Source organism: Hydra vulgaris, chromosome 12, assembly GCF_038396675.1.
Source record: "Hydra vulgaris chromosome 12, alternate assembly HydraT2T_AEP".
Lineage (NCBI taxonomy): Eukaryota > Metazoa > Cnidaria > Hydrozoa > Anthoathecata > Hydridae > Hydra > Hydra vulgaris.
In genome coordinates this window covers 41,395,614-41,465,000 of record NC_088931.1, presented here as the reverse complement: position 1 = coordinate 41,465,000, position 69,387 = coordinate 41,395,614, and the positions used below count along the sequence as shown (strand labels likewise).

The 69,387-nt window shown below is 28.6% G+C and overlaps 1 protein-coding gene and 1 non-coding gene across 2 annotated transcripts; both read left to right on the top strand.

Annotated features, from left to right (window-relative positions):
* Positions 1–11,664: 11,664 nt before the first annotated feature.
* Positions 11,665–46,514, top strand: LOC100203070 (cytoplasmic dynein 1 heavy chain 1). The gene is made up of 52 exons (XM_065813282.1): positions 11,665–11,967; positions 13,312–13,926; positions 14,157–14,343; positions 14,487–14,758; positions 14,845–15,014; positions 15,451–15,681; positions 15,779–16,082; positions 16,199–16,489; positions 16,577–16,711; positions 16,803–16,874; positions 16,949–17,032; positions 18,788–18,967; positions 19,105–19,383; positions 19,666–19,907; positions 19,988–20,432; positions 20,539–20,907; positions 20,988–21,098; positions 21,221–21,430; positions 21,551–21,697; positions 21,800–21,966; positions 22,060–22,399; positions 22,479–22,856; positions 23,227–23,509; positions 23,602–23,853; positions 24,795–25,035; positions 25,118–25,295; positions 25,369–25,581; positions 28,016–28,168; positions 28,264–28,349; positions 28,426–28,582; positions 30,358–30,573; positions 30,766–31,368; positions 31,463–31,791; positions 32,198–32,527; positions 32,644–33,022; positions 33,237–33,417; positions 33,501–33,790; positions 33,870–34,061; positions 34,184–34,486; positions 35,167–35,393; positions 36,340–36,544; positions 36,725–37,090; positions 37,400–37,584; positions 37,712–37,928; positions 38,012–38,250; positions 39,734–40,126; positions 40,220–40,394; positions 40,549–40,624; positions 42,584–42,744; positions 43,193–44,481; positions 45,688–45,980; positions 46,051–46,514. Exons 1-52 carry the CDS (start codon positions 11,839–11,841, stop codon positions 46,323–46,325), a joined length of 13,845 nt encoding a protein of 4,614 aa, XP_065669354.1. The 5' UTR covers positions 11,665–11,838; the 3' UTR covers positions 46,326–46,514.
* LOC124808336 (small nucleolar RNA SNORD61) lies at positions 23,905–23,973 on the top strand. Its single transcript, XR_010642826.1, has one exon. It is a non-coding gene; the product is annotated as a small nucleolar RNA SNORD61 (small nucleolar RNA).
* Positions 46,515–69,387: the final 22,873 nt, after the last annotated feature.

Here is a 69,387-nt window from a genome sequence, read left to right as displayed (position 1 = left end):
CAGGCATTGATTGGTTGCAAGGTTTTATGAAAAGACAACCAGAGTTGTCTCTACGAACACCTGAAGCAACGAGCTTTGCTCAATCAACAGCTTTTAACAAACACACTGTAAGAGAGTTTTTTCAAAATCTTAAAACGGTAAGAAATCGATATAAATATAATCCTAACTGTATATATAATGTTGATGAAACTGGTTTAACAACCGTTCAAAAGCCGGTAAAGGTTTTAGCTGGTAGAGGAAGCAAACAAGTTGGAAGAATCACATCTGCAGAACGAGGAACATTGGTAACTGCATGTTGTGCCTCTAATGCTATTGGAAATTCCATTCTTCCATTATTTATTTTTCCTAGACCTCCTTGATGTGTGGGATTTGCAAATCCTTCTGGTTGGATGAACTCAGAAATTTTCATAGAATGGATTAAACATTTTGTTAAATATTCAAACTGTTCTCAGGAATCTCCAGTTTTAATTAAGGTTTTACAATTCTGCATGTGATAATTGGATGGTTTCAAACCCAAGACCAATGACCATTTATGATATTGTTTCAATAGTTCGAGAACCGTATACAAAAGCTTTCTCACCATCTAATATACAGACAGGATTTAGAGTAGCTGGCATTGAGCCATTCAATTCTGAAATTTTCAAAGATGACAAATATTTACCATCATCAGTTACAGATAGAGCTGCTCCAGATACAGTTACTATCACTCCTGTCAACAACATGGAATCTGAAATGATACCAGCACATGTTAATCACATAGAGTCTGAAATAACTATAGTAAATATTGAAACAAGTATTTTAAACAAAGTGTCAACAAGTGTTGCTTCTATAATCTCACCTGAGGTTTTAAAACCTTACCCAAAAGCATCTGCCAGAAAAAAAAATGTTAAAAGTAGGCAGTTAAAAACAAGGATCTTGACTGATACACCTGTCAGAAATGAAATTCGTTTGTCAAAAGAAAAGAAAATTTTGAAGCAAACCAAAAATCAACAAAAAGTCTCCACAAAAGATAAGAAAGAAACTAAGAATTACTTGCTTAGGAATAAAAAACAATGTAAACCAAAAGCTGCTTCACAACTTGACTTTCACAAATGATGAAATATTCTTAATCAAAATATTGTACTTTTAACAATTTTTGTAAACTTAAAAGTTGTATTCTTATTTCAGTCTTTATATTTCAGTTCTTATAAATTTCAAGTTGTTGTAAAGTTTTAAACGTATATAAAGCGGGTAGCTTATAGCTGCTGTGATTTATACATTTTTTAATTAAAAAATAGACTAGTGGGTTTAACTGCTATATTTAAAAAATAATTAAAAAATTTAGATGTATTATATGTTATACAATATTACCCTTTGACTAAATTATTTACAAGATTTAGTTATAGAAGTGTTAAACGTTTAGATAATATTACGCATATAAGATCAATGTGCCCCAAGTCGGAGATCATAGTACCCCATAGTTTGGGGTACATTGATCTTTTGAGAGGATTGTTTAAAAGTTAAAATTATTCATGTTTATCATTTTTTTAAATCAAAATATTTATATATTCCAAAAGCCAGATAGTTCTACATGTGTTTCGTAGTTAATAAGTTTTTACATCTCTTTCAGGTTCTGCGCAATTTTCAAAACACTGCTACGGCGATCAATGGGCCCTTATATCCCCTACTGTCTATGCTTTGAGTCTAGTTCTTTAAGAAATTTAAAAAATGACTAAAATACTAAAAGCTATAAAACACAAAAAACCATTGTCATCACCAAATTCTCTAAACCTATCATTCACTAATATTCGTGGTCTTTGAAGTAACTTTTCTTCTATTGAGTCTCTTGCAAATTTTACCAGACCTACTTGCTCTTTGAGAGACTAATTTGAGTTAAGATGTCTCATTTGTGATCTTAGTGTTGCTTTATGAGCTGGAGATCCAGGTTCGAAACGAAATCTGGACATATTTTCGCGTCACGGTAAGGAAGGAGGCGTGAACATCCTGGTTAAATGCACTTCCGCGGTGCACTGTGACAAGACCATTAGGTTTTCCTAGGGCAACTAAAAAAAAAAAATCAAAAAATATGCTAATGGTTATCTTCCTTTAATTCGTAAAGACTTCAATAGTCACATGCTTGGCCTGAACATTTACTTTCATAAGAATTCACCGATTTGTCGGGAAACTAGGGTTGAATCCACAGACTATTCTTTTATGTGCTTTTGTTTAGCACCACTTCACTCTAGCATCTTTCTCTTTGTTCTATATTGCTCTCGTTTATCTCAAGACTGCACTCTTTTTGATGTTATTTCTGATTAAGTTGACCTAGCCCTCTTTCTTTATCCATCAGCCAATATCGCTGTTGTTGGTGACTTTAATAATCATCACACTGAATGGCTTGGCTCTAGTGTCAGTTACTCTGCAGGCGTTAAAGCCTACAACTTTTTCCTTTCTCAATCTCTAACTCAAATAGTCAACTTTCCAACACTCTTTCCAAACTAGAAGTGTGCGAAGCTTGAAGTTTCAAGTTCGAGTTCGAGTTTATTCAATAATCGAACTCGAGTCGAATGTGTTTAGTTAATCAAATATAATTCGAATTTTGAACCTAAAGTTTGATATTTAAAAAGTTGCGGTAAAATTATATTAAAACGCTTCAAAATGGAGGACGAGAGAGTAAGGAGCGTTATTTGGAATCATTTTGATAGGCGTAAAATTAACAATACTATTTTTGGTTTTTCTAAAACTGGAAAATGCAGTCAAAAAATATCTTGTCCTGTTTCATCTGCAACTGGCTTATTTACTCACCTGAGAACTTATCATAAGAAGGAATCAGCAGAGTGTGGTAAAAAGACACAAGAAGCAAAAAAAATGAAAAAGGAAGAAAATAAAGATGGAAAACAACTGTCAGAGATCTGTGGGCTATGAAAACAACACGGACGTCTAATCACGAAAAAGCTAAAGAAATAACACAAGCTATTGGGCGAATGTTGGCTTCCGATTACCTGCCGTACGATTTCCGTACAATTTCCTCAGTATCGTATTTCGAGCAGAACCACTTTTTCTCGCAGTGTTGTGTCAACTATGTATAAAAATTTGAAACGAGAAATGATTGATCGCATCACTACTGAGTTTGTTGGCATGCCATCCTATTGCTTTTCCACAGACATATGGTCTTCTCGCGCACTGGCTTCCTATATATCATTTTGTTTGATATATTCGATCATATACACTGGAAAATAAACCGCTTGTGTCACATACGAGCGAAGCAATATTAAAATCTCTTAAGAAGTTAATTGAAGATTGGTCACTACCAAGAGCAGTACCAGTATACGTTCTTTGAGACAATGGTAGTAATATGAGAGCAGCCATAAACATGTGCTAAAACTTTATGAAGTTACCTTACCTTTGTTCATACGCTTCAAATATTAATTAATGATGCAGTATCTGAAATTGAAGGCATGATTAGTATGATTGTCTTGCACTACCATCACAGTATTCAATCATCTCAACTGCTGTATGCACAACAAAGGCAATTAAAAAGAAAAGAACGCTCATAATAAGTGTATTAACGCGTTTGGAATTCCGACTATTACATAATTTTACGCCTTATGGAAAAGAAAGCGCCCTTATCAGCCGAAATCGCATTAACTAGTAAGGTGGAGAATCTCACTACGAACAACTGAAAACTCGCCAAAGGTTATGTAAAGGTTTTAACTGCTTATGAGCAGGCTAGCAGAAAGTTGGGTAGTGAAAGTTACCCAACGTTATCTATAAAAATACCAGCTCTGCATGGATTACACCAGAAATTGCAAGGTTTTATCACTGATATTGCAAATAGAGGCTCTGGAATTTCACTGGCGCGGAGACTTGTGACATTTTTAGAAAGAAGGTTTCCTTCTTTCGACGAGGTAACATAAATAATTATTTATATACTGAGACTGAGTATATAAGTGTTTATTTCAGTGTTTTATCAATCCTTTTTTTTGCCATTCACTGTCATATATCAATCACGTACTAATTTTGAATTACCTATTTCCACATAAAGCTTTCTATAACTTCAATTGCATTATAGACCATGGTCATACTTATCTAATATATTAATATCTAATTACCTATATTCCTTGAACTATTTGACAGTTTCTGTAATATTTTATTAGGTTCAGCCAGATGCAGTTTGCACATTGGTAGATCCCAGGTACGATTTACTTCACTGAAATCAACCTAAGAAGCTGGCGCCAACTTATCAAAGCTTCGTGAATTACTCAATGAACTTCCAACAGTACCAGATTCAGGAACAAACCATTCCAGTCTCAGCACTAAGTGACGGAGTTTACACTAGAAATACAATCAACAGGCTTGAGAGAATCCCTCGATAACATGATGACAGCAACTGCAACCAACAACAATGTTGCTGATTCTAATGTGTCAAGTACGAGTGCGCCTGGTGATGATGTGAAAACATAATTGAAAGATATCGCAATTGGGCGCAATAGTTTTCGACTGACATGGTGGAGGCAAAAAAAAGTCGATTTTTTCTTGTCTTGATAAGCTTGCTCAATCACTTCTGGCAATCCCAGCAACCAGTGTCAAGAGCGTCTGAACTCAACTGACAATCCCAGCAACCAGTGTTCAGAGCGTCTGAACTCAACATCTGGGAACAACATTTCCATTAAACGTTGCAGTCTTCTATCAGAGCATGTAGAAGAACTTACCTTTCTTCAATAAAATATGTAAACTTTTAGTATTAGGATAAGTATGGTTTGTTGATAATGGCATTTCTAAATGAATTGAATGTACACTTTCTCTAGTTTTTTTTAATAATCTCGAACTCAAACTCGATTGAATTTTTTGTAATCTCGATCGAACTCAATCAAAGATAAAAAATTTAATCTCGCACAGCTCTATTCCAGACAACCCGAATCATTTACCTTCTCTAATCGACTTATATCTTGTTTCTGATCCTAGACAGTGCTCAGTTTCTCTACATTCACCCTTAGGTGCTTCTGATCACGGTTTTATCTCTCTAAAACTATTATCTCATTCTTCTTCATCATCTGAATCCCCTTATCATCGTACCTCTAACATCGTACCTTAAAGCTGACTGGGATTTTTTAAGTGATTTTCTTCGTGATGGCCCTTTAGTAGAAATCTTTCGTCTTTCTGCTGATAAATGTGCTTCTTACATAACTTTATGGATTCAGGCTGGCATGGAATCTTTTATTCCCTCTCGACAATTCTAGGTCAAGCCTCACTCTTCTCCATGGTTTTCCTCACATTGTGCTGCTGCAATTTCCTATCAAAACCGTTACTTCCATATCTATCAGCTAAACAATTCTCCTGAAAACAGAACATCTGTTTATTACAGTTAGAAACATTATAAAAAGGTTTTGTTTAACGCCAAAGCTCGCTATTCTCAGGTCATAAAATCTCATATTTCATCTCAAAAATTAGGTTCTCGTGACTTCTGGAGAATCTTTAACAGTATCAATAATAAGGGGAAATCTGTTATTCCACGTCTCTTGTATGATTCAGACTTTGTTACCTCAGCTAAAGACAAAGCTGAGTTGTTTGCTAAGAACTTTTCATCAATAACATCTCTTGATTCCACTAATTGCGTTCTACCTGATATAGCCGACAAACAGGTTGATCCATTGCTTGACATTCTTATCACTCCAGCTTCTGTATCTAAAGTGATATCCTGCTTAGGCTCTTCTACAGCTTGTGGTCCGGACAATATACTTGTTAAAGTCTTGCAGAAGTGTTCTTCGGAGCTGTCGTCAATATTTTCAAAACTATTTAACAAGTCCTTCTCAGATTCTTGTTTTGCAGCCTGCTGGAAAGCGACATCTGTTATCCTTATTTTCAAAAATTCTGGAGAGCGATCTGACTCGTATAACTACCGACTCATTAGTCTTCTTGCTATCATAAACAAGGTTTTTAAACCGTCAATTAACAAACGTTCATTCTCTCATCTTGAATCTAATAACTTTCTTTCTGATCATCAATATAGATTTCGGTCTTTTTGTTCTACAACTGATTTGCTAACAGTAATAACCAATAAGTTTTATTGTGCATTAGATATAGGTGGGGAGGTTAAGGCTACCGCTTTTGACATTTCTAAAGCTTTTGATAAAGTTTAGCATGCTGGTCTTCTCCATAAGCTTTCTTCTTACGGTGTATCAGGTAACATCCTCAAGGTTATCGAATTCTTCCTTTCCAATCGTAGTATAAAAAGTTCACCTTGATGGGCAGCACTCTTCTTCATATTCATTAACTTTAGGGTTTCCTCAAGGTTCAATCCTTGGCCTATTCTGTTTTTAATTTATATTAACAATCTTACTAATATTCTAACATCTAAAGTGGCATTGTTCGCTAATGATATTACCATCTATTCTTGTCATGATAAGAAGCTAACACTCTGTGCTTGGAGAGGGCATTTGAGCTTAAAAAGGATCTCACTTCTGCTAAAGCATGTAGTTCCTAGTGGCTGGTGAACTTTAATTCAGATAAAACTCAATTTTTTTCATCAAACATTCGAGGATATCTAATCCTTAAGTGTTTTAAAAGTCGTGATCCTCGTATTATCGTAAAGGCCTACACTACCTATATAAGATCGGTTTTAGAATATTGTTCTCCGGTTTAGTCGCCAAATCGCACTGAAATGAACAAAGCAGTGGAAAGAGTACAAAGACGTTTTACTAAGAGAATTGCCAACTTAAATAACTTTTCATATTTAAATAGACTTAGAAGTTTTGGTTTGGAACTATTATAAATTCGTCGTCTTAAGCAAGGCATGATTACATGTTACAAAATTTTGAACAATTTAGTTTGCTTAAATAAATCAAGTTTCTTTATAATTTACAACCATTTATACACTCGAAGACATAATTTCAAATTACGCAAACTAATATGTAAACTTGATGTCCGTAAATACTCATTCTCACTCAGGGTTGTTAATATTTAGAATAACTTGCCGTCTGACTTCGTGAACGCCAAAAATATCAAGAGCTTCAAAATTTAAATTAATTCTATCGACTTTGAAAAATACTGTTCTAGCTAACTAGTTTTTGTATTATAACAGGTCTTATATATAATTGTAATATATATATATTTTTTATAAATTACCTTAATACCATATGTATTATGTGATTGTAGGGCACGTTGTTTGAATCCTTCATATTTTATGGACCTGCGTGTCCTTTAGAACATGTATCGCTGTTCTAATAAATCTAATTTAATCTAACGTTATATTTTAAGGTTATTCTACGTTATATTTTATGTTTGCACAACGTTATATTTAACTTTTATCGGAATTAAATTTATTTGTTTTATATTTCATACTTATACGCAAATATAATTGTATATATGTGCTTATACATACATATTTCAACCATTTTGATGAATCAATACTAACTACTAATAAAAAATAGTTTAATTTGATATTTCAAACTAATTTTTAATTTAGAAAAAGTTAAAATTGAAACTTATTTGTTGTGGCTATTTTTGAGATTATAGCACAATAAGTTTTTTGTTTTTCAAGTTAGAAATTTTGCGACAAGTATGATAATAAGTAACTAAAATTTGGGATCCAATATCTCAATACAACTCCATGTTTTGAGATATTGGATTCCAATGTCTCAAAATATGATGTGTATTGATAATGGAGATGTAACCTTAGCTGATGTTAATTTTGCAATAGATTTGATATATGGTTTCCAAGAAAGATTTTCAAGGGAGTTGTGGAAAAGATCTTACAACTGATGAAGTACTAGAAAGATTGAAAGAAGAGAAGATAAAAAGAAACGAGAAGAAGAAAAAAAGAAGCACTAAAATTACTAGGTAAATATTAAAAAAGGCAAATAAAATAAAACTAAAAATACTAGCTACAGTTTTAGATACTAAAATTAAACAGAAGAAAGATTTGAAAAAGAAAAGTTCTTAGCAAAGTTCCTGTTCTTGATTTTAATGGAATGTTTTTTAAATTTTTTTAATGTTTAACAATATCATAAAAAAAAGTTTCAATATAACTTTTTCATTACATCTAATATTTTATTTCTACTATACCTACAATCAACTTAAGTTGAGTAAATTGGGTATAACAGCTGTTAAAAGCATGTTTTACTTAAAAAACACATTTATTATACCCTAATTACCCCAATCATGGGGTAATTAGGGTATAATAAATGTGTTTTTTATAACTAACGGTTTAAATCTAGTATATTAAAACTAACGGTTTAAATCTTTTTACTAAAAATTTTATGACCACCAACCTTATACAAAACTATTTTAGAAGGTCACAATGCTAAGACGGACAAAAATAAATTCCATTTTTTTCATAGGTTATTAATTAGCATAACTTAAAAGTTGCAAGTAGGTTTTTTTATACCCAAATTACCACAACAGACTCTATATGTTTTTTATTTGTAAATATAGTTAGCAAGGATGAATTGAGGAGCTTGGGGGCCGGGTATAGAAAGTATTTGGGGTTCCCATTCCTAAACAAATATATTTAAAAATGAACTCAGTAAAACATAAAATTACTTTTTTATTCACAAAGAAAATTTTCAATTCAAAAGTCAATTACAACACCTTAAAATTTTATATTTTGTTTTAGGGTTCTATTATTGTCATCAAAAAAAAGAGCGTTTTCACAAACACATAACATTTAGAAACGGAGATCATGTTTAATTCTTGGCATTTTTTAAAATGCTTTCTCTGCACCACAATTGGTTATGGTAAGCTTTAGAAAAATCGGATTTTTATGTTGATGCAACGTCAACATAAGGCAAAACTGATTCTAACTTATTATTATATTAATATTAACTTATTACTCCTACGATTTTCTTTTTAACATTATAGCGCTGATATATTCTTTTCATTTGTTATAAACTTGTAAAACAGGAAAATTTTAACATGGAAATGTGTTTCTGAAGGAAAAATAGTACCAAATTCTGAAGGAATAGTACCAGATATAATAGTACCAATGGAATAGTACCAGAATAGTACCAAAGGAATAGTACCAAATTCTGAAGGAAAAATAGTACCAAAGGATTTGGCAGCAGCAACAATGACAGAAATTATACAGTTGCTGGAGAAGCCCAAAGAAATTGGATGCAGCCTCACAGTTGTCATTAGCATTTGTGCCATATAAAATTTAGCAAATGCGCTCCATAAAAAATAATATTTTTGAGTTCTCATTTTTCAGTTGTTTTATTTTCCTGACATAGATGAATTGTCTTATAACTGACCACAAGCATTAACAATAATCATTTGATATGTGAGCAAAGAAACAAGCAGTTTCTTTGCTCACATGTCAAATGATTATTGCAAGTTGGTCACTGTATAAAATGTCAGATGAGTCAACAGTCAGTGAAAAGTATTCAGCACTGGACACTTTGCCACTAATGGATAACAGAACTTTTTTACCATTAAGAAGTCAATTTCCTCATTAATTATTGATATAGTGTATGAAACATTTTCAATGCCCATTATTTCTAAGTATTTAACAAAAAAAGCGTAAAATTTTGCAAGAAACTCTAAAGTCTTGAAAAAATTTCCTTTAATAAAGCCTGTTTTTTGTGAATTACTCTAAGAGCTAGACCTCGACTGCACTAGCATTCAACAATCTTCCCAAAACTTCCTTTCAGTAACGCTTTTTATCTTCAATTGTTGTTTTAAATGAGCATCAGTTTTTCTTTTTATGGGCATATTTTATCTTACCCATTCATAATATTTTAGCTGGGCCCATGTGCCCGGGATAAGGTGGTACAACACCAAATAAATAAAAAAAAATGAAATAAACCTCCAAAAAAAAATGCTTTTAAATACAGTTTACTCAAATGATTTAAATAAAAAAAAGCAAAAAAAAATTTTTTTTAATTAGCATTAGGACCATAATGGCGGAAAAACTATCAAAAAATGCGTTTTTGGACTAAATTTTAAAACATAATATCTAAGGCATCATATGACCTGAAATTTTGTACTCTTACTCTAAACGCTATTTTATTCCATTTAACAGATAGATTTTTTAAATATCAAAGTAAATGATGAGTTATGTAGATTTTCCTCATGCTTTATCTATTTTTTGACGTTTTAGAGAGATCTGACTAAAAAAAAATATATTATATATTATAAAAAAAAATCCATTTATTAAAGTTTATAGGTATTTCGAGCAAGTACTAAAAATTTCAGATCAAATGAACAATGCTAACTCAAGAAACTGTGTTTTGAAGTTTAAGCAAAAAAAAAACGCGAACTGAGATAAACAGCTTTGAAAAATTCTTGATATATTATTTACAATATTAATTTAAAATCCTCCTGAAACATAACTGTCATTACATTCTTTTGCTTTCTCCTCATCTAGGTGACCTTTTTTGATGACTCTAAGAGTTTTTCTTCTTTTTTTTCCTTCTCTGATGACTTGCACATCATTTGACTAATCCTTTTTTTATTTTTAGAAGTCGCTGAAATATTTGATACTTTACCATGTAAACCAAAATGTCTAAAAACACTAATAACACCCTTTGCACCATCATTGTATGCTAAAATAGCTGAATACTTTTCCATTTCCAGTGTTAATTTACAAAAACTCTTTTTGGTACACGAGCCCAAATAAGTCCATTAAGTGCCTCGTTAGCATTTTGTGTGTTTCCATGTAAACATTTTGATAACAATTCATGTGATTGTAAATTTATAATTATTGGTAGAATTAAATCTTTTATCCACAAAGGTAAGGTAGATTTGGGTTTATAATTCTTTTGATTTAGAGCCCAGTATTTGCACCAACTATATTTTACTTGAGATGAAGTGTACAAAGTGTAACTTTTAGAAAAGTTACACTTTGTACACTTCATCTCAAGTAAATGACAAAAGCCCATGCGAGAACCAACGTTATCTTTGATTAACAAATTTCCAATAAAGCAATTGGGGCAAACAGTGTGCAGGTTTTGATTTGAGAATATCAGATGGTTTAAACCCATTCCATTTTCTGCTCTTCTTTCTAGTACTATTTTGTTAATTAGCATTTCTTTAATATAATTTAAATATATATATATATATATATATATATATATATATATATATATATATATATATATATATATATATATATATATATATATATATATATATATATATATATATAGATATATATATATATATATATAATATAAATCCAAAGGGTAAACAAACAATAACACTTCAAATCTTTCAAATCTGTTAACTGTTACGAAACGTGTTTAGTGGTTAAGAACAATGACTTTTAATTGAAATTCAATTCGGAAAACATAGAAGTGACATCAAGCCTTCAAAGCTTGAAGACTCCAGTAAAATTGAGCTTATTTTTAGGGATAAAATGTCCTAACAACCTTGTTAAATATTTAGTATCTCCATTGCTAAGGAAAAAAAGATACATTGTGTTTTAATAAAATGCTCACATCTAAAGAAAGATAAATTATTTAGCTCTGAAACTTTGGCTAAACGTTCTTTGAAATGTTTGACACATAATTTAAGCAAAATTGAAAAACTCAAAAAAATTTTAAGTTTGCTAGTTTTTTTGGTGTTGTACCACCTTAATCCGTTATTGATAGTAAGTCATGTGCTAACTCATTTTTCCTTTAACAGTTACGGCAACTACTTTTCAGTGTAAACTAACCTCTAAGATTTAAAAGCTTGAGTACTGGTAATGAATGTAGTTACTAGCTCTCTGTACGAACATGGTAAACTTTCTTTATGTGGTAGATTCTTTATGAGAAATTCTGACGACCAAAGGTGTGGTGCTTGGCGATTAGGTGTAAAACTTCGTTATATTTGTTTTCTTCAATATAGTTTACAAAGTATTCCATAATTTAATTAAAAAAAATGGAAGAATCAGATGTTGGCGAACCACCGCCAAATATCGTTGTAGCTTCTGTTGATGCTGTAATAAAGTATTTAAGAGACGTTTCGATTAGCTTATTTGAAGAAGACTCTTATGTACTGATTGATAACGTAAGTAGTTCAGTAAAGTGTTTAAACACGATTTATTTTAAAATATTAAAACTTTTCAAAGCCAGTTATATTAGTAATACATAACTTTTTAACATAAAAACATTGTTAAACTGTAATAAGTAGTAAATTTATCAGTTTTGGTTACTAATTCTTGTTACTTGCATTTTTAAACGGGTGTTTATCAGTATAAAATTTTGATCGATATAAGAAATGAATGTTTATTAATATGATATTATTTAAAATATATGATAGTTAAAATCTTTTGCAAGTTGTTTTTGCTTTCTTTTATCTACATATAAATCTGTTAACATATAAATCTGTTTTTTCATATATTTTCAAATATTCACTCAAGGGGTGTTAATAAAACTTAAAAAATTTTAAAAAGTTAGACATAATTTTGTTTTGTATAAATCATATAAACATCAATAAAATAATTTAACAATCAATGAAATAATTGAGATCAAATCTTGAATAAAAATGTAGAAGAATAAACTAAATTTCAAAAATTTAATGCCACTCTTACCATAATAAAGAAATACTTTTGTTTAATTTGTATTATAAACATTGTTGAACCAATTTAAAAAAATAAATAGTGAATTAATTCACAATTTTTTTTAACAATGTTATTTTATTGAAAATAAAATAACATAGCTAAAAGTAAAAAATAATTCTTTGATTTTAATATTCATAGGTTGATATTTTATAACTTTATTTCCCAATCAAAAATGTTACTTTTATTGTTTATAAATGACAAAACTTTTTTAGTCTTACTTAAAAGTTTATGAAAAACTATACTATATTTATAGTTGTATACTTTTTCATACTTTTTATTTTGGAAGTTATTTTTTGTTGCTATACTTGTGACATAATCCCCAATTTTAGGTTGTGTGAAATGGCTGTAAATTGTAAATGTGTTAGAAAGCCTGCTATTTATTTTAGCAACTTTTTGTAATATCTGGTTTTTCAAGGCAGATAATGTTAATTCTGTTGTTTAGTCCTTCTCTTAGACATGTTACCCCTAGATGTCATGTAAAAATAACTTTATTTAAAACTAAATTAAAGTAATAACCAAAATTTTTTATAATTTAAAGCATAAGCTCTGAGTTCTTAACATTAATTATGTTTTGTTTTTCATTAAAAGCCAATAGTCCAAAACTTTATGTGCAACATTTAGTGCCATTAAGTTATTTCTTTTGGCTAACATCAAGACATTTTATGTTACAATCTGTTTTTAAATCTATTTTTAACAGATCTCAATACAAATGGATATATGCGTAATTTCTGAAAAATATTTCTATAGTAATTTTTAACTGTGATGTTAATTAATTTTTTTAAATATTTTAGGTATTTGCCACAGATAATGCAAAAGATTTGTTAAAAAAGTTTATCTTTGAATCACAGTGTAAATCTATTATTGTTTATCGTACAACATCATTAAAAGATGAAGTTGAAACTGAGTCAGCTGCAACTTCTGATTACTTTTATGGATTGCAGTTGTCTGTACAATTTATTTCTGAAAAAGAAACATCGATTGCATTTATAAAGCGGGGTGCTGTAATTGAGGCTGACAAAAAAATAAGTAACCAACTCCACATTCTAAATATGGTTAGTTCAACTCCATTTGACATGCTACACTCTTGCATAAGTAATGCGGTATCTCCTTTTTTTAAAACATATGTCAAAAAATCTGGAAAGTCAGACAGAGAAGGTGATAAGATGGTGCCATCAGTTGAGAAAAAAATTGCTGAGTTAGAAATGGGGCTATTGCATTTGCAGCAAAATATTGATATTCCTGAAATTACTCTACAAATTCATCCATTTGTTCAGGGTTTATTAAAAAAAGCAGAAGCTGAAAAACGGAAAGTTACTCAAGATGATTATGCAGAAAAAGCAGAAGATTCCACTTTCTTGAATTCTTTACAAAATCAAGTTAACCGATGGATTCGCGAAATTCAAAAGGTTTTTTTTAGTCTGTAAATTTATTTGTTTTTACTTCTATGATAATGGTTGCTGTGATGATTTTATTGAATCTTAAATATAATGATTACTTATTATATACGCTAATCTGAGCTTCCATAATCCTGTTTAGTTTAATTTTAAAATAAGGTTAAAACAAACAGTATATAGTATGCATGCAATAGCATATTCTAACCATTTCTGATAAATTTAAAACTAATTTATAAAATTAGGTTACAAAGTTGGAGCGAGATCCAGCCTCTGGAAATGCGTTGCAAGAGATCAGTTTTTGGTTAAATTTGGAGAAAGCTTTGCACCGAATCGAAGATAAGCAAGAAAGTCCTGAAGTAAAACTTACCTTAGATATACTAAAATTTGCAAAACGTTTTCATGCGATTGTTAGCTTTACTAATGATACTGGTATGTCAGATTTAGAAAAGTTTCTTGTTATGTATTAAATTAATTGAGCATATCAGAAAGTATTATTTCTTATAGATTTTTTGATCAAAGTTTACTTCAGTTTTTTATTTTATTTTTATGCTTGTTTAATTATTTTTTTTCAGGTTTAAAACAAGGTCTGCAAACTGTTGCTAACTATAATCCTCTTATGAAAGATTTTCCGTTAGATCAATTACTTTCAGCAACTGAGTTAGAAAGAATTAAAGATGCTTTAGTTGGAATTTTTGGGCATTTAAAAAAAATTAAGTTATCACAATATCCTGTTCAAAGGTGCTTACGTTTAATTGAGGCTATTTCTAAAGATCTTATGTCACAATTGTTAAAAGTACTTTCAACTAAGAAGCTTATGCTTATGAATTATGAAGATTTTGAAAAGGTTTGTATCAGTTTAATATGATTTTAAATAAATAAATGGAATTTGCTTCATGTAAAAATATAAATATATGAATTGTTGTTGCGCAGGTAATGATAGGAACATTTTCTGTTTTACTTGCTTGGGATGATGAGTACGATCGTCTGCAACAAATCTTGCGTGATATGGCTAAAAAAAAGAGAGATGATAGCCTCAAAACAATGTGGAGAGTTAATCCTAGTCATAAAAAGTTGCAAGCACGACTAGATGATATGAGAAAGTAAACAGTATACTATTATACAAACTTTGTTTTAAAATTTTTATGCCTTCCAGTCATCTCTGTTTAAAATCTAATGCCAGCCCATGAAAGTGCTCTGGCAAGATGGTCATTTTTAAGCTAGTCTGCGCAATAAAAAAAAAATTTTTTTCTCCTGCTATTTAAACTAAAATGAAAGTAGCAAAAATAATGCATTCAATAAATACTAAAAAAAAAAAAAATTAAGAAAAAAAAAACTGGTAAATAAAGCCTTTTTTCATAATTTACAAAATTAACAAAAAAGTTTTGTTGCTATCTAAAATAAAATGTATTTAATTTTTTTAGTAAGTGCTTTTTTATGCGCTCGCTTAAGTTTTTGCAGGTGTGTGGGCAAGTGCTAAAGACTTAAGTGCTGGCTAAACAGAGAAGGCTGGTTTTCTAAATTTTATTTGTCCATTAGGTTCCGAAAACAACATGAGCAGTTAAGAATTGTGATATTGAGAGTGTTACGTCCTGCAACTGCTAAACTTTCTATTGAAGTTGTCTCTGATAATATAGATGAACATATGGTTGATATGGCAGATGCAAATGCGGTTCAAGAGGTTGATCTTGCTTATGAATATTTTAAAGAAGTTGATCCTTTAGATGTAACTAAAGATGGAAATGAAGCCTGGGAAACAGCTTTAAAATAGTATGCTTTTTAATAAATTATATTGCATGTGCATTACTTTTTTAGATATTCTTGTTAAGTATTTTTATTAATAAATTTTATCAATAATTTATTACAGTTATGGAGAGAGAATTGACAGAGTTGAAACTAGAATTACAGCCAGGCTAAGAGATCAATTAGGAACAGCCAAAAATGCTAATGAGATGTTTAGAATATTTTCTAGATTTAATGCTCTTTTTGTGCGTCCTAGAATAAGAGGTGCAATTCGAGAATACCAAAAGTTACTTATTGGTTTAGTCAAGGAAGATATTGATTCTTTGCATGACAAATTTAAAGTTCAATATCCTCATAGTAAAGCTTCAAAGATGAGTAAAGTTCGCGATCTTCCTCCAGTATCTGGATCAATTATTTGGGCCAAAGAGGTTAATGTTTTAATTAAATGTATTTTCTGGCTTGTACATGTTTTCTGAATTTATTTTAACCAAACTAATGTTCAGTTACTTAAAAAATAATGAAATTTTGATTATTTAATATTTAGATCGAAAGGCAGCTTCGAACTTATCTCAAGAGAGTTGAAGATGTTTTAGGTAAAGATTGGGAAAACCATATTGAAGGACAAGGATTAAAAGCTGATGGTGATAATTTTAGACAAAAGCTTAACACTCAAGAAATTTTTGATGATTGGTCCCAGCAAGTTCAACAGAGAGCACTTCTTGTTGTTGGCAGATTGTTTGCCATTGATTCGCATAAGACTAGAAGTGGCCCTATTAAAACAGTTCTTAGGATTCGTGTAAACTTTTTAAAAGAAGTAATAACACTAGCTAAAGAGGTTAAAATAATTTTATAGTTATGTTTAGTAATTTAAAATTTTTATTTTTTAAGTTTCTTGAAAAATTAAATTTTTGTAAATTTATAGGTCAGGAATTTGAAATGGCTTGGTTTTAGAGTTCCACTAGCCATTGTTAGACAAGCAAACGATGCCAATCAATATTATCCATCAGCAATATCACTTATTGAGAGCATACGAACATATGAAATAACAAATAATAAGGTAAATAATCTTAAGAAATGTATTAGTTGCTATTCTTTGTATCTATAATAATTCAGCCCAAATAAATCTTATATATACATATGAAATTTAGGTACTTGAAAAACCAACTATTATTCCATTAGTTGCTGGAGTTAGACGTGATATTCAAACTTTAGTTGCAGAGGTAAAATAAAAAATTTAAACTATTATACTTATTTATATTGATAACTTGTTAGTTTTATAAATCAACATATTTAGGGAATTGGTCTTGAATGGATGTCTTATAAACTAATGCCTTATGTCATGAGACTTTCTGAAGCAGTAACTGGGTACCAAGAGAAGGTATTATTTCTTTATTACTTTTAAAATCTTTTCAAGTGTTTATGTGTGCAGGAATCATCCTTTTCTGGAATTCCTTATATATTTTTTTAAAATTTTAATTTTTTTTTGGTATTTAAAAAATTTTCTATGCATACAAGTATAGGTAATTTTTGTGGTATTTATTTTTTTTAAACTTTTTTACTCATCACTCAGAAAAAAAAAGAAAAAGTAAAAAAAAATCAAAAACAACTCAGCCAAAAGAAAATTTAAGAAGAAAATAAGTGAAAATATATTCTGGTTTTTTTCCGGAATCAGTTTTCTAGACTTGTAATGTGTAATTATGATGTGGATGATCTATAAATGTGCCATGGAACTGAACTTCTGTTTTTATATTACAATTTTACTGTTACTAAATTCTCAAGGATAGCTTATACATGTCAATGCTATATTTCTTAAAAGGATATTTGTATTTTAAGTCCAGAAAGTATACTAAATACTAAAATAAAAATAATTATTTTATCAAAAATTACTTTTAAACAAATTTAATAATTAATTTAAACAAATTTAATAATTAATTTAGACAAATTTTAAAATTATTTCAGTATTAAAATAAGGAAAACTATTTGTTACTACAAAAAGTACAGTAAATCGCATGGTTTTTCCCTAAAAAATTCTATTAAACTTTGTTTATGGAACTTTCAATTGTGTTACTGTAAAATATAAATTAAATACAAAATAAATTCAAATATGAAAGTATAGCCTATTACCAAATACAAACATGTATTTAACCCTCAATATGATTACAAATTAAGTTCTTATTTCTTAAATAATTTCATTCCACAAACTAGTCAGCATCACATTTTATTATAAGTGTGATGTGTTACAGATGTGGTAAAAAATAGCATTGTCAAAGATACATGATGAATTATTTTGTTTTAAAATAAGCATCATGAATTTTTCTCAATATACACCTTTCTGAGAGTTGAATGTTCTCTATATAGAGTATTCTTAGTATGAAATGTGACATTTTTTCTAAAAATGTAATGTGCATTAGTACATAACATTTTGTAAATCATTATATATTGGATGTTTCAAATAACCTTTTCTTAGTTAAGTGTATAAGATTTTTCCAACCACTCCACAAATCAGTCAGCATCTCATTCTATTGTGAAGTGTGATGTGTTACAGATGTGGTATAAAATACATTAGTCGATAGATTCATAGTGAGATTTGTTTTAAAATAAGCAACATAAATTTGTTGCAATATACTACTTTCTGAGAGTTAAATGTTCTTTATATAGAATATTCTTAGTAGTGACATCTTATCATAGTATTTTGCTTCATTTAAATAATTGTTATATTATAGTAATATAATTATATAAATTTAAATTGTAAACAGTCTTCCAAGTTATATAAAATAATTCTTTTTGTGCCTAATATTGTACTATGATGTATAAATTAGTATCAAAATGAAACTAAATGATTCTTTGATAGGAAGAGACTGAGTACAATAAACATCTGTTGTAGCTTTTAATACTCAAAAAACCCTAACAAATAAGAACAACATAGTGGAATTTTGTTTATTTTACAGAATGTATTTGTTCCTAAATCAATTACATAATTACTTGTGTTGAAAGTAGTTTAATTTGCAATTTTATACTACTAATTTACCTAGTTTTTCTAATTTATAAATGTTGAATATTTTAATTTATGTATTTTAAAAGCTTTTTTTATGTTTTAATTAAATTTTCAAAAAATTATTTTAAATTGCTCTAGGTTGAAGAATTACTTACTAGCATTCAGAAAATTGATATTGAAGTTCAATCTTTATCTACTTGTGCTTATAAGCCTGAAGTGTTTGAAGAAATTCTTTCCAAAATACAGAAAGCTGTAGATGAGTTAAATCTCCATAGTTATTCGAACTTGAATGCTTGGGTCCGTAGTCTAGATGAACAGGTTATATGTTATAAAATATTTTTTAAACTAAATACAGCAAATTATTTTATAAACAATGAAATTTTAAATCTTAAAATGTTGGTTTTGAATTTTGTAGTTCTTTTTGTCTCATATCTAAAATATATATTAACATTTAGGTTGAAAACAAACTCGCTGCTCGCCTGCAAGCTGGTTTAAAAGAGTGGATAAAGTCGTTAAAAAAAGAAAATGAACTTATTGATGACAAAGAGTTAGCTGCATACAGACCTGGAGGGTTTGCTGACATCAAATCTATGCGCATTGAATTTCATATAATGAATCATGTTATTAGTGTTAATCCATCTGTAGAAAGTTGTAGAGAGCATCTTTACAATGAATATGCCTCTTGGGTTGAAGTAATTACAGGGTTGCGTAAAATACAAAGCCAAAGATATCAGGTATGTTAACTTTTTATTATTAAATGCAACATTTCGGTCATTCTTTATTATTTTTATTATTACTTATACTTAAACTAATCAAATAGTAATTAACCAGGCTGTCCATTAAATTTAATAAATATTTAAATGCAATCAAATGAACACAAAATCAAGTTTAAAGCAATTAAATATACTTTATTTATACTTTTAGTTTACAATATTTACTTAAGTATTACAAATAAAATTACTGATAATTCATTTTTTATGATTTTCTGTTTAAATGTATTAAAACAATGTTTAAAGGTAGGAATTGAAGTTCATGAGGAGGTTACTACAAAGTATAGAGACTTATTAGAAAAGTTACCTGATCCATCTGGAGTTCAGACGTATGATGTTTATGTTGAAATTGAGCATTTGATGAACTTAATTACAGTTTATTGTAGAGAATGGCTAAATTTTCAGTCTTTATGGGATGTTGAAATGGTCAATGTTCTTCCTCAATTAAAAACACTTGAAAACTGGATGGATATGCTTGGGGACATAAAGTAATTTTTTTTTAATTTTAAAAAGGTTAAATTAAACATTTTTACATTTTGCTTTTACTTAATGCTAATTTTGGTTATAGGGCAAGTCGTCACACTTTCGACACAGCAGAAACGTTTAAAGAATTTGGTCCAATAATAATTGATTTCAATGCAATTCAAACTAAAGTAAATTTAAAATATGATACACTTCAGAAAGCTGTTGTTCAACAATTTGGTACTCGTCTAGGAGAAGAAATTTCAGATTTTTTTGTAAATGTTTCTAAGGCTAGGAGTGATTTAGAACAACAGTCACTTGAAGTAGCAAGTACAGCAGAAGCTGTAACATTTATAACTTATGTGCAAGGGCTTAAGCGTAAAATTAAACTATGGGAAAAAAGTGTCATGGAGTTCCGTGAAGGTCAAAAAATTCTTGAACGTCAAAGATATCAATTTCCAACATTTTGGTTATATTCTGACAATGTTGATGGAGAATGGGGAGCCTTTAATGATATTTTAAAGAGAAAGGATAATGCTATTCAGAACCAAGTAATTTATATTTTAATATTTAAAAAGTATAAGTAAAATTAGGATTAGTTATAAGTAAAACATCGATTTCATATATTTGAGTTATCTTTTATATATGTTAATCTAGATATCAACATTGCAGCACAAAATAATTGCTGAAGATCAATCAGTTGAAGAAAGGACATACAATCTTCTTGTTGAATGGGAAAAAGAAAAACCTGTTTCAGGTGTAATCAAGTCTGAGACAGCCCTTAATACTTTGGCTATATTTGAAGGTAAATTTAATCGTCTTAAAGAAGACAGAGATAATATTCAAAAAGCCAAAGAAGCTCTTGAGCTCATTGAAGTTGGAAACTTGCCTCCTTCAGAAGAACGTGTTCAAGTAGCTATTGAAGAGCTTGTTGACTTTAAATCAGTTTGGAGTGAATTAGATAGAGTTTGGTCTCAAGTAGATGCTTTAAAAGAACAAACATGGGTTTCTGTGTTACCTCGGAAGGTATAATAATAACATAAATCGCTTAAAAATACTATTAATAAGTTAATATTTAAAGGTTTTCAAAATTATTTGCTTTATAGCTGAGACAGTCTTTGGATAATATTGCTAATGGATTAAAATTGTTACCAGCAAGAATGAGACAGTATGCTGCATTTGATTATGTGCAAAAAATTATCAAAGGGTATCTAAAGGTAATATATTCACTATATAAAAAGTTAAATTATATCCTAATAGTACAGAATATTATACAGTTTAAAAAAAGTTTTATTCAACTTATAGGAAATAAACAAGGTTATATACAAAAAATTTTTAGGTTAATGTGTTAATTGTGGAATTAAAATCAGAAGCTTTAAAAGAGCGTCACTGGAAACAATTGACAAGAAAATTAAATGTAAAGCTGTCATTCACTGATTTGACTTTAGGCCAAATATGGGATTGTAACCTCGAAAAAAATGAACTTATTGTTAAAGATGTTATTAGTGTAGCCCAAGGGGAGTTAGCTCTTGAGGAGTTTTTAAAACAGGTATACATTCATGATTCAACTTCAAAAGTTTTTAGTTTAATACTGGTATTAACTTGTTATATTTATTATTAATATAATTTATCTTGCATTTTATTTCTAATACATCAACTAACTTAAAAGGTTAAAGAAGCCTGGCAGTCATTTGAATTAGAATTAGTTTCATATCAAAATAGATGCAAATTAATTCGTTCCTGGGATGAATTATTTGATAAAGTGAAGGAGCATATTAATAGTGTTTCAGCTATGAAGCTTTCTCCTTATTACAAGGTAACAAATGTTATGGTTTTTAAGATATAGTTTTCTTGTTTCAAGATTAATTTAAAATCATTTAGAATCTGAACTAAATGAAGGTGTTGTTTGAAAATTTAGGTGTTTGAGGAAGATGCTGTACAATGGGAAGATAAGTTGAATAGAATTTTAAACTTATTTGATGTATGGATTGATGTTCAGAGAAGATGGGTCTACTTAGATGGTATTTTTTCAGGTAGTGGAGATATACAGCATTTGTTACCAATAGAAACACAAAGATTTGGAAGGTACAGTTTCTATCTCATTAGTTATTTTTTATAGTACAAGTAAAACTATTTTTGAATATTAAAGTAATAACCAAAATTTTTCATAATTTAAAGCATAAGCTCTGAGTTCTTAACATTAATGCGCAAAGTTGGAAAGGCACCTTTAGTTCTTGATATTTTAAACATTCCTGGAGTACAACGTATACTTGAGCGTTTAGGTGATTTACTAGGAAAAATTCAAAAAGCACTTGGAGAATATCTTGAACGTGAGCGAGCATCTTTTCCAAGATTTTATTTTGTTGGTGATGAAGATTTACTTGAAATAATTGGTAACAGTAAAAATGTTGGTCGGTTACAAAAGCACTTTAAAAAGATGTTTGCTGGTATTCATACAATTTCTTTAAATGGTGACTCAACTGTTGTCAATGGGATATGTAGTAAAGAAGGAGAAGAAGTAATATATTTTTTAATCTAATTTCTATTTTTAGTTGATTTTTAGTAGTCAAGTTGCTTGTTAATTCCTTTTAATTTAGGTTCATTTTATTACTCCTGTTTCTCTAATTGACTATCCAAAAATAAATGAATGGCTTAGTAAAGTTGAAGAGCAGATGCGATTGACTTTAGCAATATTGTTAGCACGTTCTATTAAGGACATTCAAGCTTTTAGTGGAAAAGAAATAGACACTGCAACATATATAAATTGGGTTGATAAATATCAAGCTCAGTTAGTTATTTTATCTGCTCAGATTTTTTGGTCTGAGCAATGTGAAAATGCCCTAGTTTCAATACCAAATGGAGATGCTGCAAAAATACATGAAGTTTTAGCAGTTGTTGAGAAAACATTAAATATTTTAGCTGATTCAGTTTTGCAAGAGCAGCCTGTTGTTCGACGACTTAAGCTTGAGCAATTGGTATACACTATATTTTTCATTGTTATTATTACTATTAATGTTAAATAATCCATGCTCAATATTTTATTTAACTCTATACAAAATTTTGTATAGAATCAAATAACACAGGATTCACTAACAGGACTTATATTAGGATGGTAATTTAGATTGCAGGCATCCCTCTCCTAACATGCTGCTTTTTTAGCTTCTAAATTAGATTAATCTTTTTAAAATTATGAAAAACACACTTCTTAAAATAAACTATATTAAAAAGAGTCTATTGAATTAGTTATATAGGTCTACTGACCTAAATACTGATCTAACTACTTCTGAAATATTTTATGACTGTATACTTATAAGGTAAAATGTTTATACTAATTATTTAAAATAGATAACTGAGCTTGTACATCAAAGAGATGTGACTAGAATGCTAATTAAACATGGTACACCTGATGCCAAATCTTTTCAGTGGTTATCTCAAATGAGATTTTATTTTGATCCAAAGCAAAAGAATGTTCTTGAACAGCTTTCAATTTGTATGGCAAATGCAAAATTCAATTATGGTTTTGAATATCTTGGTATCCAAGAAAAGCTTGTTCAGACCCCATTAACAGATAGATGCTATTTAACAATGACACAAGCATTGGAAGGCAGATTAGGTGGTTCTCCCTTTGGTAAGTTTTCTTTCTATTTTATGTTATAACTAAAAAAGAATATAGTGGTTAGTATCAATGTTTCTATTTACTAATGTGTTTTTAATATCTAGGCCCTGCTGGTACTGGTAAAACCGAATCAGTAAAAGCACTAGGTAACCAGCTAGGAAAGTTTGTATTAGTATTTAATTGTGATGAAAATTTTGATTTCCAAGCAATGGGAAGAATTTTTATTGGGTTATGTCAAGTTGGTGCATGGGGTTGTTTTGATGAGTTTAATCGTCTGGAGGAAAGAATGTTATCAGCTGTTTCACAACAAATTCAAACTATTCAAATAGCTCTCAAACAAGGTCGTCCTGAACCAGGTAAATAGGTATTTGTATAATTAGAAAAGTTGAAGTATTAATATACTGAAACCTATGATGAAACATATAATTGATAGCATTATGATAAATAAGCATATTCCTCTAAGAAGTACTGAGGTTTCTGATATATTGTTATATTTTATTTAGACTTTATTACATGTCTTCTCCCTTTAGCCAGTGCTTTAGTGCTCAAGTCATTTTGTGCTTTTCCAAAATTATGGGGAAAACATAAAAAAGCACTTGCCAAAAATATAACAGCGTTTTGTTTCAAATTGCTACGACTTTTGTACATTTGTTTAACTTTTATGAAATGTGGCTTTTTTTTTTACCAGTTTTTTAATTATTATCTTATCTAGTATTTATATTTAAAGCATTCTTTTTGTAATTTAAATAGCAGGTAATTATAAATTTTTTAAATCATGCAGGCTTTCTTATAAATGACCATCCTACCACCACTTTTGTGTGCTTGCATAAAATTTTAAAATAAGAAGACTAATATAATTATATGCACTCTTCTATTTGTTTACATGTCTTATCAAGTCTGCAGGTGCATCTAATAAGACATGTAAGTATAACATCCATTAATTTAAACTTTAAAGAAGTAAATCTTTAAAATGTTTTAACAAATTTTTATTAAAATTTTATTTAAATTCAGTATAACTTAAAATAAATAAAAATATTTTACAATTAAAAAAATTTATTTTAAATCTAATATTGTTTGCATGGCTAAATAAGATAAGATTTAATTATTTTATCTTTAATCAAACATGCTATACAAAAATTGTAGTTCATTTGCAGTTAGATTTGATTGTAATCTACTCTGTCAGATGCTATCAAACATTAAATTTAAACTTCTTAATGACAACTATTTAACTAATTTTTATTAATTTTGTAATCAAATTATTTTAAAGTAACAGTTTAGAGTTCAAACTTTATTACAGGTGTTCCAATTACCATACAGTTAATTGGAAAAGAAGTTAAAGTCAGTGAAGAAATGGCAATTTTTATTACAATGAATCCTGGCTATGCAGGGAGATCTAATCTACCAGATAATTTAAAAAAATTGTTTAGAAGTCTTGCTATGACAACACCTGATCGTCAATTGATATCTCAAGTAATGTTGTATTCACAAGGCTTTAGGACTGCTGAAGTCCTTGCTGGAAAAGTTGTACCTTTTTTCAAGTAATACTTTATTTTATTTTTTTACAATATTTATACCAGGAAAAAGGTTTTTTATGTCAGTAACTTTATTTCTATTTTCAAGGTTGTGTCGTGAGCAACTTTCATGTCAGTCGCATTATGATTTTGGGTTAAGAGCTTTAAAAAGTGTACTTATTAGTGCTGGTAATGTCAAGCGTGAAAAAATATTACAATTAAAGAAAAATTTAAATGTTCAAGAAATAAATGAAACACGCATTTCTGAAAATTTAAATGAACAAGAAGTATTTATATTTAATTTGTCTATAGTAATTTTATAATAGTTTATTAGGTAATCATTAAATGTTTTGCTAACAGATAATCATTCAAAGTATTTGTGAAACAATGATTCCAAAGCTAATTGCCGAAGATATTCCACTTATTCACAGCTTGTTAGCAGATGTGTTTCCAGGAGTAAAGTATGTTGGTGCAGAGATGTCCAGTCTACGAAACGAAATTATGAAAGTTTGCAAAGAAATGTATCTTGTGTATGGTGAAAATGTTGATTCGGGTGCTTCATGGGTTGAAAAGGTAATGCTTAAAATTTGTAAAATTAACAATAATAGTCGTACTTTTTTTGTATTCTCTTAGGTAAATACTGTTGAATTAATACTGCTTTATAAATTTTAAGCTTTTATATGCTGGTTTTGTGTTACAAAATTATTGTTTACATTAACTCGCCACAGTAAATGTGAACGGTCCCAAGTCCGTAAAAAAAGTAGGAGGGGTGTAAACAATATTTTTTTAAAATCATTTAGTATTGCATACTTTTTGGCTCAAAATTTAAATTAAAAAAAAATCAGAACTTTGCATATGTTTTGTAATTTAGTTTAAAATGTATATATATATAAAAATTCTAAATTCATTTAAAAAAATAGAGTTGTTTAACATTACATTTCCTCAAAACTCTGTAAAATTTTTAAATCAAATAGCACTTTTTAAAATAAGGAATTTTCTTTATAGTTTAAAATATTTTCTATGAAATAATTGACTAAATTTTGTATAAATAAAATAAAACTTAAATAGAGTGAATATTAAATCAAATCTTTTATGTTTTTCTATTATTAGAATATTCAAATAAAAATATAAAAGAATTCATCAAGTTAATAGAAAAAATAGCAACGAAAATATGAACATAGTGAAAAATAATAAATTATACATTACTCTAACTTTTAAACCAAATTATGGCTAGAGCTCCTATAAAGTCCTCTTTTTCCAAAAACCTCCATCCTCTAAAAAATTAAAAGTTTCATCATGTTTCCTCTTAACCTCATTTATTTGTTTATATCCTGATGGCAATATAATGTCTAAAATTCCTGTCTGCAAAACTGGTTAATGTCATAAAAAGCATTGAGAAGTTAAAAATTAATTTAAGATAAGCCATGTTATCTAACATCAAAAATGGTATTTTCAACCCATAAATTGTTGAGCCTGTTAAAAAAACCTCTAAAACCCTTCATTTTCATTTAAAATTTTAAAGAGTTTTAAGAGCAAAATCCTCTAAATTAATGCATAATCTTATCTATAATCCTCTTTCTTATAAAAGTTCTATGTAGACACCCTGATAAAGATTGTTTAATAAAATAAGAATTAATATAAATTGTAGTTTGAATTTTCTCAATTTAACAAATTAACTTAAATTTGTCAAGTCCGCTGTATTTTAAAGCATAGACAATACAATTCTGATTTTTTTAAATCGGTTATTTAAAACCAGATTCAACCAAAAAAATTCTTGCAAATTTTCATGTGAAAGGCATAGATTTGCTTTAAATCTTAAAAATTTTTATTTTTGTTTATTTATGAGTTTTATTTGATTCATAATGTCAGTAACAGTTTCTATATATAAAATCAGTAACAGTTTCTATATATCAAAATAATTAAGATTGCGAAATTCTTTTTCACTGATTTTGATATTAATTTTTTCCTATAAAAAATGGTGGCAATCCTTTTTATGATTAAATCAAGTGGTTTTTAGCTTTATTAAATTTTACAATATGCTGTTTGTTATAAAAAGGCGAATGCTTTTTACTGACTCAACTTAAGCAACAGTACCTAGTATGTAACAACAGTACCTAGTACTACTTATGAGTTATGCTTGCCGTATTATTATATTTTAGAGTAAATTTTATCTATATAAAAAGATAAAATGTAGAATATTTAGAAAATTGTACAAAAGATTTTTTTTTAAATAAAATTTGGAGTATTTGTTTCCAAAAAGTAGTTTCACACTACTATATGAAAATAAGGGAATATAAAAAATAATCAAAAAATATATTAAATAAAATAGTCTAATTTATAACTTTTACATTTAAAGTTAATATTAAAGTCAACATATAAATGATTAAATTTGTTTAACAAATATTTCTTCTTGTTTAACATCTATGTTTGGATGGAAAGAAAAGTAGCATAACGCCAAATAAATAAAAATTTTCTCTATATCACTAAATAATTTGCTATGTCATTTTGCAAATTTCTTGGTTGCTAAATTTGCTTTGCTCAGAGGCACATGAAATTGCGAATAGTCATTAGATTATGAAAAAGTCCTTCCATTAATTTCATTAGATTATGAAAAAGTTCCTTCCATTAATTTCTAAAATAATTGCAAAAAAAAGTTTTTTTTAATAATTCAGACAATTTAAAAAAGACACCAGTAACAGGATTTATAGGTAGGCAAGGAGTAATTCCTCCTAGCTTTATATTTGCATTTACTTGATTTCTACAAGTTAAAAAGATTGTTAAATGTATCACACCACTTTTTTGGTTTTGTTACTAATGTTAATCTTCATCAAGATTCCAGTGGTTATTTCATTAAATTTTTAATTATTTTAAATTGCAACAAATCTTTGCAATTATTAAACCTTTGTTTGCTCCATAACTAAAGCAGTATTAAACTTAAGCAATTTTAATTTAGTTTTGACATTTTAAAATTTGTGTTTCAAGTTAGTTAATTAATGTGATTCTAAAGGTTCTTCAATTGTATCAAATATCATGTATTCATCATGGTCTAATGATGGTGGGCCCCAGTGGATCAGGGAAATCAATGGCATGGAAGGTTTTACTGAAGGCTCTAGAAAGATATGAAGGAGTTCAAGGGGTCGCACATGTAATAGATCCTAAGGTATACATTTTTATACTTAGATAAATTAATTCTAGTATGGTATAATTATTTTAATTTAAGGCTGTATTTCACAAGTTATTTTGTCTTAATCTAAGGCAATATCTAAAGAAGATCTTTATGGTGTACTTGATCCGAATACTCGAGAATGGTCTGATGGCCTTTTTACACATACACTCAGAAAGTCAGTATATTTAACTTATTTGTGTTATTTTGTAGACTAACAAATTACTAATAAATTATTGATCATTTCTATCCAGAATTATAGACAATGTTAGAGGCGAGCTAACAAAGCGACAGTGGATCATCTTTGATGGTGATGTTGATCCAGAATGGGTAGAGAATTTAAACAGTGTTCTTGACAATACAAAATTGCTAACTCTTCCAAATGGTGAACGTTTAAGCATACCTCATAATGTATGTATTTATTTGAAGATACAAGTGTTTATTAGTCTACCATGAAATGTATGGAGTGTTAATTAGTTTAACTCTAAAATACATAAAACCTACCCATAGTGCATAAATATTTGAGGTGACTATTAATAAAGATAAACGCTGACCACAAATATTTTATACTGTTTACGCAATTAGGTTGTTTTTTTTTTCTAATTATACTGCAGTGGTTATAAAAAAACAATCACAGTAGCGCAGCATGTCTTAGTTCAATTTATCATTTAGTGTTCTAGTATATGACAACTAGTGATAATGAAAGTTGTAATTAAACATAAGGTACTGTCAACTTAAATTTAAAAAATTTAATTTTTAAATTTTAAAAAACAACTTAAATTTAAAAAATCAACTTAAATTTAAAAAATTGAAGTAATATTTACAGTCAGCAAATCCTTTGCCCTGTCAAATAAAAAAATATTCTGATTTTATTAGCGCAACTTGTACTAACAAATGTTAAAATAATTTTTTAATTCATATTTTATCTCTCTTATATTAAGTTAAAAGAATACTTTTAATATTATTTTTTCTACTGCTAGAAAAATAGATTGACTTACAAATTAGGAAATAGTTAACTAACTTGCTTTTTTTCTAAAAGCTCTAATTAATTTTAGTAAAATTAATATTTTATGCTGAAAATATTAAATGCTAATAAAAGAATAAATTAACTTAAAAATGCATGGACTAATTTCATTTTTTCTAAAATATGTCTTTAAAAAGCATTACATGTTTTAAAATAATGGGTGCTAATTTGATAGTTCCTTGCTCTCTTTTTCCTGTTTTATTAATGTTGTTGCTATTACAAAGTTGAAGCTTTCTAAATACTCAAAGTATTCTTTAAATCTAGGTTTTTTTTTACATAGACCATGCTTTATATTGTACAAGACTTAAAAATTCCTTACTTAAAAAATTATTTTAATTCGAAAAACCATTATACAAATGATCATGTTAATATTATACATTTACATTTTATCATAATTTATTTTTCTAAATTCAAAAATTAGTATAACTAATAGTTTTTTACTGTGCTTTAATAAAAGAAATAGCAGTATTAAGGCTCATTTACAGTCATAAAATAGAAACAAAAGAAGATATTTAAGTAATTTTTTATTTATTTGTGGGAAAACAGTAGCAAGTTTTAGTTTAAAACCGTTATTAATTAAAGAACTAGACACCAAATACTATTAGTTTATGATTTAATCTAGTTGTTCATATTTGGGTTTTAACTAATTGTGTCCATGCGAGTCTAAATAAATTTTTTAGGATTCAAATCTGGTGATAGAGCTAGCCATGGCACTAAACATATCTTACTATACCATATCTTGTTAAAACTGCCACCATTTCATTCAATCAATATTTTTTTAACTTCATGCAAGTGGTTATTTCATTAAAGTTTTTGTTTAGTTTTTATTTTTTTTAACAAAGTGCTAAAAATAAATGTTGTGTCCTCTCTAAATAGTTTATTTAACTTTACATAATCCATGATTAAAGCAGATTTGGAAATAAGTTAAAATAGGAATTAAAATTAATGGAAAAATGGGAAATTAGTTGAATAAAGAATTTCTAAATTGAAAGTTAATTTAGAAATTGCTTAACGAATTAAATTATATTAGTAATAATAATTTTTAAGTAAAGTAATATTTTTTCACCACAAAACTTTAACAGTAATATAAATTGTAATCATCAGTTGTCACAATTTCCTTTAATAACACAATTTTGATGGTCTTAGTATTATTTTGTAAAAGGTTCGAATTATGTTTGAAGTTCAAGACTTGAAGTATGCAACTTTAGCAACAGTTAGTCGTTGTGGTATGGTATGGTTCTCACATGAGGTAGTTTCTTCTGAAATGATCATTGAAAACTATTTGTCTAAAATTAAAAATGTTCTTGTTGAGGAGTCAGAAGATGATTATAAAAATAAAATGGTTGGCAATGAAGTTTCTCTTTCACCTACTTTACAGGTTAGATTAGCCTAAAATATATATTTATTGTTTTTTTTAGTAAATTTTAATGTTTACACGGATTTGTAGTAAATTAGGTTCTAAATGTCAATTTTTTTATCAGCCATGTTCTACAATGCATTGCTAGTTGCAATTTTGCAATGTTTTTTGTTCATTCTAAGAAAGTTTTTTTAATAACTTATATTTTTCAAGGTTCAAAGAAACTTTGCTGATTGTTTAACACCTTACCTTGTATCAAATGGATTAGTACTGAAAACAATAGAGTTTGCCTCAACCAGAGATCACATAATGGATTTTACAAAAATGAGAGCCTTAAGCTCTCTTTTTTCTATTTTAAATCAAGGCTTAAGAAATATTCTGAACTATAACCATCAGCACCCTGATTTTCCTATGTCTTCAGAACAATTTGAAAGTTATGTACCAAAGTATTTAGTGTATGCCCTTGTTTGGTGTATGGCTGGTGATAGTAAATTATTAATTCGCCAAGAGCTTAGTGATTATATTCACAAGTTAACAACCATCCCATTGCCCTCTTCTCAATCAGTAATAATTGATTATGAAGTTACGATGAATGGTGATTGGGTTCCATGGTCAAACAAAGTACCTCATATAGAAATTGAAACGCACAAAGTTGCATCACCTGATGTAGTTGTACCAACATTAGATACTGTAAGGCATGAATCATTATTATACACTTGGTTAGCTGAGCATAAACCTCTTCTTTTATGTGGTCCTCCAGGATCAGGAAAAACGATGACTTTGTTTGCGGCTTTAAGAGCGCTTCCTGATATGGAGGTAAATTATTTAAAAATCATGCTAAATATATAAATTATAATGTTTAGTATGATTAAATAATTACCATGATTCTATTTAATTGTAATATTTCTAGGTTGTTGGTTTGAATTTTTCAAGTGCTACAACTCCTGAGCTAATTCTTAAAACATTTGATCATTACTGTGAGTATAGAAGAACTCCTAATGGAATTGTTTTGTCTCCTGTTCAAATTGGGAAGTGGTTAATTTTATTCTGTGATGAAATTAATTTGCCAGATATGGATCAGTATGGCACACAAAGAGTAATATCTTTTTTACGCCAATTAGTTGAGCAAAATGGTTTTTATAGAACCTCTGATCATCAGTGGGTCTCTTTAGAAAAAATTCAGTTTGTTGGAGCTTGTAATCCTCCTACAGACCCAGGAAGAAAGCCATTGTCGCACAGGCAAGTATTCTAAATTTCATGATAAGTTAAGTTCTATTAGAACAACAAACATTGCTAAATATTTAAATTCCTTTTTAAATGTGAATATTAAAGCCCTTTTGACATTATTTAACTATATTTCAAGTAGTAACTCTTTTGAAATTTTGCATTATTTTTTTTAGTTTTAGTTTAGTTTTTTAATAAATAGTAAATAGTATTTGTTATTGTGTTACCCTAATTTTTGGTTCACCATATAATTTTTGTTTTGTTGTCATGTTTTGGTTTTTAATATTAAAAAAAATTGATCAATTTAACTATTAGTATTTATTAATAAATACAAATTTTGTATAAAAATGTATGAATTAAACAATTTATTTTTGTAACTTATTTAGTTGAATTTAGAAGTTACTATTATCCCATTATTTAGATTCTTAAGGCATGTTCCTGTTGTATATGTTGATTACCCTGGTCCTTCATCACTTGCTCAAATTTATGGTACATTTAATAGAGCTATGTTAAAATTAGTGCCATCATTAAGGGGTTTTGCAAATCCTCTAACTGATGCTATGGTAGAGCTGTATACCTTGTCTCAATCAAAGTTTACTCAGGAAATGCAACCTCACTACATTTACTCACCTCGTGAAATGACTCGTTGGGTAAGAGGAGTTTTAGAAGCAATAAAACCGTTAGATGATTTGTCTGTTGAAGGTTTAGTAAGATTGTGGGCACATGAAGCTTTGCGACTTTTCCACGACAGGTTTTATTTTTTATTTTAATGTTTAATTTTAATTTTGATCTTGACTGCACGAAGTTCTTATAGAATGGTTTTGAAGTATCCATAGTTAAAGAAAGTTTTAAATTTTTAATTCTTAGATTAATTTCTGATGAAGAGAGGCGATGGACAAATACAAACATTAATCTTATTGCAAAAAAACATTTTCCTAATATTGATTGTGAATTAGCTTTAAAACGCCCAATTCTTTACAGTAATTGGCTAACAAAAGATTATGTCCCTGTAGATCAAGAGCAACTAAGAGATTTCACTAAAGCTAGACTGAAAGTGTTTTATGAAGAAGAATTAGACGTGCCTCTTGTATTATTTGACGAAGTACTTGACCATGTTTTGAGAATTGATAGAATTTTCCGTCAACCTCAGGGGCATTTATTGTTAATTGGCGTATCAGGAGCTGGGAAGACAACCTTATCAAGATTTGTAGCTTGGATGAATGGTTTGTCTGTTGTTCAAGTCAAGGTTGATTTTTTTTAATGAGTGTAACTTAAACTTGTGTTTATGTTTATATTTTAATTAATTATATTGTAATTAAATTGAAGTTTAATAAATTAATTTAAATACAAAGTTTTAGGCTTTAGTTTTAAATTTTAATTATTTTTTAATCTTCATAAAAACATTTACTATATACAAATAATCTGAATTAGTACAGTTATTATATGGAATATTTATTTAGGTACATAGAAAATACACTGCAGAAGACTTTGATGAAGATTTAAGAATTGTTCTTCGAAGGTCAGGTTGTCGTAATGAGAAAATAGCCTTTATTATGGATGAATCAAATATTTTAGATTCATCATTTTTAGAGAGAATGAATACATTGCTTGCTAATGGTGAAGTTCCAGGTCTTTTTGAAGGTAACTTACAAAGAATATTTAGTTTTTAATTAAAAATTAGGAAAATTTCTAATTAAATTTATAAGATTATTATTTTATAATAGGGGATGAGTATTCTACTTTAATCACTCAGTGTAAAGAAGGATCTCAAAGAGCTGGTCTTATGTTAGATTCAGCTGAAGAACTTTATAAATGGTTTACACAGCAAGTAATGATTAATTTGCATGTTGTTTTAACTATGAATCCATCTTCTGAAGGATTAAAAAGTAGAGCGTCTACTTCACCAGCTTTGTTTAATCGTTGTGTTCTTAATTGGTTTGGTGATTGGTCAACAGGAGCATTATATCAAGTTGGACAGTCCTTTACGAGTAAAGTAGATTTAGAGAGAAGTGGGGTGAGAATTATTGTTTATTTGCAAATTATTTATATGGAAGTATTTAATTGCTTAAGTTTTTGTTATCTTTATTAATCAGTATAAGCCACCTGATTACTTACCTCTGGTTTACAAAGACTTACAAATGCCACCAAGTCATCGTGATGTTTTAGTAAATGCTATGGTTTTTGTTCATCAAACTCTACATGCAACAAATGAAAGTGTTTCAGCTCGAGGTGGTCACACAGTTTCTGTCACACCAAGAAGTTTTTTAGATTTCATTCATCAATATGTATGTGTTTTAGAATTTCATTTGTATTTTAAAAAAGAGAACAAAAATGTAATTAAAAAAGTTCCTCTTTATTTTCAATTCTTTTTAAATTCTTTTTTTATTTCTGATATTTTTTTTAACAGATTAAGCTATTTAATGAAAAGAGATCTGATTTGGAAGAACAGCAACTACATTTAAATGTTGGTCTTCAAAAGATTCGAGATACTGTATCTCAAGTGGAAGAATTACAAAAAAGTCTGTCAATGAAAAGTCAAGAGTTAGAAGCTAAAAATGCTCTTGCTAATCAAAAATTAAAGCAAATGGTCAAAGACCAGCAAGAAGCAGAAAAAAAAAGAGTAACTTCTACAGAGTTGCAATCAGATTTAATGCTGCAAACAGAACAAATTAATATTAAAAAGGAACTTATAATGACAGAATTAGCAGAGGTAAAAAAAATTTGTTAACACTTGTTATTTTATTCAGATATTGAAGCGCTCCTAAAGCAAAAAAAAAAAATATTGATAACATTTTATTCAATTTTATTTATTTTAAAAGGTTTATTCATACATACTTTACATAGCCTATGTTGGTTTACAAATTTATTCTTGCAATTTTAAAATTAACAAATTTAATTAAAGTTTTATTCAAAACAATATATTCGTTTACTAATTTCTTGACCTTGTCAGTTTAATTTAAAAAGTCAATTGTTTATTTAAAAAATATCTCAGATAAAATTAGGATTAAATACTTGGTGTGTGTGTGTGTATCTCTCTCTCTCTCTCTCTCTCTCTCTCTCTCTCTCTCTCTCTCTCTCTCTATATATATATATATATATATATATACACACACACACACACACACATATACACACATATACACACACACACACACAAATATATATACACAAATATATATACACACATATATACACACACACACACATATATATATATATATATATATATGTATACACACACATATATATATGTATACACACACACATATATATATATATATGTATACACACACACACATATATATACACAAACTCTATTACTTACAGCTATTATAAGCTGTATAATATAGATTTTATATAAAATTAAATATAACTTTTCTTAAATTTTAGGTGGAACCAGCTTTACAAGATGCTAAGACAGCTGTGAAGTCTATTAAAAAAGATAATCTTGATGAAGTTCGCAGATTAGGAAATCCACCTCCAGCAATAAAGCTGGCTTTGGAATCTATTTGTATTTTACTAGGAACCCCTTCTACTGATTGGAAAGATATTAGAGTTATATGCAGTAAAGCCACATTTATTCCAAGTATTGTGAACTTTTCTACTGATAGTCTAACGTAAGCAATCTTTACAATTACTAATACATATATATGTGTAACTTCAAATTTTTTTTTGGTGACGGTGATGCATATTTACTGTATTTTTTTACTTATTTGTTTGCTTTTTTACTTATTCATTGTGTTGTATACAGGAAATTGACTCTTACCATATACTTGATGAAACTTCTCTTATGAATTATTTGACATGCTCATATTTTCTTAACAAAACTGTCACAATTTGATTTTATTTTCTTATATTAAATACCTAAATATCTCACTAAAATTTCTTATTTTTACTTTTACATAAACATATTGGTTTTTTCACCAAAATTCTTGCCATTTTTGTTACTAACGGCATTATTCAAATCGCAAAACTGCTGTTTTTGTTTTAATAACTTTTTTTTTTTTGCATAAATGTATCTTAACTTTAAGATAGTTTTAACAATTTCTACTAAAGCTTTCTTATGTAGCTTAGCATGTTATTAATAAATTTTTTGAAATCTCAATTAAAATAAACAAACACTGCGTGATAGTGATAAATAAAGTTTAGGTTTATTAAAAATTTTTTGTAAGTATTAGTATAAAAATTTATCGATTTTATTTTGAAATAAAATCTGACACAACTTTGTTTTTATATTGTTATCAAGAGATCCCTAAGAATTCAAAAAAAAAGCACATGATTTTATTGGTTGTACCACAAGTTACATATGAAACTATTCATAAAATTTGGAAATACGAAATATATTTTACTTTGGTTTTTTTTTTTTTTTTCCCTAGAGCAGACGATTTTTTTTCTTCAGGAGTATTTTATGTAAAATAAATTTAAATGGCAGCATATTAAACATAAAATTTGATGTTGAGTAAAGAAAGCAGATAGTTATATTTTATGATTATTTAGTTACATTTTATGATTATTTAGTTATATTTTATGATTATTTAGTTATATTTTATGATTATATTTTAGTCTTGAGTCAAGAAAGCAGATGGCTAAGTATATTTCTAATCCAGATTACACTTTTGAAAAAGTTAATAAAGCAAGTGTTGCATGTGGCCCTTTAGTCAAATGGGCAATTGCTCAAGTTAACTATGCAACAATGCTTCAGAAGGTTGAGCCTTTACGAAATGAATTGTTCAAAAGTGAAGAAGAACTTTTAAAAAATAAATCCAAGGTAGTTTCATTTTTTGAAAATTTATTGTTGTTATCTGGGTTTCTTGTTTATATTTTTGTTAATAGTATGCGGTTTAGTATTTGCATTTCTGTTATTTTTATGAGTATTTGCACTAACATTTTTTACAATCTTAAATTTTTGCCAAGTTCGATTTTTTATACTTGTTTTTATATTTATTAGCTTGACTCAGTGGCAGAAATGATAAGTGAGTTAGAGCGCAGTATAGCTCAATATAAGGAAGAGTATGCTCTGCTGATAAGTGAAGCTCAGACTATTAAAGCTGATTTAGTTTCTGTTGAAGCAAAAGTGTCTCGAAGTACTGCTTTATTACGAAGTTTAAGTACAGAAAGGAAAAGATGGGAATCTACTAGTAATGGATTTCAAACCCAAATGGACACAGTTGCTGGTGATGTTTTGCTCTGTTCAGCATTTTTGGCTTATGGAGGATACTTTGATCAGCAAGTGCGATCTAGATTATGGTCAGCATGGACTTCACATCTTGAGCAGGCCTCAATTCAATTTAGAGATGATTTGGCTAGAACTGAAGTTTGTTATAAAATTTTTTTTTCATGGTTATTTTAAATTATCTTTAGAGAAAGTTATGATAGAAACCAATTTTAAGGATGCTAACCTGATATGCTAAAGAAAAATTCATTTCTTTAATGCAACTTCTGTATCCAATATTAATTAAATTCTTTAAATATATGGCATTTAATTGTGCTATTTTAATGAATGTAACATTTTTTTTTTTACATCTAAAATTAAATATATTACATTAAAAAATTTTTAACTAGTTTTTTGTTATACTTTGTTTTAATATGTATTTGTTAAAATGTCACATTGTCATATATTTAGTATTTGTCAACAGCTGATGATAGATTATTTTGGCAATCTAAATCTTTACCTGCAGATGATTTGTGTACAGAAAATGCAGTTATGCTAAAGCGACACAATAGATATCCTTTAATAATTGATCCATCTGGGCAAGCCACTGAATTTATATTACAAGTTTTTGCTGATAAAAAAATTACAAAAACTAGGTAATTACAAAAATTACAAAAACTAGATAATTACAAATATGTGTACAGAAACATAATATGTTCTGTAATTACATAAGAGCTTTAATTAATGGGTTGAATAGGATTTGTTTTATTCATTTTTATTTAGTTTCCTAGATGATGCATTCAGAAAGAACTTAGAAAGTGCTTTACGTTTTGGAAATCCTCTTTTGGTTCAAGATGTTGAAAGCTATGATCCAATATTAAATCCTGTACTTAATAAGGAACTTAGACGAACTGGTGGGAGGGTTTTGATCACTCTTGGGGATCAAGACATTGATTTATCTCCAGCATTTACTATATTTTTGTCAACAAGAGATCCCACTGTAAGAGTTTGTTTTTTGTTTTTTTTACTGTAAAAGTATTATTTTTTTGGGTGCTATTTTTTATTTATAACTACTCTATTTAGATTGATTTTCCACCTGATTTGTGTTCACGTGTTACATTTGTGAATTTCACTGTTACAAGAAGCAGCTTGCAAAGCCAGTGCTTAAATGAAGTACTTAAAGCTGAGCGACCTGAGGTTGATGCAAAACGTTCAGATCTTTTGAAGCTTCAAGGAGAATTCAATCTCAGATTACGTCATTTAGAAAAGGCTTTACTTCAAGCTCTTAATGATTCAAAAGGAAGCATTTTAGATGATGATAAGTATGTAGCATCAGTTAATTAAGAATAATCGCATTTTTTATAGTATGCTAGAGTTAAAAATTCTGTGAATAATTGTACCATAATAATCATGCTAAAGGAGTACTTGTTATAATTTAGGGTGCATTGATGCCTACTTTTGGCTGATGCCAATTAACACAGGTCAATGCATCAGCATCAGCCCTAAATTCAAATTTGTACTCTTTTCTTTTTACTAATAAGTAAATTAAAATTTTTTTTCAAACAAAATGTTAGCAGTCGATTTTAATGGTCGCTTATTTGCTAAAATTTGTTTTATACATAGTTGCTCTGCTCATTGTTCAATTATTTTAACTATATTCTAGGAATTAAACTTAAAAATAAAATTAAATAAAATATCTGCAATGAGCAAAGTAACTAAATGTTTTATAAACTATTTTGATATAGATGAAAATAAATGATCAAAGCAAGTTATAAATTTTGCAAAATAAAAGTATTAAGAATAGGAACATCTGGCAAAAAAAAAATTTTATTTTAAATTTTACATTACTTTTACAATTTTTGATTTAAACTTTGTATAGTTTATTATCTCTTTGTATAGTTTAGATCCATAAGTCATGAAATTACTTTTCTAAATAATAAGACACAAAATGCAGGGACCTTGTGAAAACGTAACAGTTCAAAAAATATTTGCAGGTTTAATGGTTGGGGATATGTCTATATAATAATTTAGACTTATACATGGGTTTCGGTTTCTTGTTATTATTAAATTTTGTGCATACAATATAGTATATTGTATGCAAATGCAATATACTATATTATTATAGTATATTGTATACAAATACAATATACTAAATAATTAGATACAGGGGTGCACCGATTCATTGGTGCACCCCTGGTTATAACTACTAAATGTATTTCTAAAATGTATGTGAATCATGTATTCAGTGTAATGTGGTATAAATTGTTTAGTAGTAGCGTAATTTTAGTTTTATATTCATGCCCTTAACTATTGTCTTTATCAGGCTTATTATTACTGAATTTTATTTTTAAAAAAAATTCAGTAATATTTCAAAAGTTTTTTAACCTCTCTGACCTTAAATTTAAAAATTTCTTCTACCTATTAAAATATAGCACTACACCACTATAATTTTAATAATAATTTTTAGAACATTTCAAATTTTTTTAGTATCTTTTTATTTTATGTTACCCTTGAAATAAATTTAAAGGTTTTTTTGCACATTTTATGTGTATTGATATAGTAACAGAAACCATAAATTATTCAAATTTTCGGAAGTAAGCATGTATTATAATAGTCTGTGCAATAAGTTGTACCATATTAATCATGCTAAATGAATACTTGTTATAACTGCTAAGTGTATTTTATTAATATACATCTTAGTTTTAGGACACAGTTACATAAATTAGTGGATATAATATATCTGTAAGATGATTTTTTTTGTTTTTGTTTTTTTTTTTGTTTATATTTTACAAATCACATTTTTAGGGTGATTACAACACTGGAAACTCTTAAAACAGAAGCTGCTGAAATAACAGAGAAAGTTGCAAAAACTGATAAAGTTATGATAGAAGTTGAAGCAGTTACAGATCAATATAGAAACTTAGCATCTGCATGTAGTAGCATTTTCTTTACTCTAGAAGGTCTTCACGTGGTACATTTCATGTATCAATATTCTCTCAAATTTTTTCTCGAAATATTTCAGTCAGTTCTTTATAACAATGCCAAGTTAAAGGATAAGAAGGATCCAACAACTCGTCTTCATTTACTAATAGAATGTTTGTTTCAAAGTGTTTATGATCGTGTTTCAATGGGGTTGTTGCATGATGATAGGATTGCATTTGGTATGCTTATTGCCAGGATTCGTTTAAAAGGTCAAAGGTAAGTTCTTTTTTCTTGTCTATACTGTATGTATGTGTATACATACATACACATAAATACATTATACATATATACACACACTTTTTTTTTAAGCCAACCTAATTATGATGTTGAGTTTGACCATTTCCTTCGAGGAAAAGAAATTGTTGTTCAATCTGAAAGTTTAGATCTACATGGATTTTCATTAGATCAAAAGACAGCATTGTTAAGACTAAGCAAATTTAAGCCATTTAAAGATATTTTAAAGTATCAATTAGAAAATGAGAAGGTGATTTGTATTTTTTTCTTTCATTATGTTGATGATTTGCATACTACTTATGGTATACTTACTAACGGTGTTGTGTTAAATTCTATGTCATTGTAATTTTATAAGTACATTAAACTAAATTATTTTTCAGTGATGGTAACTTTTTTTGTCTTAGGAATTCAACGATTTTGTCTGCTCACAAAATCCATATGACAGAGTACCAAAGTGTTGGGTTGAATCAGAACCATTAAGTAAGTTTTTTACAGCCAGTAAAATGTAGATGAGAAATTTTTTTTTTTTTTAATGTTTTAAAATAATATTGTAAAAATATAAATAAATATGAGTTATATCAATGTGGGAGGTATCTATTCAATTCTAATATATTTGATTATAAATAAAACGAGTTTTAATAGACATAAATATTTGCTTCTCAAGGCAAACTGCCTGAAAATTTTTGTTACTTTTCGATGGAATATTAAGTCACTATGGGTGTACTAGTATTAGTTACTTTAACAAATTCTGCTTTATAATATTTTACCATTGATTGAGGATATTGAGTTATGAAACCAACGGGCTTGGACAGGAATGGCATGCGATTGAGCGTTATTGCTGACCATGTAAATGATTTTATTTTTTGACAACTTAACCACTAATGTTTTAATGATTTTTTAACATTTTAGAAATGCACTAAAATAAGAAACACTAGCTAAACTTAAACTAGGAAGAAAATTAAAAGGAAAAATAAAATTATTATAAAAAGAAAAATTTTTTTTTACGGAAAAGAAAATGTTATAAGCACTAAAATAAAACTCAAAGCGAAGATTACTTTTTGTTACGTTTTTAATTGCATCTTTTAAAATGTTTTATTAAAGTTATGCAAAATGTTTTTTCAGATTACTTCTAATGATTGTTTAATGAATGAACAAATTTTATTTAAATTAATTTAATTTTATTTAAAAGTGTTGTATTTTTAAATTGTTAAACATTTATTTTTTTCAAAAAGTTGCAAAAAAAAAAAAATTGTTTCAAAAAATACGTTAGTCTATATTTAATATGTAATTTTTAATCATTTCATGCTCATTAAGTAATCAAGTTTAAAAACATATGTTTTAAACAATTTTTTGTAAAATTAGGAACAACAAACAAAAGAAATAGTAATTGTTTTGCAACAAGATCTAATTTTACTTATGATTTAAAGTCACTTAAAAAATTATCTTTTCAAAGAAGAATAGTTTTATATAAATTATTATATTTAAATTTATCATTAAAAATTTTGTTAATTTACACCAAAAAAAAGTGATTGTTTATTTACAATCACTGTAACTACTTTTTTATTTTATTTAAAGCCTTAATGCATAATAAAAACTTTAAAATAGATCATTGCTTTAAAGTTATTTTTAAAGTAACATTTTTTTTTATAGCATTTAAATTGTAAGCCACTGTTGTCAAAAAAAAAAAGTATATATGTGGTCAGGTACAGCGTGCAATTGCACATTATTCCTGTTTAAGCTTGAAACAAGCAAGGTTTTTTGTTTAATAGTCCTAAAACCGTGAGTTAAAAAAAACTTGAAAAAAATCAATTATTTTAGTAAATTATAATCACATTGTCTACACAAATATGAGCACACACGTTTGTATAAATATCATACTGTATAATTAACAATATCTAAAGTTTGACTTGGTAAAATCTTGAACCTCATAGCTGAAAAGACTCATGTTATGTTACCAATGTTATGGAGATTAAAGTTGACATAAAACATTGCTAATTATGTCCTATTGACATCCATTGGTGAGTGTTCTAGTAAATACATTTACTGAGAGCAGGCATTGTTAAATAAAACACAGGCAAAACCTAGATGTGCGTTTGTAAATAGACTTTTCTTCATGCTAGAATATGTCTAGTAAATGTGGGGTTTTCTTTCTATCTTTTAGCCCGACAACATCTTGTGCTGGCCCTTCTAAACCGTTATGCCTGGTTACTTTAACAAGTTGACCATTACGACACATTATTTGCAGACATAGTGTACAATAAAAGTTGTAAAAATTTTTATATAAATTATAATTGTTTGATCAGAAGCTTTGGCAAAAATAAATATTAAAGTAATAAGCAATGAGAAAGTCACTATAAATATTAGAAAAAAGATTTAAAAATTAAGCAAATTATTAACTATCAATATCTGATACAAATGTATAAATCTGTATTCTTTTAGCTCCATCTGGTGAAGTCATGTATAAAATGTTGGTGTTGCAAGCATTGAGACCTGATAATCTACATGTTGCAATGAGAGGTTTTGTGTTATCTGTATTAGGAAATAATTTCTTGCATACATCAGAACAAGAAATAGATTTAATTCATATTGTAGAAAATGAGGTCAGTCTAATTATTTTGATTTATTATTTTCAAAATTTATTTGTATTTAGTTATAAATTCATATTTTTAATTTATCTGGTCTATGTTTTATTCTACTCATACTGATGCAATGTTAATGAAATTCAATTTAGGGTCAGTTCATATCTCTTGTGCTGTAAAAAAAATACATAAGGCATATAGAACAGTATACATTGTATGCTGTTTGTTAAGCTAATTTATTACAGTCCATTAAAATTATTAATTTAGAAATATATGGATTAGATGGATTATAAACAAGCTTTCATTTACAATAATTTTTTAAGATAAATGAGCTACTAAATGATTTACAAAGGAGCATTGTTTTTCCATATTATCATTTAGCACCAGTGTTACTTGTCCGTGCATGTCTACTATATTAAATTTGTGTACTTAGTTTTTGTGGATAATGTAGTTCATTAAATTTATTTAGATCAAAGCTTCTACACCAATGATTTTATGTTCAGCACCAGGGTATGATGTCAGTAGTAGAGTAGATGATTTAGTTGCATTAACTAATAAGCAAATAACTTCAATTGCCATTGGCTCTGCTGAAGGTTTTAGTGATGCTGAGAAAGCTATAAATGCTTCTATTAAATCAGGAAAATGGGTTTTGTTAAAAAATGTTCATCTTGCCACTCAATGGCTGGTTTCTCTTGAAAAGCGTTTGCATTCTCTTCAACCGCATCCCAGTTTTCGCTTGTTTATGACTATGGAGATTAATCCTAAAGTTCCTGTTAATCTGCTCAGAGCTTCAAGGGTATTTGTTTTTGAACCACCTCCTGGTATAAAAGCAAACCTGCTTCGTACATTTTCTACTATTTCTTCTTCTAGAATGTCAGAATCGCCTGCTGAACGTCCTCGCCTTTATTTTCTTCTTGCATGGTTTCATGCTATTGTACAAGAGCGTTTGCGTTACACACCCTTAGGCTGGTCAAAGTTATATGAGTTTAATGAGTCTGATTTAAGAGTTGCTTTTGATATGCTAGATACTTGGATAGCATCTGTGTCTCAAAATCGTGCTAATATTGCTCCTGAAAAACTTCCTTGGGATGCATTTAGCACTTTGCTGGGTCAGTCTATCTATGGTGGACGTATTGATAATGATTTTGATCAGCGTTTAATTCAGTCTTTTATAGAACGTGTTTTTACCTTAAAGAGTTTTGACTCAGAATTTCCTTTGGTATCAACTTCGTCAAAAGATATTGTTATACCCGATGTTTTTAGAAGAGAGCAATTCATACAGTGGTGTGAAAGTTTACCAGACTACCAACCACCATCATGGTTGGGTTTACCTAACAATGCTGAAAAAGTTATCCTGACAAATTTATCAGAAGCAACTACCTCAAAGATATTAAAAATGCGGCTAACAGCAGAAGATGATGAACTTGCTTATGTTGCTGATGAACAAAAAATGGACAAAGGGTTAGGTATTGACGTAAGGCCTCAGTGGATGAAAGATTTACATCAATCTGTTAAAGGATGGCTGCATATTTTGCCTGATAAGATTCTCGCCATTAGACGCACTGCTGAAAACATCAAAGATCCTCTTTATAGATTTTTTGAAAGAGAAATAAATGTAGGTGTCAAATTACTTACTACTGTGCGAAATGATCTTGAGCAAGTTATTGATGTTTGTGAAGGTAATAGCAAACAAACCAATGATCTTAGAAACTTGATTGATACTATAGTAAAAGGAATCATACCAAAATCTTGGAACAGGTATTTTTTTTTAATTTTAACAGTATAACAAAAATTCTTTAAAGCTAAGAGTTTTAAATATAATTGTTATAACTAAAATAGTTGCACATTATCTCAAATAAAAATCAACAAGATTTTTATTTGTGATATTCATAGAAAATTGTAAAAAAATTATAAACTATTGATAAACATTGCCAGCTTAAACTAATTTATTGAATTATGAGTAGTTTAGGTTAAATAAGTTCAAAACTATGCTTTCTAAATCTAAGTTTAAAATTCATTGTGTAAATATGTTATCAAAGAGATATTTTGATTTGTAGAAATACATTAATAGCGAAGAATTTGATCAGTTTGGCAGTACAATCCCAATACGCGAAAAAATTTAAGATGTGTGCGCTTTATTCAGTAGGCTTTCCTATTCGGACGTCGTTGTCTGTTTGTAGTTTATTAAAACTGTTTTATTCAGCCATTGGTGTAATAAATGTACAATAAACATTAGGGTGTTTCATATTTTATCAATTTTTGAAATTAAACTCGCGAATCGATTTATAAATTGACCACTTATATAAAAATAAGTTTGAACAAAAAAAAGTATGTTTGTACAATTTTTAAGGTCCCCGCCAGTTCGATTTTGGGCAAAAATGTTGGGTGTTTTGAACGCCTGGCGGGGACCTTAAAATTTATCCTATAAAATTTTTTATTCTTTTAAATAATATATGTTGGATTGGATATTAATTACATAAAAGGAGCATGTTGAAAAAATTAAGATACTCCTCCGAGTTATAAAATAGGTTTTTGTAAATATTAATAACTCGGAGGCGTATCTTAATTTTTTCAACATGCTCCTTTTATGTAATTAATATCCAATCCAACATATATTATTTAAAAGAATAAAAAATTTTATAGGATAAATTTTAAGGTCCCCGCCAGGCGTTTAAAACACCCAACATTTTTGCCCAAAATCGAACTGGCGGGGACCCTAAAAATTGTACAAACATACTTTTTTTTGTTCAAACTTATTTTCATATAAATGGTCAATTTATAAATCGATTCGCGAGTTTAATTTCAAAAATTGATAAAATTTGAAACACCCTAATAAACATGTACCGTTGTTCTGTTCTTTTATAAGTTGTTGTTTTTTTACGTTTGCGGCGTTAAGGATTTTGTTGGAATAAATGTTAGTCAAAAACTTTTTTGTATTATGCGTGCAATTTATATTTTGGCTAGATTTACGTTTCCTGAAGGATTGACAGTTATACAGTGGGTTGTGGACTTATCGGAGCGAATGAAGCAGTTGCAAAATATTTCTCGTGTTGCGAATGCTAGTGGAGCTAAAGAGTTGCGAAACATTAAAGTCTGGTTAGGCGGTCTTTTTATTCCTGAAGCCTACATTACAGCAACACGTCAGTATATCGCTCAGGCAAATCAATGGTCGTTGGAAGAGCTTTATTTAAAGGTTTCTATTGCTGATGATTTCGCTGCGTATCAGAGTGTTTCAGACAGTGGATTTATCATTACTGGTAAGTATTTGTTTCTCTCTAAAATTCCTTTCAATTTTTTTTATATCTGTAATGCACTTTTCGTTTTTAGGACTAAAACTTCAAGGTGCAACTTGTTTGGGCAATAAATTACAAATTGCTGACACAATGATGACAGACTTACCAGAAACTAGCTTGCACTGGATAAAAATGGACTCAATGGCTATAGGCAAATCAAAAGTTGACGGTATTACATTGCCGGTTTATTTAAACCAAACCAGGAAAGATTTACTTTTTACAGTAGATATGGAGTCAAATGGAGATGTCCCCAATCGCGTTTTTTATGAACGAGGAGTTGCTTTTATTTCATCAAGTTTGTCTGGCTGAAAATACGTTTAAAATAATTTTGAAGATGAACAAATTAGAAATAAATATTTTTATTTAGTTTGCAATCTACGTGTAAACCTTCAGAATTTTAATAAAATAACCAGTAATGATAAAATCTATCACATGATATTCATTGTAATATTCAAGGTATAAAATGTGTCTTAGTAAATACATGCACGTAACAATCAAGTTGCGTTATAGATATATATTTCATGCATAAAATTGTTTATTTCCTTCCGAATTAAACAGACAAATGTGTAGCATAAATATCGTTAAATTATACTGTATGAATGAAAAAAAAAGACTTTTATTCAATATTTTGAATGAGAACAACTGGTTAGATTGAACTTTTAATACTACATGCATTCAATCAACGTATCACAATATTCTAAAATTTGCTTCATACGATCAAAGATTCGAGTATAGAGTACATACTAAGATTACCACATCTAATTTTCTTGTCATTTTATGTTTTTTAAAATAATAAATCAAAAAGTCTGATATTTTTGATAATTAGTTTAGATAACTTTAGGTCCCGAAAATAAGTTTTAGTAACATTAATCCGGTAGTCTTTACGATGCCTATAAAATCCCCTCCCCAGAAATGAAGCACGTCCTTTTATTACTTCGTCGGTTCTCTTCACGTGAATACTTCTCTTCATTTCGAATCTTCGTGCTATTTATTACCTTTAAATATCCTGCATCTTGATAAATCTTCATGCGATACTTAAATACCTAATAATTTCCTCGTTGCGCATATATTTTGTCTATTGATACAGCGTTACATTATTTCAATTGACTCGGTCGCTACAAAAAATTTTAAGTAAATGTTCGTATTAAACAAAATAGCTTTACTGCTTTTCAAAAAGCCACATCTCTAAAACGTTAAAATAATTCTCAAAATACAACTAACTCGTTAAAGTTTTGCCGCAACAAATTTATGGGAGTTGAAATTTAATAAGAGATTTTTACTGGTTAGCAAAACAAACGCGGGAGTATAAATCTCACATTACACCGGTCATGATTCAGTCTAAAAGTTATATCTTTAATCTCATGCTTTTGACTAAAGCTTAATCATCATCGTGTTATTCTTCAATGAATTTTATTTATTAGTGGATTAAAAAAATCGTAAGATTACTTTGCCTAAACCCACTCCAAAATGGCAAACCATAGATCAAAATATATTATATGGCCGACTATAAATTAAATAAACACTTCAGTCTGAAAATTATTAAAAATTTATCTTAACCAACTGTTAATCTCTCGTACATATTTTTCGATTAGCAATGAGCATATACCGTTAAATCTAAAATAAGCAAATTATTAACATAAATGATCACATTAAATCTTTGTATTATTAAGAATAATCAAATTAATTATATTTATTAAACAAAATTAGTTTTTGAAAATTAACTACTTTTTTTATAAAAGTTAGTGAAATTTTGAAATACTCTAACTTCGGTCATTCAAGAATAAACAACACAGGAGACAATTAGCTGTAATATTGTGAAATATTGATAAGTGTTGCAAATGTAAAATATACCAGTAACTTGACTTGTAAATTTACCAGTAAATTTTGACATTTTTATGACGGATACACACCATTGTATTTTATTTGAATAACAAATTTGTTCATAATTTCAAAATTAACTGACGGTTCTTTGAGTTTTAAAAAATATTGAGCTTGTGACATTTTTTTTTGAGATAAAATTACAGCTCCACGACAATTATGGATGTGTTGCAAATCCTGTGTGACGAATGGTTCTGTGGATCTTGCTGTTCTACTATGGTCAACACGTGCAAGAATTGCCATTAAACATACAAAGCTCATTTAAAACAAAGTAGGGTTTTTTTATTAATTGAAAAAACTTTTTTAAGTTAATTGAAAAAATATATTTTTAATTTTTTTTTACCAGTGGCGTGGCAAATGTGATAATGGCCAAAGTAATAAAACAGTTGACTAATTACTTGGACAAATCATATACATTATCTTGAAAGTAAAATCTCAAGAAATATTGGCCTACTTTATAAAGCAAGGCCATTTTTAAATCAAACTAGTTTAAAATTGTTATATTTCTCCTTTGTTCATAGTTATCTGAATTACGCAAACATTGCTTGGTGTAGCACAAATCAAAACAAAATTAAAAAACTTTTTAATAAACAAAAACATCCAATGAGAATAATATCTAATGTAGGCCGTTTTACTCACTCCAAAGAGCTATTTATAAAGCTGAATATACTCAATGTCTACCAAATAAATATTTTTTATTTTTTAATTTTCATGTATAAAGTTAATAAAAGAACAACACTAAACATTTTTAATTCATTATTCAAAATAAATAAACATAGATACTTAACCAGACACTCAAACAATACCTATATTCAGGCCAAAAGTTTTTTTGCCGCAGCTGAGTTTTCATTATCCATTAGAGGACCAAAAGTATGGAATAAAATCCTATCTAATAAACTTAAAACTCTTGACGAATTTAAATTAAAATTAAAGCAAATGCTCCTAGTTAGTGATGGAGTGCTTGACTTTTTCGGGTGACACAGATAAGTTTTTTCAATTTAGTTTAAAGTTTATCTTTGTCAACCCTTTTAAGGATTTGGTTGAAGCATGCTCAAATACATATAAATGTATATATATATTTTTTAATTGGAAAGGTTCAATTTCTTCTCTATTCTGTGTTTTATTAATAATTTTAGTACTTAATCTTAATAAAAAAAAAAAAAGTTGTGAAAAACCTTTTTTTTTTTATTTTTTTATATTTTTTTTATTTTATTGCAAGTTTTACTTTGTGCAAATTTATATTAATCTTTCTATACTTATTTATTTAATATTTATTTCTAAGAATTTGTTATTTTACTTTTTATTGATTATTTTATTACTTTAAAAGAAATTTTTTTTTAAATTTTAAAATTTTTTTTTAGAAAAAAAAAAAAAAAAATTCTTTATGACCCTGTAACTTTTTGTTTTTGTTTTATCTTTTTAAAAATACAGTCTTATTTTATATATATTGGTAACATTTATATACTCTATACGAAATTATTAATTTTTTACGGAATCAATCTCGGGGCTTGGCGATAAGACAAATTATGTCTTCTTCTTGCCCCAGCCATCTGTATATTGGAAATATTGGTTGTATTTATATTTTTTATACGGCAAAAATGGAAAGAAAAAAAATAAAAGAAAAAAAAAAATTACAATAACAATTAAAAATACTACTACCTATATTTAAAAAAACTTTTTTTTATGTGCTACTTCTTGTTTTCTTTAGTGCCCAAAAAGACTTTTTTTTTTTGAGCCCGGGGCGACGCCTTCCTTAGTTACTGGTATTACCTGAATTTATATCATAATTTTACAATAAAACGACATTTAAAAATTAGTTTTCATTATTTGTAATGTTAAGTTTGTGACACGTTATTAGTATTTATACAGCGACCGAACTTATGAGATGGTATCAAATGTTCGGTCAAAGTAGATGTTTTCATTTTAAATTAAATATTGAGTACTAGTTTTTATTTTTCATTTTTTTATTCTTACAATATCAATTATCAATATAATTTTCTGTATGTTTCAGGAAAAAAGTTAATATTTTTTTATTTATGCGTGATAAATAAATGTTCAAAGCTTAAGTGACCAAACTTGGGCGATTTTACGGTATACAATATTATTTTTGTATATATGTGTAAATGGATATTAGTTTATTATTTCTATTTTATTTTCACAAACTTTTGGGATGTGCTTAAAACTACTTTTATTGATTTTCAATGTTAATCTATTAAAGAGTAAACGTTGTTTAATCTTGTTTTACTGTTTTTTTTTTGTTTTTTTTTTCGTATTTTGCAATTAGTTACAAATAATTTCGTTTTTTTTTAGTATCACAAAAAGATCAATTAAGAGATGATATTGTGATCCTAAAAGAAGTGAAAAAAGCTATTCATCTAAGCATTGATGCTGTCTTATATTAACAAGCAGAGATTGAAAATAAGATAAATTCGTTAAACATCTAATATGAAAAAGACTGATTGACCAATAGTAACATGCAAAATCTAAATGATCAAATAATTCTACCACGGACTTTATGACTGTTGATAAACATGTTCAAAAAAATATAAGATAAGATGAGTCATTATAAAAAATGAATAAGAATAATCGAGAAATGATTACAAAAAAAATAAAATAAAAAGGAATTTATTCAATAAGGTAGTGATGGTGCTACTTATGGTGAATGGGATTTTTTGTGTAGTAGTACTCTGCATTACGTAGTCATGGCATTGTTATCTGGCAAAAAGTCTCTTGCATTAATTCAGCATAATTAAATTTAATTGTTTATATTTGTTGTTATAACATAACAATATTCCACTTTTACACTTATTAGAAACTGTATGTATAGTGTGTATGATCTTATTTTAAAATTTAGTTTTTTAAACAGTTATTTTATCTCATGCTTGTATCAAGCTTATGCATATTATGTAATATGATTGTTTTTATTTAAACATTTACAGTTTATTGTTTGTTTCAAGCATATAGCACTTGTATATATTGTGTATTTATAAAAAAAATATTTATACTTGAGTTTTTCTTCGAGTGCAACCCAACCCCTCAACCGGACCTTTCCGTTTAGCCCGTTCCATATAATTAGTATAATATTATACAAACCAAATAGATATGTGTTTACACAGTAGCCCATCCCATTTCATACACAAACTTTAATATGCGGAGTGTCATAAAATATTCCCAAGGTTTTACTTTCCAAGTGTAATTTTTATTCTTTTTTTATTTTGAATGACTATTTATACTCGCGCCACTCTTTTAAAGTTTAACATTTTTACATTTTTTCTAGGGCATTTTCAAACAATCGGCGCGAATAAAAATTTACAAATCATTAACTATATAATAACTTCATTACAAATAATCGATAATTTTTTTTCTAAACCGATTGTGCGCATTTTTATTACAATTTTTTTTGTTAACTGGTGGTATTTTAAAAACGCATAAATTCGTTGTGAAATTAAAAAAACGTAGTTTTAAAACATAGAGTTGAAAAACAATACACAGCAATTAGAAATTTGTTAGATGCTTTTGATCTCATACAGTTCACCCACTTCAATTCCTGGCTGTTTGAAAAGGGTTTGTACAAGTTTAGCTAAATTTCCTGGCCTATCATTTCTCTTGTTAACCTCCTGCCATCATGTCGGAGAGTTTCAGATAGCCTTAATTTCATAAGTTTTGATGTTCTAGTCTTATTATTTAAGAATACTATATGTCATAAAAATAACAAATTGTTTCAAAACAATGGTGTGTAAAACGGTTTAAAGTCAGATGTAAAATACAAAGAAAATAACTCTAAACCAATTTTTTTTTCCAATGACAGACTTTTCTTAAAATCAGTAGAAATATAATGAAAATGAAATCAACGGAAATAGCACTTTGATTTTATCTTGTCAAAATTATATGTAAAAGTTTATAGCAGTATCATTTTAAATCTTATTTTATCTACACTGCATTATTTTTAATTTACACTTTTAAGATCAGCAAGACTATTGGTAGATATATATTAGCCCTGTTGCAGAGATGAAATTTAAATCATGGTAAAACCATAGAGGTGTTTAGTTCTGGCGTTAGCATCCTTTGACTGAGATCGCAATGTAAAAATGATAAAAAGTTCTGTATTCAAAGGTAAGTCCGAAAAGATGTAAAAATGGATAGAATCAAAGCTGACATCCTTCTGAAAACAGTTTTTGTTGAAAAACCAGACCACTGGGTAATTTTTGATATTTTAGGAAGTCAGACATTTTATCCAAAATGTCTGACTCCCTCAGACATTTTGGATAAAATGAATTCTAAAACTTTTAAAATCTTTTAAAATTTGCTAACAACTCATCAGAACTCACAGCAAAATTGTAAATCTATTGACCATAGTTTAAGAAATTTATTTCTCAAAACAAGAAATATATCTGTTGTTTTTAAAAATGAATTGGAATTGGCAGGGTAGGATATTTATTTCCTCAAACAAGAAACTTATTTTCTTTCAAGAAAAATATTTCGTAATAACCAGTTCATTTTTCCTGTGCTTGCGGTAAAATTTTTCCAAGATAATGTAGAGCGATTAGAAAAGCTTCAGAAACTACTTCAAATAAAAAGTACTTCTAAAGAACCATTAATAACGAAAAAGAGTGGATATAAGGAGCTAGCTACGACGACTACTTTCTCACTTTCTCGTTATTGAATAGTTCTAATAACTTGAATTTCGATCAGATACCTAATTGCAAACTCTAAACCTTAAAAGTACATTTAAAAATTATTTTTTTACATATTTTCTTGAAAATTTTTGTCTTAAGCTGAAAATTTATATGAATATAAATAATTATTGTACATTTGCAGCGTTTAAACGCTAAATTCTGAAGCAAATTTGCTTCAGAATTCATATATTTAAGATAACAGACATGGCGCAAACTCCAAATTTTTGTATTTTTATACTTATGTCAAGTAATGATTCTTTTTTAAAAGTTGCAATGGTTGGAGGCTGGGAACAAAAATGGCTTAAAATTTTATATCTCAACCCAAAACATGAGGGCAACAAGTTGATTAAATAATTATTTTGCTATTCTTAGCTAAATTTATATTCATCGATAAACTTTAAGTCTTGTTTTACTATCTTTCAGCGTTCAAAAATTATGACTATATAAAATGTGTAACTCCCTCAATTTTAAAACCCCTCAGCCGTAAAAATTTGTAACCCTTTCAATTTGAGGGGGATTTAAACTTTTTATGGTCATAATTTTTAAACGCTGAAAGATAATACTATGAAACTTAAAATTTATCGATGAAAATAAACTTAGTTAAGAATAGCAAAAAAATTATTTTACCAACCTGTTGCTCTCACGTTTGAGACAAGGGGAATGAAATTTTAGAGCTTTTTTTGTTCCGCGCCTCGAATCGTTGCAATATTTTTCAAAGCATCATTATTTGACAAAAATCATAAAAAATCTAACTTCGAACAATTGGCGCAAATCTTTCGAGAAAAAAGAAAAAAATTAAAATTTTTTTCATATAAATTTGACCTCTTCGCCACCCAAAAAAATTATATACTTCGTATATAATTTTTTTTTTAACTTGAAAAAAGGTTATCAAAACAAGTACAGCAATTCGTTACTACTTTATTTTATTCAGAACATACACATTTTCATTATTTCATTGGTTATACTTTTTCCTTGTTTATTTTTTAAAACTGTTTTTTTGCTACCTTTTACTTCTAAATCTTTTGTCAAAGTTATTTCAAGTTCTAGTCATTAGCTTTTAGAAAAGAAAGCTTTAAAACATTGTAGATTTTGAGATATTGCAATTTCAGCAATGAAAAATGGCTAACTAAAATAATATTGATATTCCGTGTAGTGCTACATGAAACGCAATTATCCAATATTAAAACTTTTAGTAGGTTGCATAGATCAAACTATTTTTATCATTGCTCAAATTTTTTCTATTTTTTTGACAGTGCAAAGTGCATATTTTTGTTTATCCACCATTATATGTGGTGACTACATAACTACTTGTAATTTTACAGTTCTTATTCGTTTAATATGATCTTTCTTATAGTCAATTTCAATTTGTCAATAAAGTTTCACTTCCAATATAATCTATAAGGGGTATGCCACCCTTAGTCGACGGCTTTTAAAGCCTGATTGATCTGAAAGTTTTTATTCTTATCGGTGATTGACATCTATATTTTCTGATTATTTTTTTAATCGTTAATAACAAGTAAAAGTTATAGAGAGGGGGGAGGGGGGGGAGGGGTCTTAATACGCTTAAGTGAGTGTGAAAAATTTCCGAAAATTAATAAATATATTCTCCTGTATATTAGGCACCTAAAAGTACCACAGGCAAAGGAGACACCATGTTTGTTGTTGAATTATTAAAAGTAGAAAAATAACAAACAATTCCACTTGTAGAATGTTGGCTCTTGGGAATACTTTGATTTATGGCTGTGTTGGTTTGTGTCTCTAATCAGCTGCTTCGTTCAAACACAAAATCAAACCAGTTACTTCGTTTGCATACTTTAAGCTTGTCAAATCTGGAATAATCCGATACAAAATCATCGCAGCCTTTTAAAATTCTGTGTACATATTTTAAATATTACGTGTTTAGAAGAGGCTATATTACAAAATGTTGCAAAAATTATCTGAAAAATATATGACTTAGTCTGCGTACTTTTATTTAAATATAATATTGGTTCTACTTAGATTAAAGTTTCAACAAAACCACTTTGATTGACACCTTCAAAAATGTGCTTACCCCCAGCATGTTTCATTTTGTAAAATAAATTTTTTGTAATTAATAGCATCAGGAATAAATGGCTGTAAACCGCATTTTTTGATAGCACTTTTAATTACGAATTCACAATATAAGCTTAAAGGTCATTATAAAAGGTTTTCTTGGACATGCATTTTAATAAGTTAATAATATCAAGTTTAGCATTTGTATGCACCAGCAATACAGTATAGTAATGGAATTGAAAGATCGTTGTGTTATTTGTCAATACACTATAAACAGAAAGTCTGTTATTAAATTGAATCCGTGCAAGTATTTCACCAAATTTGTTTGCATCCACTTCTGGAACAACCAGGACCAACTTGTCCAATTTGTAGGCGTGCACTGAACAAGTCGAAAGAAAACATTACGTTTTATCTTCATTGATAGAAGAAGAGTTATTGAATGTTCTGAGCGAAATGACAATTGGGTGACTCTGCCCTAGTAGCAAGCAACATTGGCACAGTGTTGGTACAATATTGATCTCAATATTAGCTATATATTGTTAACAATATTGCACCAATATAAAATGTCCACATTTTGATATATATAGTCAAATTGATTTACAATATCGGCCATACATAAACTGCAATATTACGCCAACATAATTTTTTTCATAATCATATGATAAAAGCATGAAATTTAAAGCAAGTCATTTTAGAACGAATACAGTAAATGTCTATAAATATCTATGTGTATGTATGTATATACATATATATAAACAGACTCATACGACAACACTCGCATCGTTAAGAAATATGAGATTCGGCACAAAAAAATTTTTAAAATACTAAGCAGGTAACTGTATCAAATTGCTAAGACAACAATCTTAAAAATTTCATATACATTTTTACTTGTGGGTTTATAAAAACTTAAAAAGGCAAACGCTTGACCAAGTAAAAATAAAACAATAGATAATTCAACTAAAATAATAATAATTTTTATAATTCTTTAAATTACTTATTTAATATGGTTTAAAACCTAAGGAATTCTATAAAAAGATTTCTTAGAGTAATTACTGCAGTTAAAAATCTAATTAAAGCCCATAATTAACGAAAAAATATCAAGGCAATTTATTTACTTAACAAATTTTATTACGCACGCGTATAACTACAAAGAATGTCAATATTAAAAAGCTAATGAGACAAATTGGCATATCAATATTTGCCAGTAAAAGCATGTCAAATATACTCCAATATTAGCATTCTAATATTGGACAAACAATATAGAAGTAATATCAGCATGCATATACTTTCCAATATTGATATGTCAATATTGGTGCAATACTTTTTACCATTATTGGCGCAATACTGTATATCTTGTCCGATATTGGCTAAGATACCCAATATTGCACCATTGTTGCACCAATATATCTTGCAACTGGGTCATTCCACGCCAAGTGGTCCAGAGGTCCCCGCACTACCATCTCCGATTTTAATAAAATTTTGACAGTATGTTGTTAAACATGTTTCATAAACATTGCCAAAATTTCAGATCAAAATAATTATTGTTTTGGATTTTGTGGTACTTTTTGTAAAGCTTACCCAAACTTCAATCTCTGTCAGTAGCTAAAAATTGAATTTTTGGGGTCCTATATTTTTGCAATGAATAGGTAATATATTTTAAAAACGTGGTTTCTTAGTAAACCGAAGGTGCAGATCACAAATAATTTATTACAAGTTTCATATTATGCCTACATTTTAGTCTATGGTTCGCCAAATATCGTCACAAAAGCAACACTATAAATATTTTTTATTTATTTGTAGGGCCATATCTCTAAAACTAAAGGTTTTTGAATATTGTTATTTTGTCTAAAGGTTCTACATACTATCGTAATGATATGGATTAAAAATTTGCTATTTTAAAAATTTCTCTGCTGAGTTATTCTGAAAGCAATATGGCGAAAAAAGTGAAAAACCCTAAAATAACGTGTGTTTGAACCCCTAAAACTTAATGTGGGCAAATTTTTTTTGTTTTTTCAATTTTATTATTGGAAAGACCTTATTTCGAAATTTTAGAAACAATAAAAACTTTCTTGGAGAGATCTTTCTTATAAACGAAAAAAACTTGGTCAATATATAAATTTTTTGAATTTCACAATTTCGTCCTAAACATAAAGGTTTATCATACTGCATCAAAATCAAAGCTTATTGCGCCAAAAATCAAAATATTTTAATGTTCAAAAAATTTTTTTTAACATTTGCTTGAATTATTTATCGGGATTTTCGGGTCTGGGTACCCGGACACGGAGAGTCTGTGGCTGAATACCCGGTCTTAGACTCGGCGAGTTTCGTGATTTGAATGCCTGGATTTACTTCGGACGCATCAGGGTGTTTTTTGAATCCCTGACCTCTCTAGTCATCTGTATGTGATGCATAATAGCATGCTTAGATAATGCTGTAGTTATATTATTGCTAGGGCAACCCACGGTAAAAAAAGTTCATAAAATTGACGGTTGGATCAAAACTATCAATTACAAAATAGTTGGGTAAATCTAATCAAAATATAAATTATAATATTTTCTAATGTATTTTAAAACAACTTTGTATCATTTAAGAAACTCTTCAAGGTATTGGAAGTGTGCACTTTAAGAAAATATTTATATAGAACATGATTTGACAATACGCTAAAGCCTATTAAATTAAATGTTGAAGGTTTTAGTAGAAACGCTGCTAATCTTGCAACAGCCCGATTAGCAATTGATTTTATGTTAAGAAAATTAAAAGAATCTAATGATACTTTAAGTAGAGAGCTATTAATGACAATAAAAACTAGAATATATAGCCATTAAATTCAAGATTTAGAAGAGCTATTTTAATCTCTTGAAAATGGTACTACGCCAAGGAAAAGAAAAAAACTTACAACAGATTTATTGAAGAGATTATCTTATTATCTATAAAATACTGCGGATAAATGCATGTTATTGGCAATTTAAAATACTAGAGAAGTTGAGGCAACTGACTATGGGCACCATCCAAAAAGGGGCGCTTGTTTTTTTGTTATATATGTACTTTTTTAAACTATTACGAAATTTTAGGCGACGATTATTCATATGCCTAAGAGCACCATCAATCCAACACGTCACAAATGCGGTCCTGGTTATAGATGCAAAATCTAGTTAAACAATACAGCTTTTACAACACATTTTCTGCAACAAAAAACTAAAAACAAATATTTTTTATGTTAATATATTGTTTCTTATCTACAAAATAAAAAAATTGTGATAGAAAAAATTCAGTTGTACGAAACTATAATCAACTTGATTCCAAATTACATGTTTAAAATATCTTCAAATTTGGAATTAATGTCTGAAACAACAATTGACGGTAAATTGTAATATCGACCTGTTGCAGAACTGATTGGATATGGAATGACTGCAATAACATGCTGCTCAGGAAAATCTCCCTGTGATGGAATTGGAAGAACTGTGAAGCTTAACGCTTCACAGCTCCTCCAATTCCATCACAGGGAGATTTTCCATGACTAGTTGCAAAGAAATTCTATTCTGCTCTAATACCATAGTCAGTATAATGGTGACATAAATTCATAAAATTTTTGAAGTTTTTGTACTGTGCAGCTGAACCGTCACTGAAATAATGAATAAGTTCAAAAGATAAAAATGTTTTAAGTTCAGTTAATAATTTACTAAGAAATACATGAACAGAAATAGTATCGTGATGCATGCAATTACTGATAACACAATAACATTTATTTTTAAGTATGTCATTAAGTTTGTAGTAAACAACAAAAGGATGCAAAGTTGTTTGGCTGTTTTCCCAGTAAAACCCTTGAACAGCATCTTGCACAACAAATGAATAGTTTTCAGAAAAATCCACCAAAATGATCAACTCATTTGATTTCAGTTCATTTTTCAATAATCGCAAATAGTTGTTTTGGTTTTTGGCAATAATATGATGCTTAGATAAAATAGATACTCTTGAAATTAAATCATCTATGAAGTCGTCTACTAGTAATTGCAAAGATTCTAAAGTTTCACTATCTACTTTTATCCATTGCTTGAATGTTATAGTTTCACCAGATTCAAAGTCTTTAAATTGCTCTTCAAGATAAGCCTTTAACATTTCATTCCCTGGACATTTATTGCAATGATGAAGCATACATTCTTTAGATTCAATATCACAAACTGTTTTTTCAATTAGACATTTATAGTCTACAGTAACTGGGCTACTTGCAAGCATTAATTTTATATTCTGGTGAATAGTACATACACAAATACAATGGGTACCTGAAGATCTAACAGTTATACACCATTTTGGACGTAACTCGCAGAATTTAGAAAATCCGACTTCAGCTCCATTTTCTTTTTTATACTCCAAAAAAAGTACCTTTAAATTAACTAACAGTAATTTTTTTTGCATATGCACTTTTTTTGCACCAATGCGTACAGATACAAAATCCTTTTTTCCTGGACATGTTCTGCTAAAAGCTTCGTGTTCATAAAATTTCAAAATTTTATCTTTAACATGTTCTGGCAATTTTGTGCTGCATTTCTTTCTGAAAGTGCTAAGATTCCACTTTTTGCTTTTAACTTTTTTGCTGCTTTAGCCATTCTGTCTGATACTTTAGCCATTCTGTCTGACTTTAAACTCACTACATATTTTTATTCTTGACCAACTGTTTGGTATAAGAGTTAAAACTTGAACTTTTTCACGGGGATTACTGATTGTAGATATTTTATCTTTCAATTGTAATATCAAATCTGACCAGTCAATGCAATTCTCACACTCTACACTTGCACTGCTTAGTGATAGGACACTATTATCTGGTGATAAACCACTAACAACAGCTATTTTTTCTGCAACTGTTATTTGCACTTTCGAAATTTTGCTTTTTACATAACTAAAATGATCTCTCTTACTAACACGTTTTCTTAAAGGTGAAATTCCAAGCTCAGAAAGGCTAGTATTAATAGTGTCAGTTGAACAAAATATATCATCTATGTCATCAATATCGTCAATTTTTTCACTTGCAGAGCTTGTGGTTGAATAAGCTTTGCGGTAATTTGGACACAATCTTTGACCTGGACAAATAACTTTATTTGTTAAATTCGAAAGACAGTCTGCAGTCTCTTGGTCAATACATCTCAAGCCTTTAACTGAGCAACGATTGGCCATACCAAAAGGGTTTAAACAATGGCGCTGTAAATGAGTGTATTTAACCAACAGCAGTGATTTGTGGTGGAAACAAATTGAAGTAATATTTTTAATTAAATTATAAGTTCGCCTCACAATCAAACTCTGTTCCTCGTTCGAAAATTCTGAGCAAAAGTCAATAAAACCCTTTTTTCGAGAATAAGTACTTAAATGACATAAACTTCCATCAAATTTTCCAATACAACAAGTAGTTAAGTTTTGTTCAACAGACATGTCAGGATAAATTTAAAATAACTCTTATTATAACATCTATTCTAATTTTCGTCTTCAAATGATGTTTGTGATAAACTTAAACATTTGAAATTAATTTAGAGAGATTTGTCCGCAGAATAAAAATATACTTACTACTAAAATTACCTCTACATGGCATTAGTTAATATACGGACCTTAATATCGTTTTTAAAATATCAAAGACTTTTATAGACCTAACTTAGCTTATAAAAACTAGATTTTTTTCGTTCATGAGAAAGATCTCTCCAAGACAGTTTTTATTGTTTCTAAAATTTTGAAATAAGGTCTTTCCAATAATAAAATTGAAAAAACAAAAAAAATTTGCCCACATCAAGTTTTAGGGGTTCAAACACACGTTATTTTAGGGTTTTTCACTTTTTTCGCCATATTGTTTTCAGAATAACTCAGCAGAGAAATTTTTAAAGTAGCAAATTTTTAATCCATATCATTATGATAGTATGTAGAACCTTTAGAAAAAATAACAATATTCAAAAACCTTTAGTTTTAGAGATATGACCCTACAAATTGAACGCTTGCTTTATAAGCAGGAGATCCAGGTTCGAAACGAGCTCTGGACATATTTTCGCGTCACGGTAAGGAAGGAGGCGTGAACTTCCTGGTTAAATGCATTTCCGCGGTGCTCTGTGACAAGACCGTTAGGATTTCTTGGGGCACCTAAAATAAAAAATTAAAAGAAAAAAAAAAATATTTACAGTGTTGCGTTTGTGACGATATTTGGCAAACCATAGACTAAAATTTAGGCATAATATGAAAATTGTAATAAATTATTTGCAATCTGCACTTTCGGTTTCCTAAGAAACCACGTTTTTAAGATATATTACCCTTCATTGCAAAAATATAGGACCCCAAATATACGAATTTTAGCTACTGACTGAAGTTGAAGTTTGGGTAAACCTTACAAAAAGTACCACAAAATCCGAAATAATAAACATTTTGATTTGAAATTTTGATTTGAAATTTTAATCTTCATGAAACATGTTTAACAACATACTGACAAAATTTTATCAAAATCTGAGATGGTAGTGCGGGGATTATTTCGGAAATTGGACCGTTTGGCGTGGAATGACCCAACTAGGGCGGCGCAAACTTTAGGTGTCAAATAAATATAATTAGGTTCGCAGCGGAATTTTAAATTTCATTAGAAGAGGTGGTTTTAAACCAAAAAAATTAACCGATAATCAAATCGAAGAAACACTAACATGGATTGAAAGTGACTGTCAGTTGACATCGGTGGCCATTAAAACAAGGATATTATGACAATTTAATATTAGCGTCAGCACAACTGCCAATTACCTCATGTTTTCATTTAAAAAATTGCACAAAGAGCATACTACAATAGTAATGAGAACAAACAAAAAAAAGCTGAATATGTTAGGAACATCAACGAACACATCACAAATGGTCACCAGATAGTTTGGCTGGATGAAAGAAATATTAACCTTTTTTGTAGAAAACGCAAGGACATGCCAAACAGGAAAAATGAGCAATAATGAAAATAATTTCTTCAAAGGGTGCAAACATACATTTGATTGGAGCTATATTAACAAACTTTGTCATGATGGAATTTCTTCAAAAGGTGAAAAGATACATTTGATTGCAGCTCACAGTGGGCCTGAGCATGCTCAAAAAAAAATTTTTGTACCCAATTTTTTCACATAGTAGGTCTGAAAGGTGTTACTTTTCTCAACTCAAATCTGTTAAAGTTAAAATGTTTGAACGGGGGTTTTTGAAAAAAAAGGTATTTTCCTTTTTATGAATTTTTTAATAAAAAAAACAACAACAACAAAAAAAACAAATTTATATACCTTATATAAAAGTAAACATTCATTTCAAATACAAGGAGTGCTTAATTTATATACTTTATACAACATATATATAGTATTTTATTGGTACTATACATTGCAGTAAGAATATTATTATGATATCATTAAAAATAGTTAATACACTTATTACTATAACTGTTCTATACATCATACTGTCTATACTAACATTTATATACATCATACTGTCTATACCAACATTTATATAAAGTTATGTAATCTAACAAACCAAGTAAACTTTCATCTACTCTTATGTCATTATTTTTAAATTTATTTATTACTTTTTAATAGAAAACAAACAAAATAACATTTTAAAAAATGAAACCAAAAGAACACAATGATTTCATAAAACTAGTGTGTCTTCTGTGTCTTTCTAAAGAAAAGAAAGGAAGCCCACAATTTAGGCTTATCAAACCAAGAGAGTATTGTAAAATGAGTATAGATTATGAAAGTATCATAAAAAATCATTGCTGGAAAGAATATAATTTTGGAAATAATAATCTGCCTAAAAAATTATGTCCTTCATGCAGAAGAAAACTCATTGGACTAGAGGAAAAAGATCCTAGATACAAACTATTTAGTTTTCTACCAAAATACGAAAGTAAGTAATATAAAAGTTTAAAAAATTCAGAAGACTATGAAAAAAAAGAATTTAAAGATTCCAGTGTTTTTAAAACCCTTATTCTAGCAATTGTACCTCACATGGATGAAAGTTATGTCAACTTAAGAATGCTTATTGAAAAGCTTAATATAGGATCTTTAGACTACTCATTGTCAGAAGATATTAAAGTTCAACTACAAATGGTTGGAAAGCAATGTGCATCTTCTAAACACCCGTGTCCATTCTGCGAAACTGAGATACCTTTGTTGCCTAAAGCTAAGACAAACACAATCAGTTCTTTGCATCAATGACACCAAAAATGGTTAGAAAATGGTTCTAAACTTAGTCAGGCCAAAAAATTTCAAAATAGCATTCATCCTCCTCTTGTTACAGGAGATCCTGAGAAAAAAATTGTTGAGATAATAAACATTCCTGGACTACATATTCTACTTGGTATTGTTGACCAAATTATTTCCGAAATTAAAAAAAATATGTTTAAGAACAAAGAAGATGGTTTTAACTTCATGTCAGCCTATCTTAAGTCCATTAATCTTGGCAGAGTATCGTATCAAGGACAACACAGACTTGAAGGAAATGCTTCGAATATATTTTAAAAAAAAGTTGATTTTTTGTACACATGGTCTTGGTATTCATGGGGCCAAATATATAAAGGCGCTAGTATCTTTCAAAAAGGTTATAGAAGGATGTTTTGGGAAAACATTGTGTAAAACTTACAAAAATGACATCAAAAAATTCTCAGATGACTACAGAAACTTAGGAGCCAGTGTAACAGTTAAAGTTCATACTGTTGAGCAACATATTGTAGAGTTTATTGACCTTAAAAGGGGCACATTTGGTAAGTGTTTTTTTACAGGAAATATCTATTAGATAATATTGAATATTTAGTTAAATATGGACTATATTTTTGCGAAAACTTTATTTTATATTAAAACAAATTTAAAAAATCTTTAAATTATATTATATAAAAAAATATTTAGGCCTTGGTTATTGGACGGAGCAGGCGTTGGAAGCAGTACACCAGGATTTCAAGCAATTTTGGAACCAAAGAAAAATCGGGCAGTATCATCCAAATACTTTTTTTTTCAAAAACCCTCGTTCAAACATTTTAATTTTAACAGACTTGAGTTGAGAAAAGTAACACCTTTCAGACCTACTATGTGAAAAAATTAGGTACAAAAAATTTTTTTTGAGCATGCTCAGGCCCACTGTGAGCTATATTAACAAACGTCGTCATGATGGAAACCGCAGAGGATCATTTAAAGCAGATTCTTGTAACGAGTGGATGTTGGCTATGTTTAACCAGTGGATTACATCCGGAAATCGTTTTGAAGATTTGGTTGCTGTAACAGAATATGCTCCATGCAACGCTTGTTTAGAAAGGGTGTTTGAAAATTCACCGGCTCAGTTGTTACGATTAGGACCCTACAGTCCAATGTTAAACCCAGTGGAAACTATTTGGTCCAAAATAAAAATTAACGTTAAAAAAATGATTCGCATTCCACCTGTATTCGGTGCTGAGATTATGGAACAACGAATGCTTTATTTAGAAAGAATTGTTACTGCGGCAAAAAATAATGGTGGTGCTGTACCTTATACGACCACACATTACGCAACGATTTTAAATATGGAAGACGTCCAAGTTGGTGCTTAACCGAACATTGCAATAATTTTTAATGACGTTATTGAATTCTAAATTTTATATTTTTATGTAAATAAATTATTTGTGTTTTATTAATTATTCATCTGAAATCTGAATTTTTCACAAACAAAAATAAAAGAAAGTTTTAATTGACAATTTTTCATGACTTTTTATATTTTATTGATATATTATTATTTCCAGCCTTAGATTACAAAGTATATTAAGACTACAAAATTCAAAATACGAAGAACTTTGTATTCTTTATACTTTCCTTAATTACAACTATCATGTTCTTAATTACGTTTTACGATTTTTAATTAACAACTTTCATTTTCTCAATTACATCTGACGTTTCTTAATTAAAACTTTTATCTTCTCAATTACATCTTTATCTTCTCAATTACATCTCATTACTTTCTTAATTAAAACTTTTATCTTCTCAATTACTTTTCTTAATTACAACATTCGACTTCTCAACTACATCTTACTTTTCTTATTTACAATTTTCAAGTTCTTAATTACATCTTGAAAAGGCGTAGTTACCTCTGAACATTAGTGAATGTATTTTTTATGTCTTCATCCGTATATGATCTACGAGTTGCCATTCGAGAAGGTTTATCAACTTTATCGCTCATGTTTAAGAGATTTCGTCACAAATTCTATTGATAATTTATACTAAGATACAGCCCTCAAAAATTATTATTAAAGGTCGTATAAACATGTTGACATTTACACATTAAACCGTATAAATACATTAATAATAATTATTGAAAAAAACTAATTACCCTAAACCACTTCACTTTATGGAACATTCTTGTATTTACCTAATAAATTTACAGTATACAAAAAAAGTGGTCAAAAAAAGGTAGAAAAGTCTAATAACTGTTTCTATAAGCTGAAAACTTGCGTGAAACTTAATAATATAACTTTAAAAAGTTGTAATTATTCTATTATATAATAGTGTGTTTTTATTTACAGTTGTAATTATTTAATTATAGGAGAGAGTGGTGTACCTTGGAGGTAAGTGTACCTTGGAGGCACGTTAATTGTGCTGCAATCTTAAGTGATGAATTCAAACTGATGTATTGGCCTCTAAAGGTTCATAATAAGTTGTTTTACCACGGCTTAACACATTTATTGTTGCAATAAAAGTATGTTTCCGGTACCAAAAAGTAATTCTTTTAGAGCCCATTCTTTTTTTTCTACAACTGTAGGTATAAACTTTGTTTTAAAACCGATTATCAAAAATTGTAAAAAATGTTTTCAGCTGCATTTATGCATGCTTGAAACTGTTTAACTACTAACCTATAAACATATGGTAGCAGTTTCATAAAAACTGTGGTAGCGATGTACCTTGGAGGTAGCTAATGTTGTGTACCTTGGTGGTACCATCAAGGTACAAACTTGCATGATTTTGTAAATACTATTATTAGTAATATTTGTTATGAAAGTATTTTTTTAATGTAATATATTTTATAGTTTATTATGATATTTTTTTTGTTTATTAAGAATTTCTTTAGTATATGATGTGTGTATTTCTTTGTTAAATTGTAATTATTTTTTTCAAATTGTTATTTTCTCTTTGATAATTTTCTTGAATTATCAAAGAGATTATAAAACTACGTATGAGTTGGACAAATTAGACATTAGATCTTTTAGTTGCCACATCCCTCTAATACAGGAGGTTCCGCACGATAGTTGAAAAAACTCATTAGACATAAACTTTGATTACCTGAATGTAGAGTAGAAAAATGTTAAATCAAAGTAAAATACTTATTACTAAACTTTAGTGTAGATATTTGTTATTACTCTTTTCTTAATCAACATTATTTCTTTTGCAAGTTTTTAATAATTCTAAGTATAAATTAGTTTAAATTTATAATAATATATAATTTCAACATAAGTATCAATTAATATATAGTTTATTTAAATCTAACTAGATAGATTAATATTATCTCTGATGTGAAGTCTAATTACCCTATAAGCAAACATTATATCAAATTTCTACCATGTTGAGTACTTAATCTTGGAGGTATTATTGTTAAAACAATAATACCTCCAAGGTACAAAATGCATACCTCCAGGTATGTATTTCCAGGTATGTACCTCCAAGGTACACCACCGGTGTTGTACCTTGGCTGTAATGTAAGCTGTTTTTTAAACTTAAAAAAAAGGGATGAAAAAATGTCTGGATGTTTAATAAAAAATCCTAGAGTAACTAATACATAAAGTTAATGAAAATATATTATTAAAGAAAATACTGAAAGCATTTTTGTTAATAATAGTAAAATACCTCCGAGGTACACCACTCTCCCCTATATATAATTAAATAATTACAACTTTTTAAAAATATACTCTTATATAATAGAATAATTATAAATTTTGAAAATTATATTATTATATACAATAATATAATTTTAAAAAGTTGTTATTATTCAATTATATAATAATATAATTTTAAAAAGTTGTCATTATTTAATTATATAATAATATAATTTTTTCTTTAAATTTTTGAATTCTTTATGAAATATGCTGAAAAAAAAAGTTTCGCACCCCTTCTTCATCTGTTAGGCTGGCGCAGATGTATTTATAATACATTGTTTCTAGTTTAGGATGTTGAATGGTGGATCTTTTTAACTCATTGCATGGGTTTTGCTTATGTCTCTGTTTTTATGACTTGGCAACTCATTCTATTATCTCCAAATGAGGATACAACTCTGAATTGTACCCATATTTGGAGATAAATGGTTCTGTGGCCGGCTGGTATTTATGTTTCACGAACTCTGTGTTTTCAGAGTAGCTGATTCCATCAACAACTGTAAAACATCACAATACTAACAGTGCTATAATGCGCATTGCTGATGCCTCTTTTCGTACTTTTAGTGAGCATTATTTAGGCAACATTTGGAGCTCCTTGTTACCAGGGATGCAAAGTCCCAAAGGACTTCGGCCTTATATCTCTATTTTATTCAGATCTGTAGTGTCTAAAAGCTCTAAACATGTTTGTTGACAAATGATCTGCCATAAAAAAAAATTCATGAGATTTATTGACTTGGAACTTATTGTCTTTAAGCTTAGAGTCCTGGAGTCCCGGATTCATTGCCACCATTTTACCTAAGGACTCCGGGTTCAAAAAATAATTTTTCCTCTTACCTAAAAGTATTACTTTTTTTTCCTATTTTAAGTCCATAAACTTTTCTATATTTTTAGAGCTTCTGGATACTAAAAACTAGGAAGAAGAAATTGCTTAGACTATTAAATAATTTACTGAGTACTACCTGCGCTTTGAGTCAAGTTCTTTAACCAACTGGAAAAATAACTAAAGCAACACTTCACTCTATCAACTTTCTCTTTGTTCTTTATTGGTCTTCTTCATCTCAAGACTGTACTTTTTTTAATGTTATTTCTGATCAAATTTACGAGGCCACAACAATTTATCCTTCAGCCAATATCGTTGCTGTTGGTGGCTTTAATGCTCATCACACTGAATGACGTGGCGTCATGTGATTTCCTGCTAAGACTCTTCTACGCGTTGTGGTCCGGACAACATACCTGCTATAGTTTTGCAGAAGTGTTCTCCTATTGTCTGAACTTTCAAAACTATTTAACAAGGACTTATCAGTGTCTTATTTTCCAGCCTGCTGGAAAGTGGCACCTGTTATCTCTTTTTTTAAAAATTCTGACTTGTCTAACTTCTGTCTTATTAGCCTTCTTCTTATCATAAGCAAGGTTTTGAGTTTTTAATTAACAAACACTTAATCTCTCATCTTGAATCTAATAACTTACTTTCTGATTATCAATATGGATTTTGATCTTCTCGTTCTACTGTTGATTTGTTAACGGTAATAACCGATAGGTTTTATCGTGCATTAGATAGATGTGGAGAGGTTTAGGTTTTCGCTCTATACATCTCTAAAGCCTTTGATAACGTTAGGTATGCTGGTCTTCTCCATAAGCCCTCTTTTTACAAAATATATCAGATAACGTCTTTCAGACTATTGATAACATCTTTCAGACTATTTCTTACCAATCGTAGTATAAAAGTTGTCCTCGCTGGCCAGCACCCTTCTTCACTTCCTGTAACTTCAGGGGTTACCCAAAGTTCAATCCTCGGCGCTATACTTTTTTAAATTAATATTAACGATCTCCCAAAAATTCTCACTTGTAAGTTTGTATTGTTTGTTGATGATACTACCATTTATTCTTGTTTTGGCAAGAAGCCAACACTCTTTAATTGCTTGAGGGGACATTTAAGCTTGAAAATGATCTCACTTCTGCTACAGCATGTGGTTCTTAGTGGCTGGTGTACTTTAATTCATATAAAAATTTTTTTCGGAAAATTGTTATCGCAACAATCTAGATCTTCCTATATTTAGGAACGGTGATATACTCAATGAGTCATCTACCCTTCGTCTTCTAAGATTTACTCTTTCGATCTTTCTTGGATACCATATATTAAATCTATGGCAAAATTAGCATTTGCTAAGATTGCATCTCTTTATTGTGCTTGCGACTTTTTTCCTCCGGATTCTAATCTTTATCTATATAAATCCTTAAGTCGCCATTGTATGGAATACTGTTACCATATCTGGAGCGGATCATTGAATGATGCCCTTTTTCTTTTAGACAAAGTGCAAAAACGCATGTTAAAATAGTTGGATCTACTCTTGCAGCCAACTTTCAACTATTGTCACATCGTTGTAATGTTGCTTCTTTTTCTCTTTTCTATAAATACTATAGTGGACGCTGCTCTAAAAAACCAGCGTCTTTTGTGCCATCTACTAAAATTCATTCTCGTGTTACTTATCATCCAATTAAGTCTCATTCTTTTGCTGTGACTGTTCTTAAGTGCTCCAAAAATATTTTATTACCTGTAGTCTTGTCGTAAGTAAAGATGTTAAAAAAAAATCTCTGCGAAGCAATTATAACGAAGCTTAATCTTCTTGGTTAAGAATCAATCCCGGAATAACAATTAAACCAAGAACTACAGTGCTTTCAGAAAGTATTAGCGCACTCGTAATTTTTTTATTATAGACAACTTCAAATCAGTATAAATTGCAAAGTAATTTTAATTTTGAACTAGTTTTTAAATGAAAGGTAAAACCAATTAAATTTAATTATAACGTCAAATATTGTCAACCTGCTTGTTTTTTTTATGAGTTAATTAGAAGTTTAATGATTACTCGGAAAAATGTCTGAAATTAGGCGTGTAAAAGTATTAGCGCAATCATTTAAAATGTATTAG

Excerpts from the sequence above, each read along its gene's own strand:
- LOC100203070 (XM_065813282.1), top strand. The coding sequence starts at position 11,839 with ATGGAAGAATCAGATGTTGGCGAACCACCGCCAAATATCGTTGTAGCT. Across the intron at positions 11,968-13,311 it reads CTTATGTACTGATTGATAAC|GTATTTGCCACAGATAATGC; the intron begins GTAAGTAGTTCA and ends TAAATATTTTAG. Across the intron at positions 25,296-25,368 it reads AAAATTTAAATGAACAAGAA|ATAATCATTCAAAGTATTTG; the intron begins GTATTTATATTT and ends TTTTGCTAACAG.